This window comes from Camelus dromedarius, unplaced genomic scaffold (genome assembly GCF_036321535.1).
Source record: "Camelus dromedarius isolate mCamDro1 unplaced genomic scaffold, mCamDro1.pat HAP1_SCAFFOLD_195, whole genome shotgun sequence".
In the NCBI taxonomy this organism is placed as follows: Eukaryota; Metazoa; Chordata; class Mammalia; order Artiodactyla; family Camelidae; genus Camelus; species Camelus dromedarius.
Genome location: NW_026989809.1, coordinates 2307707 through 2379353, shown reverse-complemented (window position 1 = coordinate 2379353; position 71647 = coordinate 2307707).

Genomic DNA, 71647 nt, shown 5'->3' with positions numbered 1-71647 from the left:
TCTGTTTCCTAGTGTCGGTTTGAATTTCCTGCAATTTTCACTGTAAAACCGAGATGGAGCTTGTACCTCCCCATATATATGTATGGAGTGGAGTTTGCACCTGAAAAGAAAATTTGTGCTCCCAACAAGCTAGGTGAAGGACGGCTTTCCACACAATTATCTCTCAGAACTGAGCATGTGGAGAGACGTTCGTTCATCTAGCACCAAGGGAACGGGTTGCAGGAGAAACTTTTACTCTGGTTTCTCAGTCTGTTTCCTACTGCCGGTTTGAAGTTCCTGCAGTTTTCACTGTAAAACCGAGTTGGAGCTTGTACCTCCCCATATATATGTATGGAGTGGAGTTTGCACGTGAAAAGAAACTTTGTGTACCAACAAGCTAGGTGAAGGACGGCTTTCACACACACTTATCTCTCAGAACTGAGCATGTAGAGAGACGTTCGTTCATCTAGCACCAAGGGAACAGGTTGCAGGTGAAACTTTTACTCTGGTTTCTCAGTCTGTTTCCTAGTGCCGGTTTGAAGTTCCTGCAGTTTTCACTGTAAAACCGAGTTGGAGCCAGTACCTCCCCATATATATGTATGGAGTGGTGTTTGCACCTGAAAAGAAACTTTGTGCTAGCAACAAGTTAGGTGAAGTACGGCTTTCACACACACTTATCTCTCAGAACTGAGCATGTGGAGAGACGTTCGTTCATCTAGCACCAAGGGAACGGGTTGCAGGAGAAACTTGTACTCTGGTTTCTCAGTCTGTTTCCTAGTGCCGGTTTGAAGTTCCTGCAATTTTCACTGTAAAACAGAGTTGGAGCTTGTACCTCCCCATATATACATATGGAGTGGAGTTTGCACCTAAAAAGAATCTTTGTGCTCCCAACAAGCTAGGTGAAGGACGGCTTTCACACACACTTATCTCTCAGAACTGAGCATGTGGAGAGACGTTCGTTCATCTAGCACCAAGGGAACGGGTTGCAGGAGAAACGTTTACTCTGGTTTCTCAGTCTGTTTCCTACTGCCGGTTTGAAGTTCCTGCAGTTTTCACTGTAAAACCGTGTTGGAGCTTGTACCTCCCCATATATATGTATGGAGTGGAGTTTGCAACTGAAAAGAAACTTTGTGTTCCCAACAAGCTAGGTGAAGGACGGCTTTCACACACACTTATCTCTCAGAACTGAGCATGTGGAGAGACGTTCGTTCATCTAGCACCAAGGGAACGGGTTGCAGGAGAAACTTTTACTCTGGTTTCTCAGTCTGTTTCCTAGTGCCGGTTTGAAGTTCCTGCAGTTTTCACTGTAAAACCGAGTTGGAGATTGTACCACCCCATATATACATATGGAGTGGAGTTTGCACCTGAAAAGAAACTTTGTGCTCCTAACAAGCTAGGTGAAGGACGGCTTTCACACACACTTATTTCTCAGAACTGAGCATGTGGAGAGACGTTCGTTCATCTAGCACTAAGGGAACAGGTTGCAGGAGAAACTTTTACTCTGGTTTCTCAGTCTGTTTCCTAGTGCCGGTTTGAATTTCCTGCAATTTTCACTGTAAAACCGAGTTGGAGCTTGTACCTCCCCATATATATGTATGGAGTGGAGTTTGCACCTGAAAAGAATCTTTGTGCTCCCAACAAGCTAGGTGAAGGACGGCTTTCCTCACACTTATCTCTCAGAACTGAGCATGTGGAGAGACGTTCGTTCATCTAGCACCAAGGGAACGGGTTGCAGGAGAAACTTTTACTCTGGTTTCTCAGTCTGTTTCCTACTGCCTGTTTGAAGTTCCTGCAGTTTTCACTGTAAAACCGTGTTGGAGCTTGTACCTCCCCTTATATATGTATGGAGTGGAGTTTGCAACTGAAAAGAAACTTTGTGTTCCCAACAAGCTAGGTGAAGGACGGCTTTCACACACACTTATCTCTCAGAACTGAGCATGTGGAGAGACGTTCGTTCATCTAGCACCAAGGGAACGGGTTGCAGGAGAAACTTTTACTCTGGTTTCTCAGTCTGTTTCCTACTGCCGGTTTGAAGTTCCTGCAGTTTTCACTGTAAAACCGAGTTGGAGCCAGTACCTCCCCATATATATGTATGGAGTTGTGTTTGCACCTGAAAAGAAACTTTGTGCTCCCAACAAGCTAGGTGAAGGACGGCTTTCACACACACTTATCTCTCAGAACTGAGCATGTGGAGAGACGTTCGTTCATCTAGCACCAAGGGAACGGGTTGCAGGAGAAACTTTTACTCTGGTTTCTCAGTCTGTTTCCTAGTGCCGGTTTGAAGTTCCTGCAGTTTTCACTGTAAAACCGAGTTGGAGCTTGTACCTCCCCATATATATGTATGGAGTGGAGTTTGCACCTGAAAAGAAACTTTGTGTTCCCAACAAGCCAGGTGAAGGACGGCTTTCACACACACTTATATCTCAGAACTGAGCATGTGGAGAGACGTTCGTTCATCTAGCACCAAGGGAACGGGTTGCAGGGGAAACTTTTACTCTGGTTTCTCAGTCTGTTTCCTACTGCCGGTTTGAAGTTCCTGCAGTTTTCACTGTAAAACCGAGTTGGAGCTTGTACCTCCCCATATATATGTATGGAGTGGAGTTAGCACCTGAAAAGAAACTTTGTGTTCCCAACAAGCTAGGTGAAGGACGGCTTTCACAAACACTTATCTCTCAGAACTGAGCATGTGGAGAGACTTTCGTTCATCTAGCACCAAGGGAACGGGTTGCAGGAGAAACTTTTACTCTGGTTTATCAGTCTGTTTCCTACTGCCGGTTTGAAGTTCCTGCAGTTTTCACTGTAAAACCGAGTTGGAGCTTGTACTTCCCCATATATATGTTTGGAGTGGAGTTTGCACCTGAAAAGAAACTTTGTGTTCCCAACAAGCTAGGTGAAGGACGGCTTTCACACACACTTATCTCTCAGAACTGAGCATGTGGAGAGACGTTCGTTCATCTAGCAGCAAGGGAACGGTTTGCAGGAGAAACTTTTACTCTGGTTTCTCAGTCTGTTTCCTAGTGCCGGTTTGATGTTCCTGCAGTTTTCACTGTAAAACCGAGTTGGAGCTTGTACCTCCCCATATATATGTATGGATTGATGTTTGCACCTGAAAAGAAACTTTGTGCTCCCAACAAGCTAGGTGAAGTACGGCTTTCACACACACTTATCTCTCAGAACTGAGCATGTGGAGAGACGTTCGTTCATCTAGCACCAAGGGAACGGGTTGCAGGAGAAACTTTTACTCTGGTTTCTCAGTCTGTTTCCTAGTGCCGGTTTGAATTTCCTGCAATTTTCACTGTAAAACCGAGTTGGAGCTTGTACCTCCCCGTATATATGTATGGAGTGGAGTTTGCACCTGAAAAGAAACTTTGTGCTCCCAACAAGCTAGGTGAAGGACGGCTTACACACACACTTATCTCTCAGAACTGAGCATGTGGAGAGACGTTCGTTCATCTAGCACCAAGGGAACGGGTTGCAGGAGAAACTTTTACTCTGGTTTCTCAGTCTGTTTCCTACTGCCGGTTTGAAGTTCCTGCAGTTTTCACTGTAAAACCGTGTTGGAGCTTGTACCTCCCCATATATATGTATGGAGTGGAGTTTGCACCTGAAAAGAAACTTTGTGTTCCCAACAAGCTAGGTGAAGGACGGCTTTCACACACACTTATCTCTCAGAACTGAGCATGTGGAGAGACGTTCGTTCATCTAGCACCAAGGGAACGGGTTGCAGGAGAAACTTTTACTCTGGTTTCTCAGTCTGTTTCCTAGTGCCGGTTTGAAGTTCCTGCAGTTTTCACTGTAAAACCGAGTTGGAGCCAGTACCTCCCCATATATATGTATGGAGTGGTGTTTGCACCTGAAAAGAAACTTTGTGCTCCCAACAAGCTAGGTGAAGGACGGCTTTCACACACACTTATCTCTCAGAACTGAGCATGTGGAGAGACGTTCGTTCATCTAGCACCAAGGGAACGGGTTGCAGGAGAAACTTTTACTCTGGTTTCTCAGTCTGTTTCCTACTGCCGGTTTGAAGTTCCTGCAGTTTTCACTGTAAAACCGAGTTGGAGATTGTACCTCCCCATATATATGTATGGAGTGGAGTTTGTACCTGAAAAGAAACTTTGTGTTCCCAACAAGCTAGGTGAAGGACGGCTTTCACACACACTTATCTCTCAGAACTGAGCATGTGGAGAGACGTTCGTTCATCTAGCACCAAGGGAACGGGTTGCAGGAGAAACTTTTACTCTGGTTTCTCAGTATGTTTCCTAGTGCCGGTTTGAAGTTCCTGCAATTTTCACTGTAAAACCTAGTTGGAGCTTGTACCTCCCCATATATACATATGGAGTGGAGTTTGCACCTAAAAAGAAACTTTGTGCTCCCAACAAGCTAGGTGAAGGACGGCTTTCACACACACTTATCTCTCAGAACTGAGCATGTGGAGAGACGTTCGTTCATCTAGCACCAAGGGAACGGGTTGCAGGAGAAACTTTTACTCTGGTTTCTCAGTCTGTTTCCTACTGCCGGTTTGAAGTTCCTGCAGGTTTCACTGTAAAACCGAGTTGGAGCTTGTACTTCCCCATATATATGTATGGAGTGGGGTTTGCACCTGAAAAGAAACTTTGTGCTCCCAACAAGCTAGGTTAAGTACGGCTTTCACACAAACTTATCTCTCAGAACTGAGCATGTGGAGAGACTTTCGTTCATCTAGCACCAAGGGAACGGGTTGCAGGAGAAACTTTTACTCTGGTTTCTCAGTCTGTTTCCTAGTGCCGGTTTGAATTTCCTGCAATTTTCACTGTAAAACCGAGTTGGAGCTTGTACATCCCCATATATATGTATGGAGTGGAGTTTGCACCTGAAAAGAAACTTTGTGCTCCCAACAAGCTAGGTGAAGGACGGCTTTCCACACACTTATCTCTCAGAACTGAGCATGTGGAGAGACGTTCGTTCATCTAGCACCAAGGGAACGGGTTGCAGGAGAAACTTTTACTCTGGTTTCTCAGTCTGTTTCCTAGTGCCGGTTTGAAGTTCCTGCATTTTTCACTGTAAAACCGAGTTGGAGCCAGTACCTCCCCATATATATGTATGGAGTGGTGTTTGCACCTGAAAAGAAACTTTGTGCTCCCAAAAAGCTAGGTGAAGGACGGCTTTCACACACACTTATCTCTCAGAACTGAGCATGTGGAGAGACGTTCGTTCATCTAGCACCAAGGGAACGGGTTGCAGGAGAAACTATTACTCTGGTTTCTCAGTCTGTTTCCTAGTGCCGGTTTGAAGTTCCTGCAATTTTCACTGTAAAACCGAGTTGGAGCTTGTACCTCCCCATATATACATATGGAGTGGAGTTTGCACCTAAAAAGAAACTTTGTGCTCCCAACAAGCTAGGTGAAGGACGGCTTTCACACACACTTATCTCTCAGACCTGAGCATGTGGAGAGACGTTCGTTCATCTAGCACCAAGGGAACGGGTTGCAGGAGAAACTTTTACTCTGATTTATCAGTCTCTTTCCTACTGCCGGTTTGAAGTTCCTGCAGTTTTCACTGAAAACCGAGTTGGAGCTTGTACTTCCCCATATATATGTATGGAGTGGAGTTTGCACCTGAAAAGAAACTTTGTGTTCCCAACAAGCTAGGAGAAGGACGGCTTTCAGACACATTTATCTCTCAGAACTGAGCATGTGGAGAGACGTTCGTTCATCTAGCAGCAAGGGAACGGGTTGCAGGAGAAACTTTTAGTCTGGTTTCTCAGTCTGTTTCCTAGTGCCGGTTTGAAGTTCCTGCAGTTTTCACTGTAAAAACGAGTTGGAGCTAGTACCTCCCCATATATATGTATGGATTAATGTTTGCACCTGAAAAGAAACTTTGTGCTCCAAACAAGCAAGGTGAAGTACGGCTTTCACACACACTTATCTCTCAGAACTGAGCATGTGGAGAGACGTTCGTTCATCTAGCACCAAGGGAACGGGTTGCAGGAGAAACTTTTACTCTGGTTTCTCAGTCTGTTTCCTAGTGCCGGTTTGAATTTCCTGCAATTTTCACTGTAAAACCGAGTTGGAGCTTGTACCTCCCCATATATATGTATGGAGTGGAGTTTGCACCTGAAAAGAAAATTTGTGCTCCCAACAAGCTAGGTGAAGGACGGCTTTCCACACACTTATCTCTCAGAACTGAGCATGTGGAGAGACGTTCGTTCATCTAGCACCAAGGGAACGGGTTGCAGGAGAAACTTTTACTCTGGTTTCTCAGTCTGTTTCCTACTGCCGTTTTGAAGTTCCTGCAGTTTTCACTGTAAAACCGAGTTGGAGCTTGTACCTCCCCATATATATGTATGGAGTGGAGTTTGCACCTGAAAAGAAACTTTGTGTTCCCAACAAGCTAGGTGAAGGACGGCTTTCACACACACTTATCTCTCAGAACTGAGCATGTGGAGAGACGTTCGTTCATCTAGCACCAAGGGAACGGGTTGCAGGAGAAACTTTTACTCTGCTTTCTCAGTCTGTTTCCTACTGCCGGTTAGAAGTTCCTGCAGTTTTCAATGTAAAACCGAGTTGGAGCTTGTACCTCCCCATATATATGTATGGAGTGGGGTTTGCACCTAAAAAGAAACTTTGTGCTCCCAACAAGCTAGGTGAAGGACGGCTTTCACACACACTTATCTCTCAGAAGTGAGCATGTGGAGAGACGTTCGTTCATCTAGCACCAAGGGAACAGGTTGCAGGAGAAACTTTTACTCTGGTTTCTCAGTCTGTTTCCTAGTGCCGGTTTGAAGTTCCTGCAGTTTTCACTGTAAAAACGAGTTGGAGCTTGTACCTCCCCATATATATGTATGGAGTTGAGTTTGCACCTGAAAAGAAACATTGTGTTCCCAACAAGCTAGGTCAAGGACGGCTTTCACACACACTTATCTCTCAGAACTGAGCATGTGGAGAGACGTTCGTTCATCTAGCACCAAGGGAACGGGTTGCAGGAGAAACTTTTACTCTGGTTTCTCAGTCTGTTTCCTAGTGCCGGTTTGAAGTTCCTGCAGTTTTCACTGTAAAACCGAGTTGGAGCTAGTACCTCCCCATATATATGTATGGAGTGGGGTTTGCACCTAAAAAGAAACTTTGTGCTCCCAACAAGCTAGGTTAAGGACGGCTTTCACACACACTTATCTCTCAGAACTGAGCATGTGGAGAGACGTTCGTTCATCTAGCACCAAGGGAACAGGTTGCAGGAGAAACTTTTACTCTGGTTTCTCAGTCTGTTTCCTACTGCCGGTTTGAAGTTCCTGCAGTTTTCACTGTAAAACCGAGTTGGAGCTTGTACCTCCCCATATATATGTATGGAGTGGAGTTTGCCCCTGAAAAGAAACTTTGTGTTCCCAACAAGCTAGGTGAAGGACGGCTTTCACACACACTTATCTCTCAGAACTGAGCATGTGGAGAGACGTTCGTTCATCTAGCACCAAGGGAACGGGTTGCAGGAGAAACTTTTACTCTGGTTTCTCAGTCTGTTTCCTAGTGCCGGTTTGAAGTTCCTGCAGTTTTCACTGTAAAACCGTGTTGGAGCCAGTACCTCCCCATATATATGTATGGAGTGGTGTTTGCACCTGAAAAGAAACTTTGTGCTCCCAACAAGCTAGGTGAAGGACGGCTTTCACACACACTTATCTCTCAGAACTGAGCATGTGGAGAGACGTTCGTTCATCTAGCACCAAGGGAACGGGTTGCAGGAGAAACTTTTACTCTGGTTTCTCAGTCTGTTTCCTACTGCCGGTTAGAAGTTCCTGCAGTTTTCAATGTAAAACCGAGTTGGAGCTTGTACCTCCCCATATATACGTATGGAGTGGAGTTTGCACCTGAAAAGAAACTTTGTGCTCCCAACAAGCTAGGTGAAGGACGGCTTTCACACACACTTATCTCTCAGAAGTGAGCATGTGGAGAGACGTTCGTTCATCTAGCACCAAGGGAACAGGTTGCAGGAGAAACTTTTACTCTGGTTTCTCATTCTGTTTCCTACTGCCGGTTTGAAATTCCTGCAGTTTTCACTGTAAAACCGAGTTGGAGCTTGTACCTCCCCTTATATATGTATGGAGTGGAGTTTGCACCTGAAAAGAAACTTTGTGTTCCCAACAAGCTAGGTGAAGGACGGCTTTCACACACACTTATCTCTCAGAACTGAGCATGTGGAGAGACGTTCGTTCATCTAGCACCAAGGGAACGGGTTGCAGGAGAAACTTTTACTCTGGTTTCTCAGTCTGTTTCCTAGTGCCGGTTTGAAGTTCCTGCAGTTTTCACTGTAAAACCAAGTTGGAGCCAGTACCTCCCCATATATATGTATGGAGTGGTGTTTGCACCTGAAAAGAAACTTTGTGCTCCCAACAAGCTAGGTGAAGGACGGCTTTCACACACACTTATCTCTCAGAACTGAGCATGTGGAGAGACGTTCGTTCATCTAGCACCAAGGGAACGGGTTGCAGGAGAAACTTTTACTCTGCTTTCTCAGTCTGTTTCCTACTGCCGGTTAGAAGTTCCTGCAGTTTTCAATGTAAAACCGAGTTGGAGCTTGTACCTCCCCATATATACGTATGGAGTGGAGTTTGCACCTGAAAAGAAACTTTGTGCTCCCAACAATCTAGGTGAAGGACGGCTTTCACACACACTTATCTCTCAGAAGTGAGCATGTGGAGAGACGTTCGTTCATCTAGCACCAAGGGAACAGGTTGCAGGAGAAACTTTTACTCTGGTTTCTCAGTCTGTTTCCTACTGCCGGTTTGAAGTTCCTGCAGTTTTCACTGTAAAAACGAGTTGGAGCTTGTACCTCCCCATATATATGTATGGAGTGGAGTTTGCACCTGAAAAGAAACATTGTGTTCCCAACAAGCTAGGTCAAGGAGGGCTTTCACACACACTTATCTCTCAGAACTGAGCATGTGGAGAGACGTTCGTTCATCTAGCACCAAGGGAACGGGTTGCAGGAGAAACTTTTACTCTGGTTTCTCAGTCTGTTTCCTAGTGCCGGTTTGAAGTTCCTGCAGTTTTCACTGTAAAACCGAGTTGGAGCTTGTACCTCCCCATATATATGTACGGAGTGGGGTTTGCACCTAAAAAGAAACTTTGCGCTCCCAACAAGCTAGGTGAAGGACGGCTTTCACACACACTTATCTCTCAGAACTGAGCATGTGGAGAGACGTTCGTTCATCTAGCACCAAGGGAACAGGTTGCAGGAGAAACTTTTACTCTGGTTTCTCAGTCTGTTTCCTACTGCCGGTTTGAAGTTCCTGCAGTTTTCACTGTAAAACCGAGTTGGAGCTTGTACCTCCCCATATATATGTATGGAGTGGAGTTTGCCCCTGAAAAGAAACTTTGTGCTCCCAACAAGCTAGGTGAAGGACGGCTTTCACACACACTTATCTCTCAGAACTGAGCATGTGGAGAGACGTTCGTTCATCTAGCACCAAGGGAACAGGTTGCAGGAGAAACTTTTACTCTGGTTTCTCAGTCTGTTTCCTAGTGCCGGTTTGAATTTCCTGCAATTTTCACTGTAAAACCTAGTTGGAGCTTGTACCTCCCCATATATATGTATGGAGTGGAGTTAGCACCTGAAAAGAAACTTTGTGCTCCCAACAAGCTAGGTGAAGGACGGCTTTAACACACACTTATCTCTCAGAACTGAGCATGTGGAGAGACGTTCGTTCATCTAGCACCAAGGGAACGGGTTGCAGGAGAAACTTTTACTCTGGTTTCTCAGTCTGTTTCCTAGTGCCGGTTTGAAGTTCCTGCAGTTTTCACTGTAAAACCGAGTTGGAGCCAGTACCTCCCCATATATATGTATGGAGTGGTGTTTGCACCTGAAAAGAAACTTTGTGCTCCCAACAAGCTAGGTGAAGGACGGCTTTCACACACACTTATCTCTCAGAACTGAGCATGTGGAGAGACGTTCGTTCATCTAGCACCAAGGGAACAGGTTGCAGGAGAAACTTTTACTCTGGTTTCTCAGTCTGTTTCCTAGTGCCGGTTTGAAGTTCCTGCAGTTTTCACTGTAAAAACGAGTTGGAGCTTGTACCTCCCCATATATATGAATGGAGTGGAGTTTGCACCTGAAAAGAAACATTGTGTTCCCAACAAGCTAGGTCAAGGACGGCTTTCACACACACTTATCTCTCAGAACTGAGCATGTGGAGAGACGTTCGTTCATCTAGCACCAAGGGAACGGGTTGCAGGAGAAACTTTTACTCTGGTTTCTCAGTCTGTTTCCTAGTGCCGGTTTGAAGTTCCTGCAGTTTTCACTGTAAAACCGAGTTGGAGCTTGTACCTCCCCATATATATGTACGGAGTGGGGTTTGCACCTAAAAAGAAACTTTGCGCTCCCAACAAGCTAGGTGAAGGACGGCTTTCACACACACTTATCTCTCAGAACTGAGCATGTGGAGAGACGTTCGTTCATCTAGCACCAAGGGAACAGGTTGCAGGAGAAACTTTTACTCTGGTTTCTCAGTCTGTTTCCTACTGCCGGTTTGAAGTTCCTGCAGTTTTTACTGTAAAACCGAGTTGGAGCTTGTACCTCCCCATATATATGTATGGAGTGGAGTTTGCCCCTGAAAAGAAACTTTGTGTTCCCAACAAGCTAGGTGAAGGACGGCTTTCACACACACTTATCTCTCAGAACTGAGCATGTGGAGAGACGTTCGTTCATCTAGCACCAAGGGAACGGGTTGCAGGAGAAACTTTTACTCTGGTTTCTCAGTCTGTTTCCTAGTGCCGGTTTGAAGTTCCTGCAGTTTTCACTGTAAAACCGAGTTGGAGCCAGTACCTCCCCATATATATGTATGGAGTGGTGTTTGCACCTGAAAAGAAACTTTGTGCTCCCAAAAAGCTAGGTGAAGGACGGCTTTCACACACACTTATCTCTCAGAACTGAGCATGTGGAGAGACGTTCGTTCATCTAGCACCAAGGGAACGGGTTGCAGGAGAAACTTTTACTCTGGTATCTCAGTCTGTTTCCTACTGCCGGTTTGAAGTTCCTGCAGTTTTCACTTAAAACCGAGTTGGAGCTTGTACCTCCCCATATATATGTATGGAGTGGAGTTTGCACCTGAAAAGAAACTTTGTGTTCCCAACAAGCTAGGTGAAGGACGGCTTTCACACACACTTATCTCTCAGAACTGAGCATGTGGAGAGACGTTCGTTCATCTAGCACCAAGGGAACGGGTTGCAGGAGAACTTTTACTCTGGTTTCTCAGCCTGTTTCCTAGTGCCGGTTTGAAGTTCCTGCAATTTTCACTGTAAAACCGAGTTGGAGCTTGTACCTCCCCATATATACATATGGAGTGGAATTTGCACCTAAAAAGAAACTTTGTGCTCCAAACAAGCTAGGTGAAGGACGGCTTTCACACACACTTATCTCTCAGAACTGAGCATGTGGAGAGACGTTCGTTCATCTAGCACCAAGGGAACAGGTTGCAGGAGAAACTTTTACTCTGGTTTCTCAGTCTGTTTCCTAGTGCCGGTTTGAAGTTCCTGCAGTTTTCACTGTAAAAACGAGTTGGAGCCAGTACCTCCCCATATATATGTATGGAGTGGTGTTTGCACCTGAAAAGAAACTTTGTGCTCCCAACAAGCTAGGTGAAGGACGGCTTTCACACACACTTATCTCTCAGAACTGAGCATGTGGAGAGACGTTCGTTCATCTAGCACCAAGGGAACAGGTTGCAGGAGAAACTTTTACTCTGGTTTCTCAGTCTGTTTCCTAGTGCCGGTTTGAAGTTCCTGCAGTTTTCACTGTAAAACCGAGTTGGAGCTAGTACCTCCCCATATATATGTATGGAGTGGGGTTTGCACCTAAAAAGAAACTTTGTGCTCCCAACAAGCTAGGTGAAGTACGGCTTTCACACACACTTATCTCTCAGAACTGAGCATGTGGAGAGACGTTCGTTCATCTAGCACCAAGGGAACAGGTTGCAGGAGAAACTTTTACTCTGGTTTCTCAGTCTGTTTCCTAGTGCCGGTTTGAATTTCCTGCAATTTTCACTGTAAAACCTAGTTGGAGCTTGTACCTCCCCATATAATTGTATGGAGTGGAGTTAGCACCTGAAAAGAAACTTTGTGCTCCCAACAAGCTAGGTGAAGGACGGCTTTAACACACACTTATCTCTCAGAACTGAGCATGTGGAGAGACGTTCGTTCATCTAGCACCAAGGGAACGGGTTGCAGGAGAAACTTTTACTCTGGTTTCTCAGTCTGTTTCCTAGTGCCGGTTTGAAGTTCCTGCAGTTTTCACTGTAAAACCGAGTTGGAGCCAGTACCTCCCCATATATATGTATGGAGTGGTGTTTGCACCTGAAAAGAAACTTTGTGCTCCCAACAAGCTAGGTGAAGGACGGCTTTCACACACACTTATCTCTCAGAACTGAGCATGTGGAGAGACGTTCGTTCATCTAGCACCAAGGGAACGGGTTGCAGGAGAAACTTTTACTGTGGTTTCTCAGTCTGTTTCCTACTGCCGGTTTGAAGTTCCTGCAGTTTTCACTTAAAACCGAGTTGGAGCTTGTACCTCCCCATATATATGTATGGAGTGGAGTTTGCACCTGAAAAGAAACTTTGTGTTCCCAACAAGCTAGGTGAAGGACGGCTTTCACACACACTTATCTCTCAGAACTGAGCATGTGGAGAGACGTTCGTTCATCTAGCACCAAGGGAACGGGTTGCAGGAGAACTTTTACTCTGGTTTCTCAGTCTGTTTCCTAGTGCCGGTTTGAAGTTCCTGCAATTTTCACTGTAAAACCGAGTTGGAGCTTGTACCTCCCCATATATACATATGGAGTGGAGTTTGCACCTAAAAAGAAACTTTGTGCTCCAAACAAGCTAGGTGAAGGACGGCTTTCACACACACTTATCTCTCAGAACTGAGCATGTGGAGAGACGTTCGTTCATCTAGCACCAAGGGAACAGGTTGCAGGAGAAACTTTTACTCTGGTTTCTCAGTCTGTTTCCTAGTGCCGGTTTGAAGTTCCTGCAGTTTTCACTGTAAAAACGAGTTGGAGCCAGTACCTCCCCATATATATGTATGGAGTGGTGTTTGCACCTGAAAAGAAACTTTGTGCTCCCAACAAGCTAGGTGAAGGACGGCTTTCACACACACTTATCTCTCAGAACTGAGCATGTGGAGAGACGTTCGTTCATCTAGCACCAAGGGAACAGGTTGCAGGAGAAACTTTTACTCTGGTTTCTCAGTCTGTTTCCTAGTGCAGGTTTGAAGTTCCTGCAGTTTTCACTGTAAAAACGAGTTGGAGCTTGTACCTCCCCATATATATGTATGGAGTGGAGTTTGCACCTGAAAAGAAACATTGGGTTCCCAACAAGCTAGGTGAAGGACGGCTTTCACACACACTTATCTCTCAGAACTGAGCATGTGGAGAGACGTTCGTTCATCTAGCACCAAGGGAACGGGTTGCAGGAGAAACTTTTACTCTGGTTTCTCAGTCTGTTTCCTAGTGCCGGTTTGAAGTTCCTGCAGTTTTCACTGTAAAACCGAGTTGGAGCTAGTACCTCCCCATATATATGTATGGAGTGGGGGTTGCACCTAAAAAGAAACTTTGTGCTCCCAACAAGCTAGGTGAAGGACGGCTTTCACACACACTTATCTCTCAGAACTGAGCATGTGGAGAGACGTTCGTTCATCTAGCACCAAGGGAACAGCTTGCAGGAGAAACTTTTACTCTGGTTTCTCAGTCTGTTTCCTAGTGCCGGTTTGAATTTCCTGCAATTTTCACTGTAAAACCGAGTTGGAGCTTGTACCTCCCCATATATATGTATGGAGTGGAGTTTGCACCTGAAAAGAAACTTTGTGCTCCCAACAAGCTAGGTGAAGGACGGCTTTCACACACACTTATCTCTCAGAACTGAGCATGTGGAGAGACGTTCGTTCATCTAGCACCAAGGGAACGGGTTGCAGGAGAAACTTTTACTGTGGTTTCTCAGTCTGTTTCCTACTGCCGGTTTGAAGTTCCTGCAGTTTTCACTTAAAATCGAGTTGGAGCTTGTACCTCCCCATATATATGTATGGAGTGGAGTTTGCACCTGAAAAGAAACTTTGTGTTCCCAACAAGCTAGGTGAAGGACGGCTTTCACACACACTTATCTCTCAGAACTGAGCATGTGGAGAGACGTTCGTTCATCTAGCACCAAGGGAACGGGTTGCAGGAGAACTTTTACTCTGGTTTCTCAGTCTGTTTCCTAGTGCCGTTTTGAAGTTCCTGCAATTTTCACTGTAAAACCGAGTTGGAGCTTGTACCTCCCCATATATACATATGGAGTGGAGTTTGCACCTAAAAAGAAACTTTGTGCTCCAAACAAGCTAGGTGAAGGACGGCTTTCACACACAATTATCTCTCAGAACTGAGCATGTGGAGAGACGTTCGTTCATCTAGCACCAAGGGAACAGGTTGCAGGAGAAACTTTTACTCTGGTTTCTCAGTCTGTTTCCTAGTGCCGGTTTGAAGTTCCTGCAGTTTTCACTGTAAAAACGAGTTGGAGCCAGTACCTCCCCATATATATGTATGGAGTGGTGTTTGCACCTGAAAAGAAACTTTGTGCTCCCAACAAGCTAGGTGAAGGACGGCTTTCACACACACTTATCTCTCAGAACTGAGCATGTGGAGAGACGTTCGTTCATCTAGCACCAAGGGAACAGGTTGCAGGAGAAACTTTTACTCTGGTTTCTCAGTCTGTTTCCTAGTGCAGGTTTGAAGTTCCTGCAGTTTTCACTGTAAAAACGAGTTGGAGCTTGTACCTCCCCATATATATGTATGGAGTGGAGTTTGCACCTGAAAAGAAACATTGTGTTCCCAACAAGCTAGGTGAAGGACGGCTTTCACACACACTTATCTCTCAGAACTGAGCATGTGGAGAGACGTTCGTTCATCTAGCACCAAGGGAACGGGTTGCAGGAGAAACTTTTACTCTGGTTTCTCAGTCTGTTTCCTAGTGCCGGTTTGAAGTTCGTGCAGTTTTCACTGTAAAACCGAGTTGGAGCTAGTACCTCCCCATATATATGTATGGAGTGGGGGTTGCACCTAAAAAGAAACTTTGTGCTCCCAACAAGCTAGGTGAAGGACGGCTTTCACACACACTTATCTCTCAGAACTGAGCATGTGGAGAGACGTTCGTTCATCTAGCACCAAGGGAACAGGTTGCAGGAGAAACTTTTACTCTGGTTTCTCAGTCTGTTTCCTAGTGCCGGTTTGAAGTTCCTGCAGTTTTCACTGTAAAAACGAGTTGGAGCCAGTACCTCCCCATATATATGTATGGAGTGGTGTTTGCACCTGAAAAGAAACTTTGTGCTCCCAACAAGCTAGGTGAAGGACGGCTTTCACACACACTTATCTCTCAGAACTGAGCATGTGGAGAGACGTTCGTTCATCTAGCACCAAGGGAACAGGTTGCAGGAGAAACTTTTACTCTGGTTTCTCAGTCTGTTTCCTAGTGCAGGTTTGAAGTTCCTGCAGTTTTCACTGTAAAAACGAGTTGGAGCTTGTACCTCCCCATATATATGTATGGAGTGGAGTTTGCACCTGAAAAGAAACATTGGGTTCCCAACAAGCTAGGTGAAGGACGGCTTTCACACACACTTATCTCTCAGAACTGAGCATGTGGAGAGACGTTCGTTCATCTAGCACCAAGGGAACAGGTTGCAGGAGAAACTTTTACTCTGGTTTCTCAGTCTGTTTCCTAGTGCAGGTTTGAAGTTCCTGCAGTTTTCACTGTAAAAACGAGTTGGAGCTTGTACCTCCCCATATATATGTATGGAGTGGAGTTTGCACCTGAAAAGAAACATTGGGTTCCCAACAAGCTAGGTGAAGGACGGCTTTCACACACACTTATCTCTCAGAACTGAGCATGTGGAGAGACGTTCGTTCATCTAGCACCAAGGGAACGGGTTGCAGGAGAAACTTTTACTCTGGTTTCTCAGTCTGTTTCCTAGTGCCGGTTTGAAGTTCGTGCAGTTTTCACTGTAAAACCGAGTTGGAGCTAGTACCTCCCCATATATATGTATGGAGTGGAGTTTGCACCTGAAAAGAAACTTTGTGTTCCCAACAAGCTAGGTGAAGGACGGCTTTCACACACACTTATCTCTCAGAACTGAGCATGTGGAGAGACGTTCGTTCATCTAGCACCAAGGGAACGGGTTGCAGGAGAACTTTTACTCTGGTTTCTCAGTCTGTTTCCTAGTGCCGTTTTGAAGTTCCTGCAATTTTCACTGTAAAACCGAGTTGGAGCTTGTACCTCCCCATATATACATATGGAGTGGAGTTTGCACCTAAAAAGAAACTTTGTGCTCCAAACAAGCTAGGTGAAGGACGGCTTTCACACACAATTATCTCTCAGAACTGAGCATGTGGAGAGACGTTCGTTCATCTAGCACCAAGGGAACAGGTTGCAGGAGAAACTTTTACTCTGGTTTCTCAGTCTGTTTCCTAGTGCCGGTTTGAAGTTCCTGCAGTTTTCACTGTAAAAACGAGTTGGAGCCAGTACCTCCCCATATATATGTATGGAGTGGTGTTTGCACCTGAAAAGAAACTTTGTGCTCCCAACAAGCTAGGTGAAGGACGGCTTTCACACACAATTATCTCTCAGAACTGAGCATGTGGAGAGACGTTCGTTCATCTAGCACCAAGGGAACAGGTTGCAGGAGAAACTTTTACTCTGGTTTCTCAGTCTGTTTCCTAGTGCAGGTTTGAAGTTCCTGCAGTTTTCACTGTAAAAACGAGTTGGAGCTTGTACCTCCCCATATATATGTATGGAGTGGAGTTTGCACCTGAAAAGAAACATTGTGTTCCCAACAAGCTAGGTGAAGGACGGCTTTCACACACACTTATCTCTCAGAACTGAGCATGTGGAGAGACGTTCGTTCATCTAGCACCAAGGGAACGGGTTGCAGGAGAAACTTTTACTCTGGTTTCTCAGTCTGTTTCCTAGTGCCGGTTTGAAGTTCGTGCAGTTTTCACTGTAAAACCGAGTTGGAGCTAGTACCTCCCCATATATATGTATGGAGTGGGGGTTGCACCTAAAAAGAAACTTTGTGCTCCCAACAAGCTAGGTGAAGGACGGCTTTCACACACACTTATCTCTCAGAACTGAGCATGTGGAGAGACGTTCGTTCATCTAGCACCAAGGGAACAGGTTGCAGGAGAAACTTTTACTCTGGTTTCTCAGTCTGTTTCCTAGTGCCGGTTTGAAGTTCCTGCAGTTTTCACTGTAAAAACGAGTTGGAGCCAGTACCTCCCCATATATATGTATGGAGTGGTGTTTGCACCTGAAAAGAAACTTTGTGCTCCCAACAAGCTAGGTGAAGGACGGCTTTCACACACACTTATCTCTCAGAACTGAGCATGTGGAGAGACGTTCGTTCATCTAGCACCAAGGGAACAGGTTGCAGGAGAAACTTTTACTCTGGTTTCTCAGTCTGTTTCCTAGTGCAGGTTTGAAGTTCCTGCAGTTTTCACTGTAAAAACGAGTTGGAGCTTGTACCTCCCCATATATATGTATGGAGTGGAGTTTGCACCTGAAAAGAAACATTGGGTTCCCAACAAGCTAGGTGAAGGACGGCTTTCACACACACTTATCTCTCAGAACTGAGCATGTGGAGAGACGTTCGTTCATCTAGCACCAAGGGAACGGGTTGCAGGAGAAACTTTTACTCTGGTTTCTCAGTCTGTTTCCTAGTGCCGGTTTGAAGTTCGTGCAGTTTTCACTGTAAAACCGAGTTGGAGCTAGTACCTCCCCATATATATGTATGGAGTGGGGGTTGCACCTAAAAAGAAACTTTGTGCTCCCAACAAGCTAGGTGAAGGACGGCTTTCACACACACTTATCTCTCAGAACTGAGCATGTGGAGAGACGTTCGTTCATCTAGCACCAAGGGAACAGCTTGCAGGAGAAACTTTTACTCTGGTTTCTCAGTCTGTTTCCTAGTGCCGGTTTGAATTTCCTGCAATTTTCACTGTAAAACCGAGTTGGAGCTTGTACCTCCCCATATATATGTATGGAGTGGAGTTTGCACCTGAAAAGAAACTTTGTGCTCCCAACAAGCTAGGTGAAGGACGGCTTTCACACACACTTATCTCTCAGAACTGAGCATGTGGAGAGACGTTCGTTCATCTAGCACCAAGGGAACGGGTTGCAGGAGAAACTTTTACTGTGGTTTCTCAGTCTGTTTCCTACTGCCGGTTTGAAGTTCCTGCAGTTTTCACTTAAAATCGAGTTGGAGCTTGTACCTCCCCATATATATGTATGGAGTGGAGTTTGCACCTGAAAAGAAACTTTGTGTTCCCAACAAGCTAGGTGAAGGACGGCTTTCACACACACTTATCTCTCAGAACTGAGCATGTGGAGAGACGTTCGTTCATCTAGCACCAAGGGAACGGGTTGCAGGAGAACTTTTACTCTGGTTTCTCAGTCTGTTTCCTAGTGCCGTTTTGAAGTTCCTGCAATTTTCACTGTAAAACCGAGTTGGAGCTTGTACCTCCCCATATATACATATGGAGTGGAGTTTGCACCTAAAAAGAAACTTTGTGCTCCAAACAAGCTAGGTGAAGGACGGCTTTCACACACAATTATCTCTCAGAACTGAGCATGTGGAGAGACGTTCGTTCATCTAGCACCAAGGGAACAGGTTGCAGGAGAAACTTTTACTCTGGTTTCTCAGTCTGTTTCCTAGTGCCGGTTTGAAGTTCCTGCAGTTTTCACTGTAAAAACGAGTTGGAGCCAGTACCTCCCCATATATATGTATGGAGTGGTGTTTGCACCTGAAAAGAAACTTTGTGCTCCCAACAAGCTAGGTGAAGGACGGCTTTCACACACACTTATCTCTCAGAACTGAGCATGTGGAGAGACGTTCGTTCATCTAGCACCAAGGGAACAGGTTGCAGGAGAAACTTTTACTCTGGTTTCTCAGTCTGTTTCCTAGTGCAGGTTTGAAGTTCCTGCAGTTTTCACTGTAAAAACGAGTTGGAGCTTGTACCTCCCCATATATATGTATGGAGTGGAGTTTGCACCTGAAAAGAAACATTGTGTTCCCAACAAGCTAGGTGAAGGACGGCTTTCACACACACTTATCTCTCAGAACTGAGCATGTGGAGAGACGTTCGTTCATCTAGCACCAAGGGAACGGGTTGCAGGAGAAACTTTTACTCTGGTTTCTCAGTCTGTTTCCTACTGCCGGTTTGAAGTTCCTGCAGTTTTCACTGTAAAACCGAGTTGGAGCTTGTACCTCCCCATATATATTTATGGAGTGGAGTTTGCACCTGAAAAGAAACTTTGTGTTCCCAACAAGCTAGGTGAAGGACGGCTTTCACACACACTTATCTCTCAGAACTGAGCATGTGGAGAGACGTTCGTTCATCTAGCACCAAGGGAACAGGTTGCAGGAGAAACTTTTACTCTGGTTTCTCAGTCTGTTTCCTAGTGCCGGTTTGAAGTTCCTGCAGTTTTCACTGTAAAACCAAGTTGGAGCCAGTACCTCCCCATATATATGTATGGAGTGGTGTTTGCACCTGAAAAGAAACTTTGTGCTCCCAACAAGCTAGGTGAAGGACGGCTTTCACACACACTTATCTCTCAGAACTGAGCATGTGGAGAGACGTTCGTTCATCTAACACCAAGGGAACGGGTTGCAGGAGAAACTTTTACTCTGGTTTCTCAGTCTGTTTCCTACTGCCGGTTAGAAGTTCCTGCAGTTTTCAATGTAAAACCGAGTTGCAGCTTGTACCTCCCCATATATACGTATGGAGTGGAGTTTGCACCTGAAAAGAAACTTTGTGCTCCCAACAAGCTAGGTGAAGGACGGCTTTCACACACACTTATCTCTCAGAAGTGAGCATGTGGAGAGACGTTCGTTCATCTAGCACCAAGGGAACAGGTTGCAGGAGAAACTTTTACTCTGGTTTCTCAGTCTGTTTCCTAGTGCCGGTTTGAAGTTCCTGCAGTTTTCACTGTAAAAACGAGTTGGAGCTTGTACCTCCCCATATATATGTATGGAGTGGAGTTTGCACCTGAAAAGAAACATTGTGTTCCCAACAAGCTAGGTCAAGGACGGCTTTCACACACACTTATCTCTCAGAACTGAGCACGTGGAGAGACGTTCGTTCATCTAGCAGCAAGGGAACGGGTTGCAGGAGAAACTTTTAGTCTGGTTTCTCAGTCTGTTTCCTAGTGCCGGTTTGAAGTTCCTGCAGTTTTCACTGTAAAACCAAGTTGGAGCCAGTACCTCCCCATATATATGTATGGAGTGGTGTTTGCACCTGAAAAGAAACTTTGTGCTCCCAACAAGCTAGGTGAAGGACGGCTTTCACACACACTTATCTCTCAGAACTGAGCATGTGGAGAGACGTTCGTTCATCTAACACCAAGGGAACGGGTTGCAGGAGAAACTTTTACTCTGGTTTCTCAGTCTGTTTCCTACTGCCGGTTAGAAGTTCCTGCAGTTTTCAATGTAAAACCGAGTTGCAGCTTGTACCTCCCCATATATACGTATGGAGTGGAGTTTGCACCTGAAAAGAAACTTTGTGCTCCCAACAAGCTAGGTGAAGGACGGCTTTCACACACACTTATCTCTCAGAAGTGAGCATGTGGAGAGACGTTCGTTCATCTAGCACCAAGGGAACAGGTTGCAGGAGAAACTTTTACTCTGGTTTCTCAGTCTGTTTCCTAGTGCCGGTTTGAAGTTCCTGCAGTTTTCACTGTAAAAACGAGTTGGAGCTTGTACCTCCCCATATATATGTATGGAGTGGAGTTTGCACCTGAAAAGAAACATTGTGTTCCCAACAAGCTAGGTGAAGGACGGCTTTCACACACACTTATCTCTCAGAACTGAGCACGTGGAGAGACGTTCGTTCATCTAGCAGCAAGGGAACGGGTTGCAGGAGAAACTTTTAGTCTGGTTTCTCAGTCTGTTTCCTAGTGCCGGTTTGAAGTTCCTGCAGTTTTCACTGTAAAACCGATTTGGAGCTTGTACCTCCCCATATATATGTATGGAGAGGGGTTTGCACCTGAAAAGAAACTTTGTGCTCCCAACAAGCTAGGTGAAGGACGGCTTTCACACACACTTATCTCTCAGAACTGAGCATGTGGAGAGACGTTCGTTCATCTAGCAGCAAGGGAACGGGTTGCAGGAGAAACTTTTACTCTGGTTTCTCAGTCTGTTTCCTAGTGCCGGTTTGAAGTTCCTGCAGTTTTCACTGTAAAACCGAGTTGGAGCTAGTACCTCCCCATATATATGTATGGAGAGGGGTTTGCACCTGAAAAGAAACTTTGTGCTCCCAACAAGCTAGGTGAAGGACGGCTTTCACACACACTTATCTCTCAGAACTGAGCATGTGGAGAGACGTTCGTTCATCTAGCACCAAGGGAACAGTTTGCAGGAGAAACTTTTACTCTGGTTTCTCAGTCTGTTTCCTAGTGCCGGTTTGAATTTCCTGCAGTTTTCACTGTAAAACCGAGTTGGAGCTTGTACCTCCCCATATATACGTATGGAGTGGAGTTTGCACCTGAAAAGAAACTTTGTGCTCCCAACAAGCTAGGTGAAGGACGGCTTTCCACACACTTAACTCTCAGAACTGAGCATGTGGAGAGACGTTCGTTCATTTAGCAGAAAGGTAACGGGTTGCAGGAGAAACTTTTACTCTGGTTTCTCAGTCTGTTTCCTACTGCCGGTTTGAAGTTCCTGCAGTTTTCAATGTAAAACCGAGTTGGAGCTAGTACCTCCCCATATATATGTATGGAGAGGGGTTTGCACCTGAAAAGAAACTTTGTGCTCCCAACAAGCTAGGTGAAGGACGGCTTTCCACACACTTAACTCTCAGAACTGAGCATGTGGAGAGACGTTCGTTCATTTAGCAGAAAGGTAACGGGTTGCAGGAGAAACTTTTACTCTGGTTTCTCAGTCTGTTTCCTACTGCCGGTTTGAAGTTCCTGCAGTTTTCAATGTAAAACCGAGTTGGAGCTAGTACCTCCCCATATATATGTATGGAGAGGGGTTTGCACCTGAAAAGAAACTTTGTGCTCCCAACAAGCTAGGTGAAGGACGGCTTTCACACACACTTATCTCTCAGAACTGAGCATGTGGAGAGACGTTCGTTCATTTAGCAGCAAGGGAACGGGTTGCAGGAGAAACTTTTACTCTGGTTTCTCAGTCTGTTTCCTACTGCCGGTTTGAAGTTCCTGCAGTTTTCACTGTAAAACCGAGTTGGAGCTAGTACCTCCCCATATATATGTATGGAGAGGGGTTTGCACCTGAAAAGAAACTTTGTGCTCCCAACAAGCTAGGTGAAGGACGGCTTTCACACACACTTATCTCTCAGAACTGAGCATGTGGAGAGACGTTCGTTCATCTAGCAGCAAGGGAACGGGTTGCAGGAGAAACTTTTACTCTGGTTTCTCAGTCTGTTTCCTAGTGCCGGTTTGAAGTTCCTGCAGTTTTCACTGTAAAACCGAGTTGGAGCTAGTACCTCCCCATATATATGTATGGAGAGGGGTTTGCACCTGAAAAGAAACTTTGTGCTCCCAACAAGCTAGGTGAAGGACGGCTTTCACACACACTTATCTCTCAGAACTGAGCATGTGGAGAGACGTTCGTTCATCTAGCAGCAAGGGAACGGGTTGCAGGAGAAACTTTTACTCTGGTTTCTCAGTCTGTTTCCTAGTGCCGGTTTGAAGTTCCTGCAGTTTTCACTGTAAAACCGAGTTGGAGCTAGTACCTCCCCATATATATGTATGGAGTGGAGTTTGCACCTGAAAAGAAACTTTGTGTTCCCAACAAGCTAGGTGAAGGACGGCTTTCACACACACTTATCTCTCAGAACTGAGCATGTGGAGAGACGTTCGTTCATCTAGCAGCAAGGGAACGGGTTGCAGGAGAAACTTTTAGTCTGGTTTCTCAGTCTGTTTCCTAGTGCCGGTTTGAAGTTCCTGCAGTTTTCACTGTAAAACCGAGTTGGAGCTAGTACCTCCCCATATATATGTATGGAGAGGGGTTTGCACCTGAAAAGAAACTTTGTGCTCCCAACAAGCTAGGTGAAGGACGGCTTTCACACACACTTATCTCTCAGAACTGAGCATGTGGAGAGACGTTCGTTCATCTAGCAGCAAGGGAACGGGTTGCAGGAGAAACTTTTACTCTGGTTTCTCAGTCTGTTTCCTAGTGCCGGTTTGAAGTTCCTGCAGTTTTCACTGTAAAACCGAGTTGGAGCTAGTACCTCCCCATATATATGTATGGAGTGGTGTTTGCACCTGAAAAGAAACTTTGTGCTCCCAACAAGCTAGGTGAAGGACGGCTTTCACACACACTTATCTCTCAGAACTGAGCATGTGGATAGACGTTCGTTCATCTAGCACCAAGGGAACAGTTTGCAGGAGAAACTTTTACTCTGGTTTCTCAGTCTGTTTCCTAGTGCCGGTTTGAATTTCCTGCAGTTTTCACTGTAAAACCGAGTTGGAGCTTGTACGTCCCCATATATACGTATGGAGTGGAGTTTGCACCTGAAAAGAAACTTTGTGCTCCCAACAAGCTAGGTGAAGGACGGCTTTCCACACACTTAACTCTCAGAACTGAGCATGTGGAGAGACGTTCGTTCATCTAGCAGCAAGGTAACGGGTTGCAGGAGAAACTTTTAGTCTGGTTTCTCAGTCTGTTTCCTAGTGCCGGTTTGAAGTTCGTGCAGTTTTCAATGTAAAACCAAGTTGGAGCTAGTACCTCCCCATATATATGTATGGAGAGGGGTTTGCACCTGAAAAGAAACTTTGTGCTCCCAATAAGCTAGGTGAAGGACGGCTTTAACACACACTTATCTCTCAGAACTGAGCATGTGGAGAGACGTTCGTTCATCTAGCACCAAGGGAACGGGTTGCAGAAGAAACTTTTACTCTGGTTTCTCAGTCTGTTTCCTAGTGCCGGTTTGAAGTTCCTGCAGTTTTCACTGTAAAAACGAGTTGGAGCTTGTACCTCCCCATATATATGTATGGAGTGGAGTTTGCACCTGAAAAGAAACATTGTGTTCCCAACAAGCTAGGTGAAGGACGGCTTTCACACACACTTATCTCTCAGAACTGAGCATGTGGATAGACGTTCGTTCATCTAGCACCAAGTGAACGGGTTGCAGGAGAAACTTTTACTCTGGTTTCTCAGTCTGTTTCCTACTGCCGGTTTGAAGTTCCTGCAGTTTTCACTGTAAAACCGAGTTGGAGCTTGTACCTCCCCATATATATGTATGGAGTGGAGTTTGCACCTGAAAAGAAACTTTGTGTTCCCAACAAGCTAGGTGAAGGACGGCTTTCACACACACTTATCTCTCAGAACTGAGCATGTGGAGAGACGTTCGTTCATCTAGCACCAAAGGAACGGGTTGCAGGAGAAACTTTTACTCTGGTTTCTCAGTCTGTTTCCTAGTGCCGGTTTGAAGTTCCTGCAGTTTTCACTGTAAAACCGAGTTGGAGCCAGTACCTCCCCATATATATGTATGGAGTGGTGTTTGCACCTGAAAACAAACTTTGTGCTCCCAACAAGCTAGGTGAAGGACGGCTTTCACACACACTTATCTCTCAGAACTGAGCATGTGGAGAGACGTTCGTTCATCTAGCACCAAGGGAACGGGTTGCAGGAGAAAGTTTTACTCTGGTTTCTCAGTCTGTTTCCTAGTGCCGGTTTGAAGTTCCTGCAATTTTCACTGTAAAACCAAGTTGGAGATTGTACCTCCCCATATATACATATGGAGTGGAGTTTGCACCTAAAAAGAAACTTTGTGCTCCCAACAAGCTAGGTGAAGGACGGCTTTCACACACACTTATCTCTCAGAACTGAGCATGGTGAGAGACGTTCGTTCATCTAGCACCAAGGGAACGGGTTGCAGGAGAAACTTTTACTCTGGTTTATCAGTCTGTTTCCTACTGCCGGTGTGAAGTTCCTGCAGTTTTCACTGTAAAACCGATTTGGAGCTTGTACTTCCCCATATATATGTATGGAGTGGAGTTTGCACCTGAAAAGAAACATTGTGTTCCCAACAAGCTAGGTGAAGGACGGCTTTCACACTCACTTATCTCTCAGAACTGAGCACGTGGAGAGACGTTCGTTCATCTAGCAGCAAGGGAACGGGTTGCAGGAGAAACTTTTAGTCTGGTTTCTCAGTCTGTTTCCTAGTGCCGGTTTGAAGTTCCTGCAGTTTTCACTGTAAAACCGATTTGGAGCTTGTACCTCCCCATATATATGTATGGAGAGGGGTTTGCACCTGAAAAGAAACTTTGTGCTCCCAACAAGCTAGGTGAAGGACGGCTTTCACACACACTTATCTCTCAGAACTGAGCATGTGGAGAGACGTTCGTTCATCTAGCAGCAAGGGAACGGGTTGCAGGAGAAACTTTTACTCTGGTTTCTCAGTCTGTTTCCTAGTGCCGGTTTGAAGTTCCTGCAGTTTTCACTGTAAAACCGAGTTGGAGCTAGTACCTCCCCATATATATGTATGGAGTGGTGTTTGCACCTGAAAACAAACTTTGTGCTCCCAACAAGCTAGGTGAAGGACGGCTTTCACACACACTTATCTCTCAGAACTGAGCATGTGGAGAGACGTTCGTTCATCTAGCACCAAGGGAACAGTTTGCAGGAGAAACTTTTACTCTGGTTTCTCAGTCTGTTTCCTAGTGCCGGTTTGAATTTCCTGCAGTTTTCACTGTAAAACCGAGTTGGAGCTTGTACCTCCCCATATATACGTATTGAGTGGAGTTTGCACCTGAAAAGAAACTTTGTGCTCCCAACAAGCTAGGTGAAGGACGGCTTTCCACACACTTAACTCTCAGAAGTGAGCATGTGGAGAGACGTTCGTTCATTTAGCAGAAAGGTAACGGGTTGCAGGAGAAACTTTTACTCTGGTTTCTCAGTCTGTTTCCTACTGCCGGTTTGAAGTTCCTGCAGTTTTCAATGTAAAACCGAGTTGGAGCTAGTACCTCCCCATATATATGTATGGAGAGGGGTTTGCACCTGAAAAGAAACTTTGTGCTCCCAACAAGCTAGGTGAAGGACGGCTTTCCACACACTTAACTCTCAGAACTGAGCATGTGGAGAGACGTTCGTTCATTTAGCAGAAAGGTAACGGGTTGCAGGAGAAACTTTTACTCTGGTTTCTCAGTCTGTTTCCTACTGCCGGTTTGAAGTTCCTGCAGTTTTCAATGTAAAACCGAGTTGGAGCTAGTACCTCCCCATATATATGTATGGAGAGGGGTTTGCACCTGAAAAGAAACTTTGTGCTCCCAACAAGCTAGGTGAAGGACGGCTTTCACACACACTTATCTCTCAGAACTGAGCATGTGGAGAGACGTTCGTTCATCTAGCACCAAGGGAACGGGTTGCAGGAGAAACTTTTACTCTGGTTTCTCAGTCTGTTTCCTACTGCCGGTTTGAAGTTCCTGCAGTTTTCACTGTAAAACCGAGTTGGAGCTAGTACCTCCCCATATATATGTATGGAGAGGGGTTTGCACCTGAAAAGAAACTTTGTGCTCCCAACAAGCTAGGTGAAGGACGGCTTTCACACACACTTATCTCTCAGAACTGAGCATGTGGAGAGACGTTCGTTCATCTAGCAGCAAGGGAACGGGTTGCAGGAGAAACTTTTACTCTGGTTTCTCAGTCTGTTTCCTAGTGCCGGTTTGAAGTTCCTGCAGTTTTCACTGTAAAACCGAGTTGGAGCTAGTACCTCCCCATATATATGTATGGAGAGGGGTTTGCACCTGAAAAGAAACTTTGTGCTCCCAACAAGCTAGGTGAAGGACGGCTTTCACACACACTTATCTCTCAGAACTGAGCATGTGGATAGACGTTCGTTCATCTAGCACCAAGGGAACAGTTTGCAGGAGAAACTTTTACTCTGGTTTCTCAGTCTGTTTCCTAGTGCCGGTTTGAATTTCCTGCAGTTTTCACTGTAAAACCGAGTTGGAGCTTGTACGTCCCCATATATACGTATGGAGTGGAGTTTGCACCTGAAAAGAAACTTTGTGCTCCCAACAAGCTAGGTGAAGGACGGCTTTCCACACACTTAACTCTCAGAACTGAGCATGTGGAGAGACGTTCGTTCATCTAGCAGCAAGGTAACGGGTTGCAGGAGAAACTTTTAGTCTGGTTTCTCAGTCTGTTTCCTAGTGCCGGTTTGAAGTTCGTGCAGTTTTCAATGTAAAACCAAGTTGGAGCTAGTACCTCCCCATATATATGTATGGAGAGGGGTTTGCACCTGAAAAGAAACTTTGTGCTCCCAACAAGCTAGGTGAAGGACGGCTTTCACACACACTTATCTCTCAGAACTGAGCATGTGGAGAGACGTTCGTTCATCTAGCAGCAAGGGAACGGGTTGCAGGAGAAACTTTTACTCTGGTTTCTCAGTCTGTTTCCTAGTGCCGGTTTGAAGTTCCTGCAGTTTTCACTGTAAAACCGAGTTGGAGCTAGTACCTCCCCATATATATGTATGGAGTGGTGTTTGCACCTGAAAACAAACTTTGTGCTCCCAACAAGCTAGGTGAAGGACGGCTTTCACACACACTTATCTCTCAGAACTGAGCATGTGGAGAGACGTTCGTTCATCTAGCACCAAGGGAACGGGTTGCAGGAGAAACTTTTACTCTGGTTTCTCAGTCTGTTTCCTACTGCCGGTTTGAAGTTCCTGCAGTTTTCAATGTAAAACCGAGTTGGAGCTAGTACCTCCCCATATATACGTATGGAGTGGAGTTTGCACCTGAAAAGAAACTTTGTGCTCCCAACAAGCTAGGTGAAGGACGGCTTTCACACACACTTATCTCTCAGAAGTGAGCATGTGGAAAGACGTTCGTTCATCTAGCACCAAGGGAACAGGTTCCAGGAGAAACTTTTACTCTGGTTTCTCAGTCTGTTTCCTAGTGCCGGTTTGAAGTTCCTGCAGTTTTCACTGTAAAACCGAGTTGGAGCTAGTACCTCCCCATATATATGTATGGAGTGGAGTTTACACCTGAAAAGAAACTTTGTGTTCTCAACAAGCTAGGTGAAGGACGGCTTTCACACACACTTATCTCTCAGAACTGAGCATGTGGAGAGACGTTCGTTCATCTAGCAGCAAGGGAACGGGTTGCAGGAGAAACTTTTACTCTGGTTTCTCAGTCTGTTTCCTAGTGCCGGTTTGAAGTTCCTGCAGTTTTCACTGTAAAACCGAGTTGGAGCTAGTACCTCCCCATATATATGTATGGAGTGGTGTTTGCACCTGAAAAGAAACTTTGTGCTCCCAACAAGCTAGGTGAAGGACGGCTTTCACACACACTTATCTCTCAGAACTGAGCATGTGGAGAGACGTTCGTTCATCTAGCACCAAGGGAACAGGTTGCAGGAGAAACTATTACTCTGGTTTCTCAGTCTGTTTCCTAGTGCCGGTTTGAATTTCCTGCAGTTTTCACTGTAAAACAGAGTTGGAGCTTGTACCTCCCCATATATACGTATGGAGTGGAGTTTGCACCTGAAAAGAAACTTTGTGCTCCCAACAAGCTAGGTGAAGGACGGCTTTCCACACACTTAACTCTCAGAACTGAGCATGTGGAGAGACGTTCGTTCATCTAGCAGCAAGGTAACGGGTTGCAGGAGAAACTTTTACTCTGGTTTCTCAGTCTGTTTCCTAGTGCCGGTTTGAAGTTCCTGCAGTTTTCACTGTAAAACCGAGTTGGAGTTAGTACCTCCCCATATATATGTATGGAGTGGAGTTTGCACCTGAAAAGAAACTTTGTGTTCTCAACAAGCTAGGTGAAGGACGGCTTTCACACACACTTATCTCTCAGAACTGAGCATGTGGAGAGACGTTCGTTCATCTAGCACCAAGGGAACAGGTTGCAGGAGAAACTTTTACTCTGGTTTCTCAGTCTGTGTCCTAGTGCCGGTTTGAATTTCCTGCACTTTTCACTGTAAAACCGAGTTGGAGTTTGTACCTCCCCATATATACGTATGGAGTGGAGTTTGCACCTGAAAAGAAACTTTGTGCTCCCAACAAGCTAGGTGAAGGACGGCTTTCCACACACTTATCTCTCAGAACTGAGCATGTGGAGAGACGTTCGTTCATCTAGCAGCAAGGGAACGGGTTGCAGGAGAAACTTTTAGTCTGGTTTCTCAGTCTGTTTCCTAGTGCCGGTTTGAAGTTCCTGCAGTTTTCACTGTAAAACCGAGTTGGAGCTAGTACCTCCCCATATATATGTATGGAGAGGGGTTTGCACCTGAAAAGAAACTTTGTGCTCCCAACAAGCTAGGTGAAGGACGGCTTTCACACACACTTATCTCTCAGAACTGAGCATGTGGAGAGACGTTCGTTCATCTAGCAGCAAGGGAACGGGTTGCAGGAGAAACTTTTACTCTGGTTTCTCAGTCTGTTTCCTAGTGCCGGTTTGAATTTCCTGCAGTTTTCACTGTAAAACCGAGTTGGAGCCTGTACCTCCCCATATATACGTATGGAGTGGAGTTTGCACCTGAAAAGAAACTTTGTGCTCCCAACAAGCTAGGTGAAGGACGGCTTTCCACACACTTAACTCTCAGAACTGAGCATGTGGAGAGACGTTCGTTCATCTAGCAGCAAGGTAACGGGTGGCAGGAGAAACTTTTAGTCTGGTTTCTCAGTCTGTTTCCTAGTGCCGCTTTGAAGTTCGTGCAGTTTTCAATGTAAAACCAAGTTGGAGCTAGTACCTCCCCATATATATGTATGGAGAGGGGTTTGCACCTGAAAAGAAACTTTGTGCTCCCAACAAGCTAGGTGAAGGACGGCTTTCACACACACTTATCTCTCAGAACTGAGCATGTGGAGAGACGTTCGTTCATCTAGCAGCAAGGGAACGGGTTGCAGGAGAAACTTTTACTCTGGTTTCTCAGTCTGTTTCCTAGTGCCGGTTTGAAGTTCCTGCAGTTTTCACTGTAAAACCGAGTTGGAGCTAGTACCTCCCCATATATATGTATGGAGTGGTGTTTGCACCTGAAAAGAAACTTTGTGCTCCCAACAAGCTAGGTGAAGGACGGCTTTCACACACACTTATCTCTCAGAACTGAGCATGTGGAGAGACGTTCGTTCATCTAGCACCAAGGGAACGGGTTGCAGGAGAAACTTTTACTCTGGTTTCTCAGTCTGTTTCCTACTGCCGGTTTGAAGTTCCTGCAGTTTTCAATGTAAAACCGAGTTGGAGCTAGTACCTCCCCATATATACGTATGGAGTGGAGTTTGCACCTGAAAAGAAACTTTGTGCTCCCAACAAGCTAGGTGAAGGACGGCTTTCACACACACTTATCTCTCAGAAGTGAGCATGTGGAAAGACGTTCGTTCATCTAGCACCAAGGGAACATGTTCCAGGAGAAACTTTTACTCTGGTTTCTCAGTCTGTTTCCTAGTGCCGGTTTGAAGTTCCTGCAGTTTTCACTGTAAAACCGAGTTGGAGCTAGTACCTCCCCATATATATGTATGGAGTGGAGTTTACACCTGAAAAGAAACTTTGTGTTCTCAACAAGCTAGGTGAAGGACGGCTTTCACACACACTTATCTCTCAGAACTGAGCATGTGGAGAGATGTTCGTTCATCTAGCAGCAAGGGAACGGGTTGCAGGAGAAACTTTTAGTCTGGTTTCTCAGTCTGTTTCCTAGTGCCGGTTTGAAGTTCCTGCAGTTTTCACTGTAAAACCGAGTTGGATCTAGTACCTCCCCATATATATGTATGGAGTGGTGTTTGCACCTGAAAAGAAACTTTGTGCTCCCAACAAGCTAGGTGAAGGACGGCTTTCACACACACTTATCTCTCAGAACTGAGCATGTGGAGAGACGTTCGTTCATCTAGCACCAAGGGAACAGGTTGCAGGAGAAACTATTACTCTGGTTTCTCAGTCTGTTTCCTAGTGCCGGTTTGAATTTCCTGCAGTTTTCACTGTAAAACCGAGTTGGAGCTTGTACCTCCCCATATATACGTATGGAGTGGAGTTTGCACCTGAAAAGAAACTTTGTGCTCCCAACAAGCTAGGTGAAGGACGGCTTTCCACACACTTAACTCTCAGAACTGAGCATGTGGAGAGACGTTCGTTCATCTAGCAGCAAGGTAACGGGTTGCAGGAGAAACTTTTACTCTGGTTTCTCAGTCTGTTTCCTAGTGCCGGTTTGAAGTTCCTGCAGTTTTCACTGTAAAACCGAGTTGGAGTTAGTACCTCCCCATATATATGTATGGAGTGGAGTTTGCACCTGAAAAGAAACTTTGTGTTCTCAACAAGCTAGGTGAAGGACGGCTTTCACACACACTTATCTCTCAGAACTGAGCATGTGGAGAGACGTTCGTTCATCTAGCACCAAGGGAACAGGTTGCAGGAGAAACTTTTACTCTGGTTTCTCAGTCTGTTTCCTAGTGCCGGTTTGAATTTCCTGCACTTTTCACTGTAAAACCGAGTTGGAGTTTGTACCTCCCCATATATACGTATGGAGTGGAGTTTGCACCTGAAAAGAAACTTTGTGCTCCCAACAAGCTAGGTGAAGGACGGCTTTCCACACACTTATCTCTCAGAACTGAGCATGTGGAGAGACGTTCGTTCATCTAGCAGCAAGGGAACGGGTTGCAGGAGAAACTTTTAGTCTGGTTTCTCAGTCTGTTTCCTAGTGCCGGTTTGAAGTTCCTGCAGTTTTCACTGTAAAACCGAGTTGGAGCTAGTACCTCCCCATATATATGTATGGAGAGGGGTTTGCACCTGAAAAGAAACTTTGTGCTCCCAACAAGCTAGGTGAAGGACGGCTTTCACACACACTTATCTCTCAGAACTGAGCATGTGGAGAGACGTTCGTTCATCTAGCAGCAAGGGAACGGGTTGCAGGAGAAACTTTTACTCTGGTTTCTCAGTCTGTTTCCTAGTGCCGGTTTGAAGTTCCTGCAGTTTTCACTGTAAAACCGAGTTGGAGCTAGTACCTCCCCATATATATGTATGGAGTGGTGTTTGCACCTGAAAAGAAACTTTGTGCTCCCAACAAGCTAGGTGAAGGACGGCTTTCACACACACTTATCTCTCAGAAGTGAGCATGTGGAAAGACGTTCGTTCATCTAGCACCAAGGGAACAGGTTGCAGGAGAAACTTTTACTCTGGTTTCTCAGTCTGTTTCCTAGTGCCGGTTTGAATTTCCTGCCGTTTTCACTGTAAAACCGAGTTGGAGCTTGTACCTCCCCATATATACGTATGGAGTGGAGTTTGCACCTGAAAAGAAACTTTGTGCTCCCAACAAGCTAGGTGAAGGACGGCTTTCCACACACTTATCTCTCAGAACTGAGCATGTGGAGAGACGTTCGTTCATGTAGCAGCAAGGGAACGGGTTGCAGGAGAAACTTTTACTCTGGTTTCTCAGTCTGTTTCCTAGTGCCGGTTTGAAGTTCCTGCAGTTTTCACTGTAAAACCGAGTTGGAGCTTGAACCTCCCCATATATACGTATGGAGTGGAGTTTGCACCTGAAAAGAAACTTTGTGCTCCCAACAAGCTAGGTGAAGGACGGCTTTCCACACACTTATCTCTCAGAACTGAGCATGTGGAGAGATGTTCGTTCATCTAGCAGCAAGGGAACGGGTTGCAGGAGAAACTTTTAGTCTGGTTTCTCAGTCTGTTTCCTAGTGCCGGTTTGAAGTTCCTGCAGTTTTCACTGTAAAACCGAGTTGGAGCTAGTACCTCCCCATATATATGTATGGAGAGGGGTTTGCACCTGAAAAGAAACTTTGTGCTCCCAACAAGCTAGGTGAAGGACGGCTTTCACACACACTTATCTCTCAGAACTGAGCATGTGGAGAGACGTTCGTTCATCTAGCAGCAAGGGAACGGGTTGCAGGAGAAACTTTTACTCTGGTTTCTCAGTCTGTTTCCTAGTGCCGGTTTGAAGTTCCTGCAGTTTTCACTGTAAAACCGAGTTGGAGCTAGTACCTCCCCATATATATGTATGGAGTGGTGTTTGCACCTGAAAAGAAACTTTGTGCTCCCAACAAGCTATGTGAAGGACGGCTTTCACACACACTTATCTCTCAGAACTGAGCATGTGGAGAGACGTTCGTTCATCTAGCAGCAAGGGAACGGGTTGCAGGAGAAACTTTTACTCTGGTTTCTCAGTCTGTTTCCTAGTGCCGGTTTGAATTTCCTGCAGTTTTCACTGTAAAACCGAGTTGGAGCTTGTACCTCCCCATATATACGTATGGAGTGGAGTTTGCACCTGAAAAGAAACTTTGTGCTCCCAACAAGCTAGGTGAAGGACGGCTTTCCACACACTTAACTCTCAGAACTGAGCATGTGGAGAGACGTTCGTTCATCTAGCAGCAAGGTAACGGGTTGCAGGAGAAACTTTTACTCTGGTTTCTCAGTCTGTTTCCTAGTGCCGGTTTGAAGTTCCTGCAGTTTTCACTGTAAAACCAAGTTGGAGCCAGTACCTCCCCATATATATGTATGGAGTGGTGTTTGCACCTGAAAAGAAACTTTGTGCTCCCAACAAGCTAGGTGAAGGACGGCTTTCACACACACTTATCTCTCAGAACTGAGCATGTGGAGAGACGTTCGTTCATCTAGCACCAAGGGAACAGGTTGCAGGAGAAACTTTTACTCTGGTTTCTCAGTCTGTTTCCTAGTGCCGGTTTGAAGTTCCTGCAGTTTTCACTGTAAAAACGAGTTGGAGCTTGTACCTCCCCATATATATGTATGGAGTGGAGTTTGCACCTGAAAAGAAACATTGTGTTCCCAACAAGCTAGGTCAAGGACGGCTTTCACACACACTTATCTCTCAGAACTGAGCATGTGGAGAGACGTTCGTTCATCTAGCACCAAGGGAACGGGTTGCAGGAGAAACTTTTACTCTGGTTTCTCAGTCTGTTTCCTAGTGCCGGTTTGAAGTTCCTGCAGTTTTCACTGTAAAACCGAGTTGGAGCTAGTACCTCCCCATATATATGTATGGAGTGGGGTTTGCACCTGAAAAGAAACTTTGTGCTCCCAACAAGCTAGGTGAAGGACGGCTTTCACACACACTTATCTCTCAGAACTGAGCATGTGGAGAGACGTTCGTTCATCTAGCACCAAGGGAACAGTTTGCAGGAGAAACTTTTACTCTGGTTTCTCAGTCTGTTTCCTAGTGCCGGTTTGAATTTCCTGCAGTTTTCACTGTAAAACCGAGTTGGAGCTTGTACCTCCCCATATATACGTATGGAGTGGAGTTTGCACCTGAAAAGAAACTTTGTGCTCCCAACAAGCTAGGTGAAGGACGGCTTTCCACACACTTAACTCTCAGAACTGAGCATGTGGAGAGACGTTCGTTCATTTAGCAGAAAGGTAACGGGTTGCAGGAGAAACTTTTACTCTGGTTTCTCAGTCTGTTTCCTACTGCCGGTTTGAAGTTCCTGCAGTTTTCAATGTAAAACCGAGTTGGAGCTAGTACCTCCCCATATATATGTATGGAGAGGGGTTTGCACCTGAAAAGAAACTTTGTGCTCCCAACAAGCTAGGTGAAGGACGGCTTTCCACACACTTAACTCTCAGAACTGAGCATGTGGAGAGACGTTCGTTCATCTAGCAGCAAGGGAACGGGTTGCAGGAGAAACTTTTAGTCTGGTTTCTCAGTCTGTTTCCTAGTGCCGGTTTGAAGTTCCTGCAGTTTTCACTGTAAAACCGAGTTGGAGCTTGTACCTCCCCATATATATGTATGGAGAGGGGTTTGCACCTGAAAAGAAACTTTGTGCTCCCAACAAGCTAGGTGAAGGACGGCTTTCACACACACTTATCTCTCAGAACTGAGCATGTGGAGAGACGTTCGTTCATCTAGCAGCAAGGGAACGGGTTGCAGGAGAAACTTTTACTCTGGTTTCTCAGTCTTTTTCCTAGTGCCGGTTTGAAGTTCCTGCAGTTTTCACTGTAAAACCGAGTTGGAGCTAGTACCTCCCCATATATATGTATGGAGTGGTGTTTGCACCTGAAAAGAAACTTTGTGCTCCCAACAAGCTAGGTGAAGGACGGCTTTCACACACACTTATCTCTCAGAACTGAGCATGTGGAGAGACGTTCGTTCATCTAGCACCAAGGGAACAGTTTGCAGGAGAAACTTTTACTCTGGTTTCTCAGTCTGTTTCCTAGTGCCGGTTTGAATTTCCTGCAGTTTTCACTGTAAAACCGAGTTGGAGCTTGTACCTCCCCATATATACGTATGGAGTGGAGTTTGCACCTGAAAAGAAACTTTGTGCTCCCAACAAGCTAGGTGAAGGACGGCTTTCCACACACTTAACTCTCAGAACTGAGCATGTGGAGAGACGTTCGTTCATTTAGCAGAAAGGTAACGGGTTGCAGGAGAAACTTTTACTCTGGTTTCTCAGTCTGTTTCCTACTGCCGGTTTGAAGTTCCTGCAGTTTTCAATGTAAAACCGAGTTGGAGCTAGTACCTCCCCATATATATGTATGGAGAGGGGTTTGCACCTGAAAAGAAACTTTGTGCTCCCAACAAGCTAGGTGAAGGACGGCTTTCCACACACTTAACTCTCAGAACTGAGCATGTGGAGAGACGTTCGTTCATTTAGCAGAAAGGTAACGGGTTGCAGGAGAAACTTTTACTCTGGTTTCTCAGTCTGTTTCCTACTGCCGGTTTGAAGTTCCTGCAGTTTTCAATGTAAAACCGAGTTGGAGCTAGTACCTCCCCATATATATGTATGGAGAGGGGTTTGCACCTGAAAAGAAACTTTGTGCTCCCAACAAGCTAGGTGAAGGACGGCTTTCACACACACTTATCTCTCAGAACTGAGCATGTGGAGAGACGTTCGTTCATCTAGCAGCAAGGGAACGGGTTGCAGGAGAAACTTTTACTCTGGTTTCTCAGTCTGTTTCCTACTGCCGGTTTGAAGTTCCTGCAGTTTTCACTGTAAAACCGAGTTGGAGCTAGTACCTCCCCATATATATGTATGGAGAGGGGTTTGCACCTGAAAAAAAACTTTGTGCTCCCAACAAGCTAGGTGAAGGACGGCTTTCACACACACTTATCTCTCAGAACTGAGCATGTGGAGAGACGTTCGTTCATCTAGCAGCAAGGGAACGGGTTGCAGGAGAAACTTTTACTCTGGTTTCTCAGTCTGTTTCCTAGTGCCGGTTTGAAGTTCCTGCAGTTTTCACTGTAAAACCGAGTTGGAGCTAGTACCTCCCCATATATATGTATGGAGAGGGGTTTGCACCTGAAAAGAAACTTTGTGCTCCCAACAAGCTAGGTGAAGGACGGCTTTCACACACACTTATCTCTCAGAACTGAGCATGTGGAGAGACGTTCGTTCATCTAGCAGCAAGGGAACGGGTTGCAGGAGAAACTTTTACTCTGGTTTCTCAGTCTGTTTCCTAGTGCCGGTTTGAAGTTCCTGCAGTTTTCACTGTAAAACCGAGTTGGAGCTAGTACCTCCCCATATATATGTATGGAGTGGAGTTTGCACCTGAAAAGAAACTTTGTGTTCCCAACAAGCTAGGTGAAGGACGGCTTTCACACACACTTATCTCTCAGAACTGAGCATGTGGAGAGACGTTCGTTCATCTAGCAGCAAGGGAACGGGTTGCAGGAGAAACTTTTAGTTTGGTTTCTCAGTCTGTTTCCTAGTGCCGGTTTGAAGTTCCTGCAGTTTTCACTGTAAAACCGAGTTGGAGCTAGTACCTCCCCATATATATGTATGGAGAGGGGTTTGCACCTGAAAAGAAACTTTGTGCTCCCAACAAGCTAGGTGAAGGACGGCTTTCACACACACTTATCTCTCAGAACTGAGCATGTGGAGAGACGTTCGTTCATCTAGCAGCAAGGGAACGGGTTGCAGGAGAAACTTTTACTCTGGTTTCTCAGTCTGTTTCCTAGTGCCGGTTTGAAGTTCCTGCAGTTTTCACTGTAAAACCGAGTTGGAGCTAGTACCTCCCCATATATATGTATGGAGTGGTGTTTGCACCTGAAAAGAAACTTTGTGCTCCCAACAAGCTAGGTGAAGGACGGCTTTCACACACACTTATCTCTCAGAACTGAGCATGTGGATAGACGTTCGTTCATCTAGCACCAAGGGAACAGTTTGCAGGAGAAACTTTTACTCTGGTTTCTCAGTCTGTTTCCTAGTGCCGGTTTGAATTTCCTGCAGTTTTCACTGTAAAACCGAGTTGGAGCTTGTACGTCCCCATATATACGTATGGACTGGAGTTTGCACCTGAAAAGAAACTTTGTGCTCCCAACAAGCTAGGTGAAGGACGGCTTTCCACACACTTAACTCTCAGAACTGAGCATGTGGAGAGACGTTCGTTCATCTAGCAGCAATGTAACGGGTTGCAGGAGAAACTTTTATTCTGGTTTCTCAGTCTGTTTCCTAGTGCCGGTTTGAAGTTCGTGCCGTTTTCAATGTAAAACCAAGTTGGAGCTAGTACCTCCCCATATATATGTATGGAGAGGGGTTTGCACCTGAAAAGAAACTTTGTGCTCCCAACAAGCTAGGTGAAGGACGGCTTTCACACACACTTATCTCTCAGAACTGAGCATGTGGAGAGACGTTCGTTCATCTAGCAGCAAGGGAACGGGTTGCAGGAGAAACTTTTACTCTGGTTTCTCAGTCTGTTTCCTAGTGCCGGTTTGAAGTTCCTGCAGTTTTCACTGTAAAACCGAGTTGGAGCTAGTACCTCCCCATATATATGTATGGAGTGGTGTTTGCACCTGAAAACAAACTTTGTGCTCCCAACAAGCTAGGTGAAGGACGGCTTTCACACACACTTATCTCTCAGAACTGAGCATGTGGAGAGACGTTCGTTCATCTAGCACCAAGGGAACGGGTTGCAGGAGAAACTTTTACTCTGGTTTCTCAGTCTGTTTCCTACTGCCGGTTTGAAGTTCCTGCAGTTTTCAATGTAAAACCGAGTTGGAGCTAGTACCTCCCCATATATACGTATGGAGTGGAGTTTGCACCTGAAAAGAAACTTTGTGCTCCCAACAAGCTAGGTGAAGGACGGCTTTCACACACACTTATCTCTCAGAAGTGAGCATGTGGAAAGACGTTCGTTCATCTAGCACCAAGGGAACAGGTTCCAGGAGAAACTTTTACTCTGGTTTCTCAGTCTGTTTCCTAGTGCCGGTTTGAAGTTCCTGCAGTTTTCACTGTAAAACCGAGTTGGAGCTAGTACCTCCCCATATATATGTATGGAGTGGAGTTTACACATGAAAAGAAACTTTGTGTTCTCAACAAGCTAGGTGAAGGACGGCTTTCACACACACTTATCTCTCAGAACTGAGCATGTGGAGAGACGTTCGTTCATCTAGCAGCAAGGGAACGGGTTGCAGGAGAAACTTTTAGTCTGGTTTCTCAGTCTGTTTCCTAGTGCCGGTTTGAAGTTCCTGCAGTTTTCACTGTAAAACCGAGTTGGAGCTAGTACCTCCCCATATATATGTATGGAGTGGTGTTTGCACCTGAAAAGAAACTTTGTGCTCCCAACAAGCTAGGTGAAGGACGGCTTTCACACACACTTATCTCTCAGAACTGAGCATGTGGAGAGACGTTCGTTCATCTAGCACCAAGGGAACAGGTTGCAGGAGAAACTATTACTCTGGTTTCTCAGTCTGTTTCCTAGTGCCGGTTTGAATTTCCTGCAGTTTTCACTGTAAAACCGAGTTGGAGCTTGTACCTCCCCATATAAACGTATGGAGTGGAGTTTGCACCTGAAAAGAAACTTTGTGCTCCCAACAAGCTAGGTGAAGGACGGCTTTCCACACACTTAACTCTCAGAACTGAGCATGTGGAGAGACGTTCGTTCATCTAGCAGCAAGGTAACGGGTTGCAGGAGAAACTTTTACTCTGGTTTCTCAGTCTGTTTCCTAGTGCCGGTTTGAAGTTCCTGCAGTTTTCACTGTAAAACCGAGTTGGAGTTAGTACCTCCCCATATATATGTATGGAGTGGAGTTTGCACCTGAAAAGAAACTTTGTGTTCTCAACAAGCTAGGTGAAGGACGGCTTTCACACACACTTATCTCTCAGAACTGAGCATGTGGAGAGACGTTCGTTCATCTAGCACCAAGGGAACAGGTTGCAGGAGAAACTTTTACTCTGGTTTCTCAGTCTGTTTCCTAGTGCCGGTTTGAATTTCCTGCACTTTTCACTGTAAAACCGAGTTGGAGTTTGTACCTCCCCATATATACGTATGGAGTGGAGTTTGCACCTGAAAAGAAACTTTGTGCTCCCAACAAGCTAGGTGAAGGACGGCTTTCCACACACTTATCTCTCAGAACTGAGCATGTGGAGAGACGTTCGTTCATCTAGCAGCAAGGGAACGGGTTGCAGGAGAAACTTTTAGTCTGGTTTCTCAGTCTGTTTCCTAGTGCCGGTTTGAAGTTCCTGCAGTTTTCACTGTAAAACCGAGTTGGAGCTAGTACCTCCCCATATATATGTATGGAGAGGGGTTTGCACCTGAAAAGAAACTTTGTGCTCCCAACAAGCTAGGTGAAGGACGGCTTTCACACACACTTATCTCTCAGAACTGAGCATGTGGAGAGACGTTCGTTCATCTAGCAGCAAGGGAACGGGTTGCAGGAGAAACTTTTACTCTGGTTTCTCAGTCTGTTTCCTAGTGCCGGTTTGAAGTTCCTGCAGTTTTCACTGTAAAACCGAGTTGGAGCTAGTACCTCCCCATATATATGTATGGAGTGGTGTTTGCACCTGAAAAGAAACTTTGTGCTCCCAACAAGCTAGGTGAAGGACGGCTTTCACACACACTTATCTCTCAGAAGTGAGCATGTGGAAAGACGTTCGTTCATCTAGCACCAAGGGAACAGGTTGCAGGAGAAACTTTTACTCTGGTTTCTCAGTCTGTTTCCTAGTGCCGGTTTGAATTTCCTGCCGTTTTCACTGTAAAACCGAGTTGGAGCTTGTACCTCCCCATATATACGTATGGAGTGGAGTTTGCACCTGAAAAGAAACTTTGTGCTCCCAACAAGCTAGGTGAAGGACGGCTTTCCACACACTTATCTCTCAGAACTGAGCATGTGGAGAGACGTTCGTTCATGTAGCAGCAAGGGAACGGGTTGCAGGAGAAACTTTTACTCTGGTTTCTCAGTCTGTTTCCTAGTGCCGGTTTGAAGTTCCTGCAGTTTTCACTGTAAAACCGAGTTGGAGCTTGAACCTCCCCATATATACGTATGGAGTGGAGTTTGCACCTGAAAAGAAACTTTGTGTTCTCAACAAGCTAGGTGAAGGACGGCTTTCCACACACTTATCTCTCAGAACTGAGCATGTGGAGAGATGTTCGTTCATCTAGCAGCAAGGGAACGGGTTGCAGGAGAAACTTTTAGTCTGGTTTCTCAGTCTGTTTCCTAGTGCCGGTTTGAAGTTCCTGCAGTTTTCACTGTAAAACCGAGTTGGAGCTAGTACCTCCCCATATATATGTATGGAGAGGGGTTTGCACCTGAAAAGAAACTTTGTGCTCCCAACAAGCTAGGTGAAGGACGGCTTTCACACACACTTATCTCTCAGAACTGAGCATGTGGAGAGACGTTCGTTCATCTAGCAGCAAGGGAACGGGTTGCAGGAGAAACTTTTACTCTGGTTTCTCAGTCTGTTTCCTAGTGCCGGTTTGAAGTTCCTGCAGTTTTCACTGTAAAACCGAGTTGGAGCTAGTATCTCCCCATATATATGTATGGAGTGGTGTTTGCACCTGAAAAGAAACTTTGTGCTCCCAACAAGCTAGGTGAAGGACGGCTTTCACACACACTTATCTCTCAGAACTGAGCATGTGGAGAGACGTTCGTTCATCTAGCACCAAGGGAACAGGTTGCAGGAGAAACTTTTACTCTGGTTTCTCAGTCTGTTTCCTAGTGCCGGTTTGAATTTCCTGCAGTTTTCACTGTAAAACCGAGTTGGAGCTTGTACCTCCCCATATATACGTATGGAGTGGAGTTTGCACCTGAAAAGAAACTTTGTGCTCCCAACAAGCTAGGTGAAGGACGGCTTTCCACACACTTAACTCTCAGAACTGAGCATGTGGAGAGACGTTCGTTCATCTAGCAGCAAGGTAACGGGTTGCAGGAGAAACTTTTACTCTGGTTTCTCAGTCTGTTTCCTACTGCCGGTTTGAAGTTCCTGCAGTTTTCAATGTAAAACGGATTTGGAGCTAGTACCTCCCCATATATACGTATGGAGTGGAGTTTGCACCTGAAAAGAAACTTTGTGCTCCCAACAAGCTAGGTGAAGGACGGCTTTCACACACACTTATCTCTCAGAAGTGAGCATGTGGAAAGACGTTTGTTCATCTAGCACCAAGGGAACAGGTTGCAGGAGAAACTTTAACTCTGTTTTCTCAGTCTGTTTCCTAGTGCCGGTTTGAAGTTCCTGCAGTTTTCACTGTAAAACCGAGTTGGAGCTAGTACCTCCCCATATATATGTATGGAGTGGAGTTTGCACCTGAAAAGAAACTTTGTGTTCTCAACAAGCTAGGTGAAGGACGGCTTTCACACACACTTATCTCTCAGAACTGAGCATGTGGAGAGACGTTCGTTCATCTAGCAGCAAGGGAACGGGTTGCAGGAGAAACTTTTAGTCTGGTTTCTCAGTCTGTTTCCTAGTGCCGGTTTGAAGTTCCTGCAGTTTTCACTGTAAAACCGAGTTGGAGCTAGTACCTCCCCATATATATGTATGGAGTGGTGTTTGCACCTGGAAAGAAACTTTGTGCTCCCAACAAGCTAGGTGAAGGACGGCTTTCACACACACTTATCTCTCAGAACTGAGCATGTGGAGAGACGTTCGTTCATCTAGCACCAAGGGAACAGGTTGCAGGAGAAACTTTTACTCTGGTTTCTCAGTCTGTTTCCTAGTGCCGGTTTGAATTTCCTGCAGTTTTCACTGTAAAACCGAGTTGGAGCTTGTACCTCCCCATATATACGTATGGAGTGGAGTTTGCACCTGAAAAGAAACTTTGTGCTCCCAACAAGCTAGGTGAAGGACGGCTTTCCACACACTTAACTCTCAGAACTGAGCATGTGGAGAGATGTTCGTTCATCTAGCAGCAAGGGAACGGGTTGCAGGAGAAACTTTTAGTCTGGTTTCTCAGTCTGTTTCCTAGTGCCGGTTTGAAGTTCCTGCAGTTTTCACTGTAAAACCGAGTTGGAGCTAGTACCTCCCCATATATATGTATGGAGAGGGGTTTGCACCTGAAAAGAAACTTTGTGCTCCCAACAAGCTAGGTGAAGGACGGCTTTCACACACACTTATCTCTCAGAACTGAGCATGTGGAGAGACGTTCGTTCATCTAGCAGCAAGGGAACGGGTTGCAGGAGAAACTTTTACTCTGGTTTCTCAGTCTGTTTCCTAGTGCCGGTTTGAAGTTCCTGCAGTTTTCACTGTAAAACCGAGTTGGAGCTAGTATCTCCCCATATATATGTATGGAGTGGTGTTTGCACCTGAAAAGAAACTTTGTGCTCCCAACAAGCTAGGTGAAGGACGGCTTTCACACACACTTATCTCTCAGAACTGAGCATGTGGAGAGACGTTCGTTCATCTAGCACCAAGGGAACAGGTTGCAGGAGAAACTTTTACTCTGGTTTCTCAGTCTGTTTCCTAGTGCCGGTTTGAATTTCCTGCAGTTTTCACTGTAAAACCGAGTTGGAGCTTGTACCTCCCCATATATACGTATGGAGTGGAGTTTGCACCTGAAAAGAAACTTTGTGCTCCCAACAAGCTAGGTGAAGGACGGCTTTCCACACACTTAACTCTCAGAACTGAGCATGTGGAGAGACGTTCGTTCATCTAGCAGCAAGGTAACGGGTTGCAGGAGAAACTTTTACTCTGGTTTCTCAGTCTGTTTCCTACTGCCGGTTTGAAGTTCCTGCAGTTTTCAATGTAAAACGGATTTGGAGCTAGTACCTCCCCATATATACGTATGGAGTGGAGTTTGCACCTGAAAAGAAACTTTGTGCTCCCAACAAGCTAGGTGAAGGACGGCTTTCACACACACTTATCTCTCAGAAGTGAGCATGTGGAAAGACGTTTGTTCATCTAGCACCAAGGGAACAGGTTGCAGGAGAAACTTTAACTCTGTTTTCTCAGTCTGTTTCCTAGTGCCGGTTTGAAGTTCCTGCAGTTTTCACTGTAAAACCGAGTTGGAGCTAGTACCTCCCCATATATATGTATGGAGTGGAGTTTGCACCTGAAAAGAAACTTTGTGTTCTCAACAAGCTAGGTGAAGGACGGCTTTCACACACACTTATCTCTCAGAACTGAGCATGTGGAGAGACGTTCGTTCATCTAGCAGCAAGGGAACGGGTTGCAGGAGAAACTTTTAGTCTGGTTTCTCAGTCTGTTTCCTAGTGCCGGTTTGAAGTTCCTGCAGTTTTCACTGTAAAACCGAGTTGGAGCTAGTACCTCCCCATATATATGTATGGAGTGGTGTTTGCACCTGGAAAGAAACTTTGTGCTCCCAACAAGCTAGGTGAAGGACGGCTTTCACACACACTTATCTCTCAGAACTGAGCATGTGGAGAGACGTTCGTTCATCTAGCACCAAGGGAACAGGTTGCAGGAGAAACTTTTACTCTGGTTTCTCAGTCTGTTTCCTAGTGCCGGTTTGAATTTCCTGCAGTTTTCACTGTAAAACCGAGTTGGAGCTTGTACCTCCCCATATATACGTATGGAGTGGAGTTTGCACCTGAAAAGAAACTTTGTGCTCCCAACAAGCTAGGTGAAGGACGGCTTTCCACACACTTAACTCTCAGAACTGAGCATGTGGAGAGACGTTCGTTCATCTAGCAGCAAGGTAACGGGTTGCAGGAGAAACTTTTACTCTGGTTTCTCAGTCTGTTTCCTAGTGCCGGTTTGAAGTTCCTGCAGTTTTCACTGTAAAACCGAGTTGGAGCTAGTACCTCCCCATATATATGTATGGAGTGGAGTTTGCACCTGAAAAGAAACTTTGTGTTCTCAACAAGCTAGGTGAAGGACGGCTTTCACACACACTTATCTCTCAGAACTGAGCATGTGGAGAGACGTTCGTTCATCTAGCACCAAGGGAACAGGTTGCAGGAGAAACTTTTACTCTGGTTTCTCAGTCTGTTTCCTAGTGCCGGTTTGAATTTCCTGCAGTTTTCACTGTAAAAACGAGTTGGAGCTTGTACCTCCCCATATATACGTATGGAGTGGAGTTTGCACCTGAAAAGAAACTTTGTGCTCCCAACAATCTAGGTGAAGGACGGCTTTCCACACACTTATCTCTCAGAACTGAGCATGTGGAGAGACGTTCGTTCATCTAGCAGCAAGGGAACGGGTTGCAGGAGAAACTTTTAGTCTGGTTTCTCAGTCTGTTTCCTAGTGCCGGTTTGAAGTTCCTGCAGTTTTCACTGTAAAACCGAGTTGGAGCTAGTACCTCCCCATATATATGTATGGAGAGGGGTTTGCACCTGAAAAGAAACTTTGTGCTCCCAACAAGCTAGGTAAAGGACGGCTTTCACACACACTTATCTCTCAGAACTGAGCATGTGGAGAGACGTTCGTTCATCTAGCAGCAAGGGAACGGGTTGCAGGAGAAACTTTTACTCTGGTTTCTCAGTCTGTTTCCTAGTGCCGGTTTGAAGTTCCTGCAGTTTTCACTGTAAAACCGAGTTGGAGCTAGTACCTCCCCATATATATGTATGGAGTGGTGTTTGCACCTGAAAAGAAACTTTGTGCTCCCAACAAGCTAGGTGAAGGACGGCTTTCACACACACTTATCTCTCAGAACTGAGCATGTGGAGAGACGTTCGTTCATCTAGCACCAAGGGAACAGGTTGTAGGAGAAACTTTTACTCTGGTTTCTCAGTCTGTTTCCTAGTGCCGGTTTGAATTTCCTGCAGTTTTCACTGTAAAACCGAGTTGGAGCTTGTACCTCCCCATATATACGTATGGAGTGGAGTTTGCACCTGAAAAGAAACTTTGTGCTCCCAACAAGCTAGGTGAAGGACGGCTTTCCACACACTTAACTCTCAGAACTGAGCATGTGGAGAGACGTTCGTTCACCTAGAAGCAAGGTAACGGGTTGCAGGAGAAACTTTTACTCTGGTTTCTCAGTCTGTTTCCTACTGCCGGTTTGAAGTTCCTGCAGTTTTCAATGTAAAACCGATTTGGAGCTAGTACCTCCCCATATATACGTATGGAGTGGAGTTTGCACCTGAAAAGAAACTTTGTGCTCCCAACAAGCTAGGTGAAGGACGGCTTTCACACACACTTATCTCTCAGAAGTGAGCATGTGGAAAGACGTTCGTTCATCTAGCACCAAGGGAACAGGTTGCAGGAGAAACTTTTACTCTGGTTTCTCAGTCTGTTTCCTAGTGCCGGTTTGAAGTTCCTGCAGTTTTCACTGTAAAACCGAGTTGGAGCTAGTACCTCCCCATATATATGTATGGAGTGGAGTTTGCACCTGAAAAGAAACTTTGTGTTCTCAACAAGCTAGGTGAAGGACGGCTTTCACACACACTTATCTCTCAGAACTGAGCATGTGGAGAGACGTTCGTTCATCTAGCAGCAAGGGAACGGGTTGCAGGAGAAACTTTTACTCTGGTTTCTCAGTCTGTTTCCTAGTGCCGGTTTGAAGTTCCTGCAGTTTTCACTGTAAAACCGAGTTGGAGCTAGTACCTCCCCATATATATGTATGGAGTGGTGTTTGCCCCTGAAAAGAAACTTTGTGCTCCCAACAAGCTAGGTGAAGGACGGCTTTCACACACACTTATCTCTCAGAACTGAGCATGTGGAGAGACGTTCGTTCATCTAGCACCAAGGGAACAGGTTGCAGGAGAAACTTTTACTGTGGTTTCTCAGTCTGTTTCCTAGTGCCGGTTTGAATTTCCTGCAGTTTTCACTGTAAAACCGAGTTGGAGCTTGTACCTCCCCATATATTCGTATGGAGTGGAGTTTGCACCTGAAAAGAAACTTTGTGCTCCCAACAAGCTAGGTGAAGGACGGCTTTCACACACACTTATCTCTCAGAACTGAGCATGTGGAGAGACGTTCGTTCATCTAGCAGCAAGGGAACGGGTTGCAGGAGAATCTTTTACTCTGGTTTCTCAGTCTGTTTCCTAGTGCCGGTTTGAATTTCCTGCAATTTTCACTGTAAAATCGAGTTGGAGCTAGTACCTCCCCATATATATGTATGGAGTGGTGTTTGCACCTGAAAAGAAATTTTGAGCTCCCAACAAGCTAGGTGAAGGACGGCTTTCACACACACTTATCTCTCAGAACTCAGCATGTGGAGAGACGTTCGTTCATCTAGCACCAAGGGAACAGGTTGCAGGAGAAACTTTTACTCTGGTTTCTCAGTCTGTTTCCTAGTGCCGGTTCGAATTTCCTGCAGTTTTCACTGTAAAACCGAGTTGGAGCTTGTACCTCCCCATATATACGTATGGAGTGGAGTTTGCACCTGAAAAGAAACTTTGTGCTCCCAACAAGCTAGGTGAAGGACGGCTTTCCACACACTTAACTCTCAGAACTGAGCATGTGGAGAGACGTTCGTTCATCTAGCACCAAGGGAACGGGTTGCAGGAGAAACTTTTACTCTGGTTTCTCAGTCTGTTTCCTACTGCCGGTTTGAAGTTCCTGCAGTTTTCAATGTAAAACCGAATTGGAGCTAGTACCTCCCCATATATAAGTATGGAGTGGAGTTTGCACCTGAAAAGAAACTTTGTGCTCCCAACAAGCTAGGTGAAGGACGGCTTTCACACACACTTATCTCTCAGAAGTGAGCATGTGGAAAGACGTTCGTTCATCTAGCACCAAGGGAACAGGTTGCAGGAGAAACTTTTACTCTGGTTTCTCAGTCTGTTTCCTAGTGCCGGTTTGAAGTTCCTGCAGTTTTCACTGTAAAACCGAGTTGGAGCTAGTACCTCCCCATATATATGTATGGAGTGGAGTTTGCACCTGAAAAGAAACTTTGTGTTCTCAACAAGCTAGGTGAAGGACGGCTTTCACACACACTTATCTCTCAGAACTGAGCATGTGGAGAGACGTTCGTTCATCTAGCAGCAAGGGAACGGGTTGCAGGAGGAACTTTTACTCTGGTTTCTCAGTCTGTTTCCTAGTGCCGGTTTGAAGTTCCTGCAGTTTTCACTGTAAAACCGAGTTGGAGCTAGTACCTCCCCATATATATGTATGGAGTGGGGTTTGCACATGAAAAGAACTTTGTGCTCCCAACAAGCTAGGTGAAGGACGGCTTTCACACACACTTATCTCTCAGAACTGAGCATGTGGAGAGACGTTCGTTCATCTAGCACAAAGGGAACAGGTTGCAGGAGAAACTTTTACTCTGGTTTCTCAGTCTGTTTCCTAGTGCCGGTTTGAATTTCCTGCGATTTTCACTGTAAAACCGAGATGGAGCTTGTACCTCCCCATATATATGTATGGAGTGGAGTTTGCACCTGAAAAGAAAATTTGTGCTCCCAACAAGCTAGGTGAAGGACGGCTTTCCACACAATTATCTCTCAGAACTGAGCATGTGGAGAGACGTTCGTTCATCTAGCACCAAGGGAACGGGTTGCAGGAGAAACTTTTACTCTGGTTTCTCAGTCTGTTTCCTACTGCCGGTTTGAATTTCCTGAAGTTTTCACTGTAAAACCGAGTTGGAGCTTGTACCTCCCCATATATATGTATGGAGTGGAGTTTGCACGTGAAAAGAAACTTTGTGTTCCCAACAAGCTAGGTGAAGGACGGCTTTCAAACACACTTATCTCTCAGAACTGAGCATGTGGAGAGACGTTCGTTCATCTAGCAGCAAGGGAACGGGTTGCAGGAGAAACTTTTACTCTGGTTTCTCAGTCTGTTTCCTAGTGCCGGTTTGAAGTTCCTGCAGTTTTCACTGTAAAACCGAGTTGGAGCTAGTACCTCCCCATATATATGTATGGAGTGGGGTTTGCACCTGAAAAGAAACTTTGTGCTCCCAACAAGCTAGGTGAAGGACGGCTTTCACACACACTTATCTCTCAGAACTGAGCATGTGGAGAGACGTTCGTTCATCTAGCACAAAGGGAACAGGTTGCAGGAGAAACTTTTACTCTGGTTTCTCAGTCTGTTTCCTAGTGCCGGTTTGAATTTCCTGCGATTTTCACTGTAAAACCGAGATGGAGCTTGTACCTCCCCATATATATGTATGGAGTGGAGTTTGCACCTGAAAAGAAAATTTGTGCTCCCAACAAGCTAGGTGAAGGACGGCTTTCCACACAATTATCTCTCAGAACTGAGCATGTGGAGAGACGTTCGTTCATCTAGCACCAAGGGAACGGGTTGCAGGAGAAACTTTTACTCTGGTTTCTCAGTCTGTTTCCTACTGCCGGTTTGAAGTTCCTGCAGTTTTCACTGTAAAACCGAGTTGGAGCTTGTACCTCCCCATATATATGTATGGAGTGGAGTTTGCACGTGAAAAGAAACTTTGTGTTCCCAACAAGCTAGGTGAAGGACGGCTTTCACACACACTTATCTCTCAGAACTGAGCATGTGGAGAGACGTTCGTTCATCTAGCAGCAAGGGAACGGGTTGCAGGAGAAACATTTACTCTGGTTTCTCAGTCTGTTTCCTAGTGCCGGTTTGAAGTTCCTGCAGTTTTCACTGTAAAACCGAGTTGGAGCTAGTACCTCCCCATATATATGTATGGAGTGGTGTTTGCACCTGAAAAGAAACTTTGTGCTCCCAACAAGATAGGTGAAGGACGGCTTTCACACACACTTATCTCTCAGAACTGAGCATGTGGAGAGACGTTCGTTCATCTAGCACCAAGGGAACAGGTTGCAGGAGAAACTTTTACTCTGGTTTCTCAGTCTGTTTCCTAGTGCCGGTTTGAAGTTCCTGCAGTTTTCACTGTAAAACCGAGTTGGAGCTTGTACCTCCCCATATATACGTATGGAGTGGAGTTTGCACCTGAAAAGAAACTTTGTGCTCCCAACAAGCTAGGTGAAGGACGGCTTTCCACACACTTAACTCTCAGAACTGAGCATGTGGAGAGACGTTCGTTCATCTTGCAGCAAGGGAACGGGTTGCAGGAGAAACTTTTACTCTGGTTTCTCAGTCTGTTTCCTAGTGCCGGTTTGAAGTTCCTGCAGTTTTCACTGTAAAACCGAGTTGGAGCTTGTACCTCCCCATATATACGTATGGAGTGGAGTTTGCACCTGAAAAGAAACTTTGTGCTCCCAACAAGCTAGGTGAAGGACGGCTTTCACACACACTTATCTCTCAGAACTGAGCATGTGGAGAGACGTTCGTTCATCTAGCACCAAGGGAACGGGTTGCAGGAGAAACTTTTACTCTGGTTTCTCAGTCTGTTTCCTAGTGCCGGTTTGAAGTTCCTGCAGTTTTCACTGTAAAAACGAGTTGGAGCTTGTACCTCCCCATATATATGTATGGAGTGGAGTTTGCACCTGAAAAGAAACTTTGTGTTCCCAACAAGCTAGGTGAAGGACGGCATTCACACACACTTATCTCTCAGAACTGAGCATGTGGAGAGACGTTCGTTCATCTAGCAGCAAGGGAACGGGTTGCAGGAGAAACTTTTACTCTGGTTTCTCAGTCTGTTTCCTAGTGCCGGTTTGAAGTTCCTGCAGTTTTCACTGTAAAACCGAGTTGGAGCTAGTACCTCCCCATATATATGTATGGAGTGGGGTTTGCACATGAAAAGAACTTTGTGCTCCCAACAAGCTAGGTGAAGGACGGCTTTCACACACACTTATCTCTCAGAACTGAGCATGTGGAGAGACGTTCGTTCATCTAGCACAAAGGGAACAGGTTGCAGGAGAAACTTTTACTCTGGTTTCTCAGTCTGTTTCCTAGTGCCGGTTTGAATTTCCTGCGATTTTCACTGTAAAACCGAGATGGAGCTTGTACCTCCCCATATATATGTATGGAGTGGAGTTTGCACCTGAAAAGAAAATTTGTGCTCCCAACAAGCTAGGTGAAGGACGGCTTTCCACACAATTATCTCTCAGAACTGAGCATGTGGAGAGACGTTCGTTCATCTAGCACCAAGGGAACGGGTTGCAGGAGAAACTTTTACTCTGGTTTCTCAGTCTGTTTCCTACTGCCGGTTTGAATTTCCTGAAGTTTTCACTGTAAAACCGAGTTGGAGCTTGTACCTCCCCATATATATGTATGGAGTGGAGTTTGCACGTGAAAAGAAACTTTGTGTTCCCAACAAGCTAGTTGAAGGACGGCTTTCAAACACACTTATCTCTCAGAACTGAGCATGTGGAGAGACGTTCGTTCATCTAGCAGCAAGGGAACGGGTTGCAGGAGAAACTTTTACTCTGGTTTCTCAGTCTGTTTCCTAGTGCCGGTTTGAAGTTCCTGCAGTTTTCACTGTAAAACCGAGTTGGAGCTAGTACCTCCCCATATATATGTATGGAGTGTGGTTTGCACCTGAAAAGAAACTTTGTGCTCCCAACAAGCTAGGTGAAGGACGGCTTTCACACACACTTATCTCTCAGAACTGAGCATGTGGAGAGACGTTCGTTCATCTAGCACAAAGGGAACAGGTTGCAGGAGAAACTTTTACTCTGGTTTCTCAGTCTGTTTCCTAGTGCCGGTTTGAATTTCCTGCGATTTTCACTGTAAAACCGAGATGGAGCTTGTACCTCCCCATATATATGTATGGAGTGGAGTTTGCACCTGAAAAGAAAATTTGTGCTCCCAACAAGCTAGGTGAAGGACGGCTTTCCACACAATTATCTCTCAGAACTGAGCATGTGGAGAGACGTTCGTTCATCTAGCACCAAGGGAACGGGTTGCAGGAGAAACTTTTACTCTGGTTTCTCAGTCTGTTTCCTACTGCCGGTTTGAAGTTCCTGCAGTTTTCACTGTAAAACCGAGTTGGAGCTTGTACCTCCCCATATATATGTATGGAGTGGAGTTTGCACGTGAAAAGAAACTTTGTGTTCCCAACAAGCTAGGTGAAGGACGGCTTTCACACACACTTATCTCTCAGAACTGAGCATGTGGAGAGACGTTCGTTCATCTAGCAGCAAGGGAACGGGTTGCAGGAGAAACATTTACTCTGGTTTCTCAGTCTGTTTCCTAGTGCCGGTTTGAAGTTCCTGCAGTTTTCACTGTAAAACCGAGTTGGAGCTAGTACCTCCCCATATATATGTATGGAGTGGTGTTTGCACCTGAAAAGAAACTTTGTGCTCCCAACAAGATAGGTGAAGGACGGCTTTCACACACACTTATCTCTCAGAACTGAGCATGTGGAGAGACGTTCGTTCATCTAGCACCAAGGGAACAGGTTGCAGGAGAAACTTTTACTCTGGTTTCTCAGTCTGTTTCCTAGTGCCGGTTTGAAGTTCCTGCAGTTTTCACTGTAAAACCGAGTTGGAGCTAGTACCTCCCCATATATATGTATGGAGTGGAGTTTGCACCTGAAAAGAAACTTTGTGTTCTTAACAAGCTAGGTGAAGGACGGCTTTCACACACACTTATCTCTCAGAACTGAGCATGTGGAGAGACTTTCGTTCATCTAGCAGCAAGGGAACGGGTTGCAGGAGAAACTTTTAGTCTGGTTTCTCAGTCTGTTTCCTAGTGCCGGTTTGAAGTTCCTGCAGTTTTCACTGTAAAACAGAGTTGGAGCTAGTACCTCCCCATACATCTGTATGGAGTGGTGTTTGCACCTGAAAAGAAACTTTGTGCTCCCAACAAGCTAGGTGAAGGACGGCTTTCACACACACTTATCTCTCAGAACTGAGCATGTGGAGAGACGTTCGTTCATCTAGCACCAAGGGAACAAGTTGCAGGAGAAACTTTTACTCTGGTTTCTCAGTCTGTTTCCTAGTGCCGGTTTGAATTTCCTGCAGTTTTCACTGTAAAACCGAGTTGGAGCTTGTACCTCCCCATATATACGTATGGAGTGGAGTTTGCACCTGAAAAGAAACTTTGTGCTCCCAACAAGCTAGGTGAAGGACGGCTTTCCACACACTTAACTCTCAGAACTGAGCATGTGGAGAGACGTTCGTTCATCTAGCAGCAAGGGAACGTGTTGCAGGAGAAACTTTTACTCTGGTTTCTCAGTCTGTTTCCTAGTGCCGGTTTGAATTTCCTGCAGTTTTCACTGTAAAACCGAGTTGGAGCTTGTACCTCCCCATATATACGTATGGAGTGGAGTTTGCACCTGAAAAGAAACTTTGTGCTCCCAACAAGCTAGGTGAAGGACGGCTTTCACACACACTTATCTCTCAGAACTGAGCATGTGGAGAGACGTTCGTTCATCTAGCAGCAAGGGAACGGGTTGCAGGAGAAACTTTTACTCTGGTTTCTCAGTCTGTTTCCTAGTGCCGGTTTGAAGTTCCTGCAGTTTTCACTGTAAAACCGAGTTGGAGCTAGTACCTCCCCATATATATGTATGGAGTGGTGTTTGCACCTGAAAAGAAACTTTGTGCTCCCAACAAGCTAGGTGAAGGACGGCTTTCACACACACTTATCTCTCAGAACTGAGCATGTGGAGAGACGTTCGTTCATCTAGCACCAAGGGAACAGGTTGCAGGAGAAACTTTTACTCTGGTTTCTCAGTCTGTTTCCTAGTGCCGGTTTGAATTTCCTGCAGTTTTCACTGTAAAACCGAGTTGGAGCTTGTACCTCCCCATATATACGTATGGAGTGGAGTTTGCACCTGAAAAGAAACTTTGTGCTCCCAACAAGCTAGGTGAAGGACGGCTTTCCACACACTTAACTCTCAGAACTGAGCATGTGGAGAGACGTTCGTTCATCTAGCAGCAAGGGAACTGGTTGCAGGAGAAACTTTTACTCTGGTTTCTCAGTCTGTTTCCTACTGCCGGTTTGAAGTTCCTGCAGTTTTCAATGTAAAACCGATTTGGAGCTAGTACCTCCCCATATATACGTATGGAGTGGAGTTTGCACCTGAAAAGAAACTTTGTGCTCCCAACAAGCTAGGTGAAGGACGGCTTTCACACACACTTATCTCTCAGAAGTGAGCATATGGAAAGACGTTCGTTCATCTAGCACCAAGGGAACAGGTTGCAGGAGAAACTTTTACTCTGGTTTCTCAGTCTGTTTCCTAGTGCCGGTTTGAAGTTCCTGCAGTTTTCACTGTAAAACCGAGTTGGAGCTAGTACCTCCCCATATATATGTATGGAGTGGTGTTTGCACCTGAAAAGAAACTTTGTGCTCCCAACAAGCTAGGTGAAGGACGGCTTTCACACACACTTATCTCTCAGAACTGAGCATGTGGAGAGACGTTCGTTCATCTAGCACCAAGGGAACAGGTTGCAGGAGAAACTTTTACTCTGGTTTCTCAGTCTGTTTCCTAGTGCCGGTTTGAATTTCCTGCAGTTTTCACTGTAAAACCGAGTTGGAGCTTGTACCTACCCATATATAAGTATGGAGTGGAGTTTGCACCTGAAAAGAAACTTTGTGCTCCCAACAAGCTAGGTGAAGGACGGCTTTCCACACACTTAACTCTCAGAACTGAGCATGTGGAGAGACGTTCGTTCATCTAGCAGCAAGGGAACGTGTTGCAGGAGAAACTTTTACTCTGGTTTCTCAGTCTGTTTCCTAGTGCCGGTTTGAATTTCCTGCAGTTTTCACTGTAAAATCGAGTTGGGGCTTGTACCTCCCCATATATACGTATGGAGTGGAGTTTGCACCTGAAAAGAAACTTTGTGCTCCCAACAAGCTAGGTGAAGGACGGCTTTCCACACACTTAACTCTAAGAACTGAGCATGTGGAGAGACGTTCGTTCATCTAGCAGCAAGGGAACGGGTTGCAGGAGAAACTTTTAGTCTGGTTTCTCAGTCTGTTTCCTAGTGCCGGTTTGAATTTCCTGCAGTTTTCACTGTAAAACCGAGTTGGAGCTAGTACCTCCCCATATAAATGTATGGAGAGGGGTTTGCACCTGAAAAGAAACTTTGTGCTCCCAACAAGCTAGGTGAAGGACGGCTTTCCACACACTTAACTCTCAGAACTGAGCATGTGGAGAGACGTTCGTTCATCTAGCAGCAAGGGAACTGGTTGCAGGAGAAACTTTTACTCTGGTTTCTCAGTCTGTTTCCTACTGCCGGTTTGAAGTTCCTGCAGTTTTCAATGTAAAACCGATTTGGAGCTAGTACCTCCCCATATATACGTATGGAGTGGAGTTTGCACCTGAAAAGAAACTTTGTGCTCCCAACAAGCTAGGTGAAGGACGGCTTTCACACACACTTATCTCTCAGAAGTGAGCATGTGGAAAGACGTTCGTTCATCTAGCACCAAGGGAGCAGGTTGCAGGAGAAACTTTTACTCTGGTTTCTCAGTCTGTTTCCTAGTGCCGGTTTGAAGTTCCTGCAGTTTTCACTGTAAAACCGAGTTGGAGCTAGTACCTCCCCATATATATGTATGGAGTGGTGTTTGCACCTGAAAAGAAACTTTGTGCTCCCAACAAGCTAGGTGAAGGACGGCTTTCACACACACTTATCTCTCAGAACTGAGCATGTGGAGAGACGTTCGTTCATCTAGCACCAAGGGAACCGGTTGCAGGAGAAACTTTTACTCTGGTTTCTCAGTCTGTTTCCTAGTGCCGGTTTGAATTTCCTGCAGTTTTCACTGTAAAACCGAGTTGGAGCTTGTACCTACCCATATATAAGTATGGAGTGGAATTTGCACCTGAAAAGAAACTTTGTGCTCCCAACAAGCTAGGTGAAGGACGGCTTTCCACACACTTAACTCTCAGAACTGAGCATGTGGAGAGACGTTCGTTCATCTAGCAGCAAGGGAACGTGTTGCAGGAGAAACTTTTACTCTGGTTTCTCAGTCTGTTTCCTAGTGCCGGTTTGAATTTCCTGCAGTTTTCACTGTAAAATCGAGTTGGGGCTTGTACCTCCCCATATATACGTATGGAGTGGAGTTTGCACCTGAAAAGAAACTTTGTGCTCCCAACAAGCTAGGTGAAGGACGGCTTTCCACACACTTAACTCTCAGAACTGAGCATGTGGAGAGACGTTCGTTCATCTAGCAGCAAGGGAACGGGTTGCAGGAGAAACTTTTAGTCTGGTTTCTCAGTCTGTTTCCTAGTGCCGGTTTGAAGTTCCTGCAGTTTTCACTGTAAAACCGAGTTGGAGCTAGTACCTCCCCATATAAATGTATGGAGAGGGGTTTGCACCTGAAAAGAAACTTTGTGCTCCCAACAAGCTAGGTGAAGGACGGCTTTCACACACTTAACTCTCAGAACTGAGCATGTGGAGAGACGTTCGTTCATCTAGCAGCAAGGGAACAGGTTGCAGGAGAAACTTTTACTCTGGTTTCTCAGTCTGTTTCCTAGTGCCGGTTTGAATTTCCTGCAGTTTTCACTTTAAAACCGAGTTGGAGCTTGTACCTCCCCATATATACGTATGGAGTGGAGTTTGCACCTGAAAAGAAACTTTGTGCTCCCAACAAGCTAGGTGAAGGACGGCTTTCCACACACTTAACTCTCAGAACTGAGCATGTGGAGAGACGTTCGTTCATCTAGCAGCAAGGTAACGGGTTGCAGGAGAAACTTTTACTCTGGTTTCTCAGTCTGTTTCCTAGTGCCGGTTTGAAGTTCCTGCAGTTTTCACTGTAAAACCGAGTTGGAGCTAGTACCTCCCCATATATATGTATGGAGTGGTGTTTGCACCTGAAAAGAAACTTTGTGCTCCCAACAAGCTAGGTGAAGGACGGCTTTCACACACACTATTCTCTCAGAACTGAGCATGTGGAGAGACGTTCGTTCATCTAGCACCAAGGGAACGGGTTGCAGGAGAAACTTTTACTCTGGTTTCTCAGTCTGTTTCCTAGTGCCGGTTTGAAGTTCCTGCAGTTTTCACTGTAAAAACGAGTTGGAGCTTGTACCTCCCCATATATATGTATGGAGTGGAGTTTGCACCTGAAAAGAAACTTTGTGTTCCCAACAAGCTAGGTGAAGGACGGCTTTCACACACACTTATCTCTCAGAACTGAGCATGTGGAGAGACGTTCGTTCATCTAGCACCAAGGGAACGGGTTGCAGGAGAAACTTTTACTCTGGTTTCTCAGTCTGTTTCCTAGTGCCGGTTTGAAGTTCCTGCAGTTTTCACTGTAAAACCGAGTTGGAGCTAGTACCTCCCCATATATATGTATGGAGTGGGGTTTGCACCTGAAAAGAAACTTTGTGCTCCCAACAAGCTAGGTGAAGGACGGCTTTCACACACACTTATCTCTCAGAACTGAGCATGTGGAGAGACGTTCGTTCATCTAGCACCAAGGGAACAGGTTGCAGGAGAAACTTGTACTCTGGTTTCTCTGTCTGTTTCCTAGTGCCGGTTTGAATTTCCTGCAGTTTTCACTGTAAAACCGAGTTGGAGCTTGTACCTCCCCATATATACGTATGGAGTGGAGTTTGCACCTGAAAAGAAACTTTGTGCTCCCAACAAGCTAGGTGAAGGACGGCTTTCCACACACTTAACTCTCAGAACTGAGCATGTGGAGAGACGTTCGTTCATCTAGCAGCAAGGTAACGGGTTGCAGGAGAAACTTTTACTCTGGTTTCTCAGTCTGTTTCCTACTGCCGGTTTGAAGTTCCTGCAGTTTTCAATGTAAAACCGATTTGGAGCTAGTACCTCCCCATATATACGTATGGAGTGGAGTTTGCACCTGAAAAGAATCTTTGTGCTCCCAACAAGCTAGGTGAAGGACGGCTTTCACACACACTTATCTCTCAGAAGTGAGCATGTGGAAAGACGTTCGTTCATCTAGCACCAAGGGAACAGGTTGCAGGAGAAACTTTTACTCTGGTTTCTCAGTCTGTTTCCTAGTGCCGGTTTGAAGTTCCTGCAGTTTTCACTGTAAAACCGAGTTGGAGCTAGTACCTCCCCATATATATGTATGGAGTGGAGTTTGCACCTGAAAAGAAACTTTGTGTTCTCAACAAGCTAGGTGAAGGACGGCTTTCACACACACTTATCTCTCAGAACTGAGCATGTGGAGAGACGTTCGTTCATCTAGCAGCAAGGGAACGGGTTGCAGGAGAAAATTTTACTCTGGTTTCTCAGTCTGTTTCCTAGTGCCGTTTTGAAGTTCCTGCAGTTTTCACTGTAAAACCGAGTTGGAGCTAGTACCTCCCCATATATATGTATGGAGTGGTGTTTGCACCTGAAAAGAAACTTTGTGCTCCCAACAAGCTAGGTTGAAGGACGGCTTTCACACACACTTATCTCTCACAACTGAGCATGTGGAGAGACGTTCGTTCATCTAGCACCAAGGGAACAGGTTGCAGGAGAAACTTGTACTCTGGTTTCTCTGTCTGTTTCCTAGTGCCGGTTTGAATTTCCTGCAGTTTTCACTGTAAAACCGAGTTGGAGCTTGTACCTCCCCATATATACGTATGGAGTGGAGTTTGCACCTGAAAAGAAACTTTGTGCTCCCAACAAGCTAGGTGAAGGACGGCTTTCCACACACTTATCTCTCAGAACTGAGCATGTAGAGAGACGTTCGTTCATCTAGCACCAAGGGAACAGGTTGCAGGAGAAACTTTTACTCTGGTTTCTCAGTCTGTTTCCTACTGCCGGTTTGAAGTTCCTGCAGTTTTCAATGTAAAACCGATTTGGAGCTAGTACCTCCCCATATATACGTATGGAGTGGAGTTTGCACCTGAAAAGAAACTTTGTGCTCCCAACAAGCTAGGTGAAGGACGGCTTTCACACACACTTATCTCTCAGAACTGAGCATGTGGAGAGACGTTCGTTCATCTAGCACCAAGGGAACAAGTTGCAGGAGAAACTTTTACTCTGGATTCTCAGTCTGTTTCCTAGTGCCGGTTTGAATTTCCTGCAGTTTTCACTGTAAAACCGAGTTGGAGCTTGTACCACCCCATATATACGTATGGAGTGGAGTTTGCACCTGAAAAGAAACTATGTGCTCCCAACAAGCTAGGTGAAGGACGGCTTTCCACACACTTAACTCTCAGAACTGAGCATTTGGAGAGACGTTCGTTCATCTAGCAGCAAGGGAACAGGTTGCAGGAGAAACTTTTACTCTGGTTTCTCAGTCTGTTTCCTAGTGCCGGTTTGAATTTCCTGCAGTTTTCACTGTAAAACCGAGTTGGAGCTTGTACCTCCCCATATATACGTATGGAGTGGAGTTTGCACCTGAAAAGAAACTTTGTGCTCCCAACAAGCTAGGTGAAGGACGGCTTTCCACACACTTAACTCTCAGAACTGAGCATGTGGAGAGACGTTCGTTCATCTAGCAGCAAGGTAACGGGTTGCAGGAGAAACTTTTACTCTGGTTTCTCAGTCTGTTTCCTACTGCCGGTTTGAAGTTCCTGCAGTTTTCAATGTAAAACAGATTTGGAGCTAGTACCTCCCCATATATACGTATGGAGTGGAGTTTGCACCTGAAAAGAAACTTTGTGCTCCCAACAAGCTAGGTGAAGGACGGCTTTCACACACACTTATCTCTCAGAAGTGAGCATGTGGAAAGACGTTCGTTCATCTAGCACCAAGGGAACAGGTTGCAGGAGAAACTTTTACTCTGGTTTCTCAGTCTGTTTCCTAGTGCCGGTTTGAAGTTCCTGCAGTTTTCACTGTAAAACCGAGTTGGAGCTAGTACCTCCCCATATATATGTATGGAGTGGAGTTTGCACCTGAAAAGAAACTTTGTGCTCCCAACAAGCTAGGTGAAGGACGGCTTTCACACACACTTATCTCTCAGAACTGAGCATGTGGAGAGACGTTCGTTCATCTAGCACCAAGGGAACAGGTTGCAGGAGAAACTTTTACTCTGGTTTCTCAGTCTGTTTCCTAGTGCCGGTTTGAATTTCCTGCAGTTTTCACTGTAAAACCGAGTTGGAGCTTGTACCTCCCCATATATACGTATGGAGTGGAGTTTGCACCTGAAAAGAAGCTTTGTGCTCCCAACAAGCTAGGTGAAGGACGGCTTTCCACACACTTAACTCTCAGAACTGAGCATGTGGAGAGACGTTCGTTCATCTAGCAGCAAGGTAACGGGTTGCAGGAGAAACTTTTACTCTGGTTTCTCAGTCTGTTTCCTAGTGCCGGTTTGAAGTTCCTGCAGTTTTCTCTGTAAAACCGAGTTGGAGCTAGTACCTCCCCATATATATGTATGGAGTGGTGTTTGCACCTGAAAAGAAACTTTGTGCTCCCAACAAGCTAGGTGAAGGACGGCTTTCACACACACTATTCTCTCAGAACTGAGCATGTGGAGAGACGTTCGTTCATCTAGCACCAAGGGAACGGGTTGCAGGAGAAACTTTTACTCTGGTTTCTCAGTCTGTTTCCTAGTGCCGGTTTGAAGTTCCTGCAGTTTTCACTGTAAAAACGAGTTGGAGCTTGTACCTCCCCATATATATGTATGGAGTGGAGTTTGCACCTGAAAAGAAACTTTGTGTTCCCAACAAGCTAGGTGAAGGATGGCTTTCACACACACTTATCTCTCAGAACTGAGCATGTGGAGAGACGTTCGAGAGACGTTCGTTCATCTAGCACCAAGGGAACGGGTTGCAGGAGAAACTTTTACTCTGGTTTCTCAGTCTGTTTCCTAGTGCCGGTTTGAAGTTCCTGCAGTTTTCACTGTAAAAACGAGTTGGAGCTTGTACCTCCCCATATATATGTATGGAGTGGAGTTTGCACCTGAAAAGAAACTTTGTGTTCCCAACAAGCTAGGTGAAGGACGGCTTTCACACACACTTATCTCTCAGAACTGAGCATGTGGAGAGACGTTCGTTCATCTAGCAGCAAGGGAACGGGTTGCAGGAGAAACTTTTACTCTGGTTTCTCAGTCTGTTTCCTAGTGCCGGTTTGAAGTTCCTGCAGTTTTCACTGTAAAACCGAGTTGGAGCTAGTACCTCCCCATATATATGTATGGAGTGGTGTTAGCACCTGAAAAGAAACTTTGTGCTCCCAACAAGCTAGGTGAAGGACGGCTTTCACACACACTATTCTCTCAGAACTGAGCATGTGGAGAGAAGTTCGTTCATCTAGCACCAAGGGAACGGGTTGCAGGAGAAACTTTTACTCTGGTTTCTCAGTCTGTTTCCTAGTGCCGGTTTGAAGTTCCTGCAGTTTTCACTGTAAAAACGAGTTGGAGCTTGTACCTCCCCATATATATGTATGGAGTGGAGTTTGCACCTGAAAAGAAACTTTGTGTTCCCAACAAGCTAGGTGAAGGACGGCTTTCACACACACTTATCTCTCAGAACTGAGCATGTGGAGAGACGTTCGTTCATCTAGCAGCAAGGGAACGGGTTGCAGGAGAAACTTTTACTCTGGTTTCTCAGTCTGTTTCCTAGTGCCGTTTTGAAGTTCCTGCAGTTTTCACTGTAAAACCGAGTAAGAGCTAGTACCTCCCCATATATATGTATGGAGTGGGGTTTGCACCTGAAAAGAAACTTTGTGCTCCCAACAAGCTAGGTGAAGGACGGCTTTTAAACACACTTATCTCTCAGAACTGAGCATGTGGAGAGACGTTCGTTCATCTAGCAGCAAGGTAACGGGTTGCAGGAGAAACTTTTACTCTGGTTTCTCAGTCTGTTTCCTACTGCCGGTTTGAAGTTCCTGCAGTTTTCAATGTAAAACCGATTTGGTGCTAGTACCTCCCCATATATACGTATGGAGTGGAGTTTGCACCTGAAAAGAAACTTTGTGCTCCCAACAAGCTAGGTGAAGGACGGCTTTCACACACACTTATCACTCAGAAGTGAGCATGTGGAAAGACGTTCGTTCATCTAGCACCAAGGGAACAGGTTGCAGGAGAAACTTTTACTCTGGTTTCTCAGTCTGTTTCCTAGTGCCGGTTTGAAGTTCCTGCAGTTTTCACTGTAAAACCGAGTTGGAGCTAGTACCTCCCCATATATATGTATGGAGTGGAGTTTGCACCTGAAAAGAAACTTTGTGTTCTCAACAAGCTAGGTGAAGGACGGCTTTCACACACACTTATCTCTCAGAACTGAGCATGTGGAGAGACGTTCGTTCATCTAGCAGCAAGGGAACGGGTTGCAGGAGAAAATTTTACTCTGGTTTCTCAGTCTGTTTCCTAGTGCCGGTTTGAAGTTCCTGCAGTTTTCACTGTAAAACCGAGTTGGAGCTAGTACCTCCCCATATATATGTATGGAGTGGTGTTTGCACCTGAAAAGAAACTTTGTGCTCCCAACAAGCTAGGTGAAGGACGGCTTTCACACACACTTATCTCTCAGAACTGAGCATGTGGAGAGACGTTCGTTCATCTAGCACCAAGGGAACAGGTTGCAGGAGAAACTTTTACTCTGGTTTCTCAGTCTGTTTCCTAGTGCCGGTTTGAATTTCCTGCAGTTTTCACTGTAAAACCGAGTTGGAGCTTGTACCTCCCCATATATATGTATGGAGTGGAGTTTGCACCTGAAAAGAAACTTTGTGCTCCCAACAAGCTAGGTGAAGGACGGCTTTCACACACACTTATCTCTCAGAACTGAGCATGTGGAGAGACGTTCGTTCATCTAGCACCAAGGGAACAGGTTGCAGGAGAAACTTTTACTCTGGTTTCTCAGTCTGTTTCCTAGTGCCGGTTTGAATTTCCTGCAGTTTTCACTGTAAAACCGAGTTGGAGCTTGTACCTCCCCATATATACGTATGGAGTGGAGTTTGCACCTGAAAAGAAACTTTGTGCTCCCAACAAGCTAGGTGAAGGACGGCTTTCACACACACTTATCTCTCAGAACTGAGCATGTGGAGAGACGTTCGTTCATCTAGCACCAAGGGAACAGGTTGCAGGAGAAACTTTTACTCTGGTTTCTCAGTCTGTTTCCTAGTGCCGGTTTGAATTTCCTGCAGTTTTCACTGTAAAACCGAGTTGGAGCTTGTACCTCCCCATATATACGTATGGAGTGGAGTTTGCACCTGAAAAGAAACTATGTGCTCCCAACAAGCTAGGTGAAGGACGGCTTTCCACACACTTAACTCTCAGAACTGAGCATGTGGAGAGACGTTCGTTCATCTAGCAGCAAGGGAACAGGTTGCAGGAGAAACTTTTACTCTGGTTTCTCAGTCTGTTTCCTAGTGCCGGTTTGAATTTCCTGCAGTTTTCACTGTAAAACCGAGTTGGAGCTTGTACCTCCCCATATATACGTATGGAGTGGAGTTTGCACCTGAAAAGAAACTTTGTGCTCCCAACAAGCTAGGTGAAGGACGGCTTTCCACACACTTAACTCTCAGAACTGAGCATGTGGAGAGACGTTCGTTCATCTAGCAGCAAGGTAACGGGTTGCAGGAGAAACTTTTACTCTGGTTTCTCAGTCTGTTTCCTACTGCCGGTTTGAAGTTCCTGCAGTTTTCAATGTAAAACAGATTTGGAGCTAGTACCTCCCCATATATACGTATGGAGTGGAGTTTGCACCTGAAAAGAAACTTTGTGCTCCCAACAAGCTAGGTGAAGGACGGCTTTCACACACACTTATCTCTCAGAAGTGAGCATGTGGAAAGACGTTCGTTCATCTAGCACCAAGGGAACAGGTTGCAGGAGAAACTTTTACTCTGGTTTCTCAGTCTGTTTCCTAGTGCCGGTTTGAAGTTCCTGCAGTTTTCACTGTAAAACCGAGTTGGAGCTAGTACCTCCCCATATATATGTATGGAGTGGTGTTTGCACCTGAAAAGAAACTTTGTGCTCCCAACAAGCTAGGTGAAGGACGGCTTTCCACACACTTATCTCTCAGAACTGAGCATGTGGAGAGACGTTCGTTCATCTAGCACCAAGGGAACAGGTTGCAGGAGAAACTTTTACTCTGGTTTCTCAGTCTGTTTCCTAGTGCCGGTTTGAATTTCCTGCAGTTTTCACTGTAAAACCGAGTTGGAGCTTGTACCTCCCCATATATACGTATGGAGTGGAGTTTGCACCTGAAAGAAGCTTTGTGCTCCCAACAAGCTAGGTGAAGGACGGCTTTCCACACACTTAACTCTCAGAACTGAGCATGTGGAGAGACGTTCGTTCATCTAGCAGCAAGGTAACGGGTTGCAGGAGAAACTTTTACTCTGGTTTCTCAGTCTGTTTCCTAGTGCCGGTTTGAAGTTCCTGCAGTTTTCTCTGTAAAACCGAGTTGGAGCTAGTACCTCCCCATATATATGTATGGAGTGGTGTTTGCACCTGAAAAGAAACTTTGTGCTCCCAACAAGCTAGGTGAAGGACGGCTTTCACACACACTATTCTCTCAGAACTGAGCATGTGGAGAGACGTTCGTTCATCTAGCACCAAGGGAACGGGTTGCAGGAGAAACTTTTACTCTGGTTTCTCAGTCTGTTTCCTAGTGCCGGTTTGAAGTTCCTGCAGTTTTCACTGTAAAAACGAGTTGGAGCTTGTACCTCCCCATATATATGTATGGAGTGGAGTTTGCACCTGAAAAGAAACTTTGTGTTCCCAACAAGCTAGGTGAAGGACGGCTTTCACACACACTTATCTCTCAGAACTGAGCATGTGGAGAGACGTTCGTTCATCTAGCTGCAAGGGAACGGGTTGCAGGAGAAACTTTTACTCTGGTTTCTCAGTCTGTTTCCTAGTGCCGGTTTGAAGTTCCTGCAGTTTTCACTGTAAAACCGAGTTGGAGCTAGTACCTCCCCATATATATGTATGGAGTGGTGTTAGCACCTGAAAAGAAACTTTGTGCTCCCAACAAGCTAGGTGAAGGACGGCTTTCACACACACTATTCTCTCAGAACTGAGCATGTGGAGAGACGTTCGTTCATCTAGCACCAAGGGAACGGGTTGCAGGAGAAACTTTTACTCTGGTTTCTCAGTCTGTTTCCTAGTGCCGGTTTGAAGTTCCTGCAGTTTTCACTGTAAAAACGAGTTGGAGCTTGTACCTCCCCATATATATGTATGGAGTGGAGTTTGCACCTGAAAAGTAACTTTGTGTTCCCAACAAGCTAGGTGAAGGACGGCTTTCAAACACACTTATCTCTCAGAACTGAGCATGTGGAGAGACGTTCGTTCATCTAGCAGCAAGGGAACGGGTTGCAGGAGAAACTTTTACTCTGGTTTCTCAGTCTGTTTCCTAGTGCCGGTTTGAAGTTCCTGCAGTTTTCACTGTAAAACCGAGTAAGAGCTAGTACCTCCTCATATATATGTATGGAGTGGTGTTAGCACCTGAAAAGAAACTTTGTGCTCCCAACAAGCTAGGTGAAGGACGGCTTTCACACACACTATTCTCTCAGAACTGAGCATGTGGAGAGACGTTCGTTCATCTAGCACCAAGGGAACAGGTTGCAGGAGAAACTTTTACTCTGGTTTCTCTGTCTGTTTCCTAGTGCCGGTTTGAATTTCCTGCAGGTTTCACTGTAAAACCGAGTTGGAGCTTGTACCTCCCCATATATACGTATGGAGTGGAGTTTGCACCTGAAAAGAAACTTTGTGCTCCCAACAAGCTAGGTGAAGGACGGCTTTCCACACACTTAACTCTCAGAACTGAGCATGTGGAGAGACGTTCGTTCATCTAGCAGCAAGGTAACGGGTTGCAGGAGAAACTTTTACTCTGGTTTCTCAGTCTGTTTCCTACTGCCGGTTTGAAGTTCCTGCAGTTTTCAATGTAAAACAGATTTGGAGCTAGTACCTCCCCATATATACGTATGGAGTGGAGTTTGCACCTGAAAAGAAACTTTGTGCTCCCAACAAGCTAGGTGAAGGACGGCTTTCACACACACTTATCTCTCAGAAGTGAGCATGTGGAAAGACGTTCGTTCATCTAGCACCAAGGGAGCAGGTTGCAGGAGAAACTTTTACTCTGGTTTCTCAGTCTGTTTCCTAGTGCCGGTTTGAAGTTCCTGCAGTTTTCACTGTAAAACCGAGTTGGAGCTAGTACCTCCCCATATATATGTATGGAGTGGTGTTAGCACCTGAAAAGAAACTTTGTGCTCCCAACAAGCTAGGTGAAGGACGGCTTTCACACACACTATTCTCTCAGAACTGAGCATGTGGACAGACGTTCGTTCATCTAGCACCAAGGGAACGGGTTGCAGGAGAAACTTTTACTCTGGTTTCTCAGTCTGTTTCCTAGTGCCGGTTTGAAGTTCCTGCAGTTTTCACTGTAAAAACGAGTTGGAGCTTGTACCTCCCCATATATATGTATGGAGTGGAGTTTGCACCTGAAAAGAAACTTTGTGTTCCCAACAAGCTAGGTGAAGGACGGCTTTCACACACACTTATCTCTCAGAACTGAGCATGTGGAGAGACGTTCGTTCATCTAGCAGCAAGGGAACGGGTTGCAGGAGAAACTTTTACTCTGGTTTCTCAGTCTGTTTCCTAGTGCCGGTTTGAAGTTCCTGCAGTTTTCACTGTAAAACCGAGTAAGAGCTAGTACCTCCCCATATATATGTATGGAGTGGTGTTAGCACCTGAAAAGAAACTTTGTGCTCCCAACAAGCTAGGTGAAGGACGGCTTTTAAACACACTTATCTCTCAGAACTGAGCATGTGGAGAGACGTTCGTTCATCTAGCACCAAGGGAACAGGTTGCAGGAGAAACTTGTACTCTGGTTTCTCAGTCTGTTTCCTAGTGTCGGTTTGAATTTCCTGCAATTTTCACTGTAAAACCGAGATGGAGCTTGTACCTCCCCATATATATGTATGGAGTGGAGTTTGCACCTGAAAAGAAACTTTGTGCTCCCAACAAGCTAGGTGAAGGACGGCTTTCCACACACTTAACTCTCAGAACTGAGCATGTGGAGAGACGTTCGTTCATCTAGCAGCAAGGTAACGGGTTGCAGGAGAAACTTTTACTCTGGTTTCTCAGTCTGTTTCCTAGTGCCGGTTTGAAGTTCCTGCAGTTTTCTCTGTAAAACCGAGTTGGAGCTAGTACCTCCCCATATATATGTATGGAGTGGTGTTTGCACCTGAAAAGAAACTTTGTGCTCCCAACAAGCTAGGTGAAGGACGGCTTTCACACACACTATTCTCTCAGAACTGAGCATGTGGAGAGACGTTCGTTCATCTAGCACCAAGGGAACGGGTTGCAGGAGAAACTTTTACTCTGGTTTCTCAGTCTGTTTCCTAGTGCCGGTTTGAAGTTCCTGCAGTTTTCACTGTAAAAACGAGTTGGAGCTTGTACCTCCCCATATATATGTATGGAGTGGAGTTTGCACCTGAAAAGAAACTTTGTGTTCCCAACAAGCTAGGTGAAGGACGGCTTTCACACACACTTATCTCTCAGAACTGAGCATGTGGAGAGACGTTCGTTCATCTAGCAGCAAGGGAACGGGTTGCAGGAGAAACTTTTACTCTGATTTCTCAGTCTGTTTCCTAGTGCCGTTTTGAAGTTCCTGCAGTTTTCACTGTAAAACCGAGTAAGAGCTAGTACCTCCCCATATATATGTATGGAGTGGGGTTTGCACCTGAAAAGAAACTTTGTGCTCCCAACAAGCTAGGTGAAGGACGGCTTTTAAACACACTTATCTCTCAGAACTGAGCATGTGGAGAGACGTTCGTTCATCTAGCAGCAAGGTAACGGGTTGCAGGAGAAACTTTTACTCTGGTTTCTCAGTCTGTTTCCTACTGCCGGTTTGAAGTTCCTGCAGTTTTCAATGTAAAACCGATTTGGAGCTAGTACCTCCCCATATATACGTATGGAGTGGAGTTTGCACCTGAAAAGAAACTTTGTGCTCCCAACAAGCTAGGTGAAGGACGGCTTTCACACACACTTATCTCTCAGAAGTGAGCATGTGGAAAGACGTTCGTTCATCTAGCACCAAGGGAACAGGTTGCAGGAGAAACTTTAACTCTGGTTTCTCAGTCTGTTTCCTAGTGCCGGTTTGAAGTTCCTGCAGTTTTCACTGTAAAACCGAGTTGGAGCTAGTACCTCCCCATATATATGTATGGAGTGGTGTTTGCACCTGAAAAGAAACTTTGTGCTCCCAACAAGCTAGGTGAAGGACGGCTTTCACACACACTTATCTCTCAGAACTGAGCATGTGGAGAGACGTTCGTTCATCTAGCACCAAGGGAACAGGTTGCAGGAGAAACTTTTACTCTGGTTTCTCAGTCTGTTTCCTAGTGCCGGTTTGAATTTCCTGCAGTTTTCACTGTAAAACCGAGTTGGAGCTTGTACCTCCCCATATATACGTATGGAGTGGAGTTTGCACCTGAAAAGAAACTTTGTGCTCCCAACAAGCTAGGTGAAGGACGGCTTTCACACACACTTATCTCTCAGAACTGAGCATGTGGAGAGACGTTCGTTCATCTAGCACCAAGGGAACAGGTTGCAGGAGAAACTTTTACTCTGGTTTCTCTGTCTGTTTCCTAGTGCCGGTTTGAATTTCCTGCAGTTTTCACTATAAAACCGAGTTGGAGCTTGTACCTCCCCATATATACGTATGGAGTGGAGTTTGCACCTGAAAAGAAACTTTGTGCTCCCAACAAGCTAGGTGAAGGACGGCTTTCACACACACTTATCTCTCAGAACTGAGCATGTGGAGAGACGTTCGTTCATCTAGCACCAAGGGAACAAGTTGCAGGAGAAACTTTTACTCTGGTTTCTCAGTCTGTTTCCTAGTGCCGGTTTGAATTTCCTGCAGTTTTCACTGTAAAACCGAGTTGGAGCTTGTACCTCCCCATATATACGTATGGAGTGGAGTTTGCACCTGAAAAGAAACTATGTGCTCCCAACAAGCTAGGTGAAGGACGGCTTTCCACACACTTAACTCTCAGAACTGAGCATGTGGAGAGACGTTCGTTCATCTAGCACCAAGGGAACAGGTTGCAGGAGAAACTTGTACTCTGGTTTCTCAGTCTGTTTCCTAGTGTCGGTTTGAATTTCCTGCAATTTTCACTGTAAAACCGAGATGGAGCTTGTACCTCCCCATATATATGTATGGAGTGGAGTTTGCACCTGAAAAGAAACTTTGTGCTCCCAACAAGCTAGGTGAAGGACGGCTTTCCACACACTTAACTCTCAGAACTGAGCATGTGGAGAGACGTTCGTTCATCTAGCAGCAAGGTAACGGGTTGCAGGAGAAACTTTTACTCTGGTTTCTCAGTCTGTTTCCTAGTGCCGGTTTGAAGTTCCTGCAGTTTTCTCTGTAAAACCGAGTTGGAGCTAGTACCTCCCCATATATATGTATGGAGTGGTGTTTGCACCTGAAAAGAAACTTTGTGCTCCCAACAAGCTAGGTGAAGGACGGCTTTCACACACACTATTCTCTCAGAACTGAGCATGTGGAGAGACGTTCGTTCATCTAGCACCAAGGGAACGGGTTGCAGGAGAAACTTTTACTCTGGTTTCTCAGTCTGTTTCCTAGTGCCGGTTTGAAGTTCCTGCAGTTTTCACTGTAAAAACGAGTTGGAGCTTGTACCTCCCCATATATATGTATGGAGTGGAGTTTGCACCTGAAAAGAAACTTTGTGTTCCCAACAAGCTAGGTGAAGGACGGCTTTCACACACACTTATCTCTCAGAACTGAGCATGTGGAGAGACGTTCGTTCATCTAGCAGCAAGGGAACGGGTTGCAGGAGAAACTTTTACTCTGGTTTCTCAGTCTGTTTCCTAGTGCCGTTTTGAAGTTCCTGCAGTTTTCACTGTAAAACCGAGTAAGAGCTAGTACCTCCCCATATATATGTATGGAGTGGGGTTTGCACCTGAAAAGAAACTTTGTGCTCCCAACAAGCTAGGTGAAGGACGGCTTTTAAACACACTTATCTCTCAGAACTGAGCATGTGGAGAGACGTTCGTTCATCTAGCAGCAAGGTAACGGGTTGCAGGAGAAACTTTTACTCTGGTTTCTCAGTCTGTTTCCTACTGCCGGTTTGAAGTTCCTGCAGTTTTCAATGTAAAACCGATTTGGAGCTAGTACCTCCCCATATATACGTATGGAGTGGAGTTTGCACCTGAAAAGAAACTTTGTGCTCCCAACAAGCTAGGTGAAGGACGGCTTTCACACACACTTATCTCTCAGAAGTGAGCATGTGGAAAGACGTTCGTTCATCTAGCACCAAGGGAACAGGTTGCAGGAGAAACTTTTACTCTGGTTTCTCAGTCTGTTTCCTAGTGCCGGTTTGAAGTTCCTGCAGTTTTCACTGTAAAACCGAGTTGGAGCTAGTACCTCCCCATATATATGTATGGAGTGGTGTTTGCACCTGAAAAGAAACTTTGTGCTCCCAACAAGCTAGGTGAAGGACGGCTTTCACACACACTTATCTCTCAGAACTGAGCATGTGGAGAGACGTTCGTTCATCTAGCACCAAGGGAACAGGTTGCAGGAGAAACTTTTACTCTGGTTTCTCAGTCTGTTTCCTAGTGCCGGTTTGAATTTCCTGCAGTTTTCACTGTAAAACCGAGTTGGAGCTTGTACCTCCCCATATATACGTATGGAGTGGAGTTTGCACCTGAAAAGAAACTTTGTGCTCCCAACAAGCTAGGTGAAGGACGGCTTTCACACACACTTATCTCTCAGAACTGAGCATGTGGAGAGACGTTCGTTCATCTAGCACCAAGGGAACAGGTTGCAGGAGAAACTTTTACTCTGGTTTCTCTGTCTGTTTCCTAGTGCCGGTTTGAATTTCCTGCAGTTTTCACTATAAAACCGAGTTGGAGCTTGTACCTCCCCATATATACGTATGGAGTGGAGTTTGCACCTGAAAAGAAACTTTGTGCTCCCAACAAGCTAGGTGAAGGACGGCTTTCACACACACTTATCTCTCAGAACTGAGCATGTGGAGAGACGTTCGTTCATCTAGCACCAAGGGAACAAGTTGCAGGAGAAACTTTTACTCTGGTTTCTCAGTCTGTTTCCTAGTGCCGGTTTGAATTTCCTGCAGTTTTCACTGTAAAACCGAGTTGGAGCTTGTACCTCCCCATATATACGTATGGAGTGGAGTTTGCACCTGAAAAGAAACTATGTGCTCCCAACAAGCTAGGTGAAGGACGGCTTTCCACACACTTAACTCTCAGAACTGAGCATGTGGAGAGACGTTCGTTCATCTAGCACCAAGGGAACAGGTTGCAGGAGAAACTTGTACTCTGGTTTCTCAGTCTGTTTCCTAGTGTCGGTTTGAATTTCCTGCAATTTTCACTGTAAAACCGAGATGGAGCTTGTACCTCCCCATATATATGTATGGAGTGGAGTTTGCACCTGAAAAGAAACTTTGTGCTCCCAACAAGCTAGGTGAAGGACGGCTTTCCACACACTTAACTCTCAGAACTGAGCATGTGGAGAGACGTTCGTTCATCTAGCAGCAAGGTAACGGGTTGCAGGAGAAACTTTTACTCTGGTTTCTCAGTCTGTTTCCTAGTGCCGGTTTGAAGTTCCTGCAGTTTTCTCTGTAAAACCGAGTTGGAGCTAGTACCTCCCCATATATATGTATGGAGTGGTGTTTGCACCTGAAAAGAAACTTTGTGCTCCCAACAAGCTAGGTGAAGGACGGCTTTCACACACACTATTCTCTCAGAACTGAGCATGTGGAGAGACGTTCGTTCATCTAGCACCAAGGGAACGGGTTGCAGGAGAAACTTTTACTCTGGTTTCTCAGTCTGTTTCCTAGTGCCGGTTTGAAGTTCCTGCAGTTTTCACTGTAAAAACGAGTTGGAGCTTGTACCTCCCCATATATATGTATGGAGTGGAGTTTGCACCTGAAAAGAAACTTTGTGTTCCCAACAAGCTAGGTGAAGGACGGCTTTCACACACACTTATCTCTCAGAACTGAGCATGTGGAGAGACGTTCGTTCATCTAGCAGCAAGGGAACGGGTTGCAGGAGAAACTTTTACTCTGGTTTCTCAGTCTGTTTCCTAGTGCCGTTTTGAAGTTCCTGCAGTTTTCACTGTAAAACCGAGTAAGAGCTAGTACCTCCCCATATATATGTATGGAGTGGGGTTTGCACCTGAAAAGAAACTTTGTGCTCCCAACAAGCTAGGTGAAGGACGGCTTTTAAACACACTTATCTCTCAGAACTGAGCATGTGGAGAGACGTTCGTTCATCTAGCAGCAAGGTAACGGGTTGCAGGAGAAACTTTTACTCTGGTTTCTCAGTCTGTTTCCTACTGCCGGTTTGAAGTTCCTGCAGTTTTCAATGTAAAACCGATTTGGAGCTAGTACCTCCCCATATATACGTATGGAGTGGAGTTTGCACCTGAAAAGAAACTTTGTGCTCCCAACAAGCTAGGTGAAGGACGGCTTTCACACACACTTATCTCTCAGAAGTGAGCATGTGGAAAGACGTTCGTTCATCTAGCACCAAGGGAACAGGTTGCAGGAGAAACTTTTACTCTGGTTTCTCAGTCTGTTTCCTAGTGCCGGTTTGAAGTTCCTGCAGTTTTCACTGTAAAACCGAGTTGGAGCTAGTACCTCCCCATATATATGTATGGAGTGGAGTTTGCACCTGAAAAGAAACTTTGTGTTCTCAACAAGCTAGGTGAAGGACGGCTTTCACACACACTTATCTCTCAGAACTGAGCATGTGGAGAGACGTTCGTTCATCTAGCAGCAAGGGAACGGGTTGCAGGAGAAACTTTTACTCTGGTTTCTCAGTCTGTTTCCTAGTGCCGGTTTGAAGTTCCTGCAGTTTTCACTGTAAAACCGAGTTGGAGCTAGTACCTCCCCATATATATGTATGGAGTGGTGTTTGCACCTGAAAAGAAACTTTGTGCTCCCAACAAGCTAGGTGAAGGACGGCTTTCACACACACTTATCTCTCAGAACTGAGCATGTGGAGAGACGTTCGTTCATCTAGCACCAAGGGAACAGGTTGCAGGAGAAACTTTTACTCTGGTTTCTCAGT